This window comes from Tamandua tetradactyla, chromosome X (genome assembly GCF_023851605.1).
Source record: "Tamandua tetradactyla isolate mTamTet1 chromosome X, mTamTet1.pri, whole genome shotgun sequence".
NCBI lineage: Eukaryota > Metazoa > Chordata > Mammalia > Pilosa > Myrmecophagidae > Tamandua > Tamandua tetradactyla.
Window position 1 is genome coordinate 156,749,916 of NC_135353.1, and position 72,089 is coordinate 156,822,004.

The following is a 72,089-nucleotide window of genomic DNA, read 5'->3' on the forward strand; positions in this document are numbered from 1 at the left end:
CATGGCTTTTAAAATCTGCCTTCCAGCCAAAGTCATTAGTCAATTTTGTCAGGTTATCTGCCATATTTAAACAAGGATCGCCTATCTTCCAGTTTGCTATCATACATGCATAATTTCTGTCTAAGGCCTTATCAAAGGTATATTTAGAGTCCACATTTCTACCTACAGTCTCTTCACAGCTTTCTAAGCCTTCTCTATCAAGCTCCTCACAACTCTGCCAAAATCTTCCATATATCCATTTAAAAAACCGTTCCAACATGTTTGTTTGGTATTTGCAAACTGCAGCAGCACCCTACTTCTCCAGTACAAAAACCTGCTTTAGTTTTCAAGCTGCCAGAATGCAATATACCAGAAATGGAATGACTTTTTAAAATGGGGATTTATTAAGTTGCAAATTTACACTTCTAAGGACATAAGAAAGTGTCCAAATTAAAGCATGGCTATAAAATGTCCAATCTAAGGCATCTAGGGAAAGATACCTTGGTTCAAGAAGGCCGATAATGTCCTGGTTTTCTCTCTCAGCTGGAAAGGCACATGGTGAGATCTGCTAGCTTTCTCTTCAACAGCTCCCCTGGGTCTCACTCTGTTCTGTTGGCTCTGTTGGTTCTGGTGGCTGTCGTGGCTCTAAAGCTTTTTCCAAAATAGTTCCCTCTTAAAGGGCTCTAGTAAGCAACCCCACCTTGAATGCCTGGAGACACATCTCCATGGAAACCATATAATCAAAAGTTACCACCCACAATTGAGTGGGTCACATCTCCATGGAAACAATAAAAAAGATACCACCCAGCAATATTGAATGAGGATTAAAGAACATGGCTTTTTTTTGGCTATACAACAGATCCAAATTCGCACAGTGCTCCTACAAATGCATGTTCTTAATCTGTGGGTGAGAACACATTATAAATCCTTTTGAGGATGCTATTTTTAGTTAAAGTAAGGCCAACTGAAAAAGGATCGGCCTTAATCCATATTACTGAAGACCTTATAAAGAGAAAAAAATGGAAGCCAAAATGAGAGAAATGCAAGAAGAGTCAGAAGCCAGAAGTCAGCAGAAACAAGAAGAGGAGACACAGAAAGGAGAGGGCATCACTTTGTGGTGGAAAGCAGAAATTTAAGCAAAGGAAACCCAAGGATTGACGGCAGCTTATACCAGAACACCACAGAGTTTGGGAAGAAAGCAAGCCTTGTCAATATCTTGATTTTGGGCTTTTAGCCTCAAAACCATGAGCCAGGATGGTGTAATGGTGTCTCAGTGGCAGAATTCTCGCATGCCATGCCGGAGACCTGGGTTCAATTCCCAGAGCCTGCCCATGCCAAAAACAAAACAAAACCATGAGCGATTAAATTCTTGTTGTTTAAGCCAATCCATTGTGTGGTATTTGTCATGGCAATGGCAAACTAAGAAAACTCTATCTTCTCTGTCTGCAGTAGCCCTGTGGTGCTTTGCTGCTAATAGGGCCATTTAGTACCCAGTTATGCATGGGGGGGTGCTCACTAAATAACGAGCTCATTGGCTCCATTTTACCACAAATTCTCCACATTTCAGGAGATCAAAACGAAGCATTAATGATTCAATTTTCTTTAACATTGAACAATAAGTTGAAATTGTGCAAAACCTAGAACAATTCTTTTTCTGAATGAAAGATTGTCTTAGTTTGGGTCTCTACAGATGCAGACCCCAGGACAAAGAGTAAAGTGCAAATTATTTAATTGGGAAGTGAAGGAAATACTGGTGGGGAGTGGGGAGGTGCATTAGTTAGGGTTCTCTAGAGAAACAGAATCAACAGGGAACACTCGCAAATACAAAATTGCAGAAGACACTCCCCTTGGCTGATTACAAATGGAATCAGTTGTGGATGCAGCTGACGTGATCATGATCTAATTCTATGAAGTGTCCTCATTGTGACAGACAGGCCAGCACTTGTCCAACCAGACAAACAGGTACCACCACTTGGCCAAGTTGACACATGAAGTTGACCATGACAGGAGGTGAGATAGGCAAGGGAAGGATTCAACATAGAGTGCTACTGGAGCTTAATTCAGCTCATGAACTCTCAGAACCAGTGTAGAAAATGTACCTGGGAGTTATCCCACCTAAGGGTGAGGGAGCTGAAGCATTTCAACACCAAATACTGCCAGCCTTTGGTGGAAGACTATTGGCGGAGTGTTCATTTCTCAGCACTTTACCCTGCTCCCCTGGTGGCAAAATGAGCCTCATCTGGTCAGTTGGGGATATGGGTCGGTGCTTCAAAGATGCTATTGGAAATCCAGAATAACATTCAGATATTTTTCAACACAATTTGACACTTCTTCCACCAAAGAATTTTTTTTTCCAGTGATAGGCGAGAGGCAGGCTTCATTTACTAGGGTTTAGTGATTAAGAATAATATTTTCTCTACTTCACAAGCTTATTGTGAGGAGTAAATAAACTAATATTTGTGAAAGTACAACAGAAATGCAAGGTAGCAATTGAAACGATTTGACAGTTTGCAACTGTATAGAAAAATTAACTAAGGAAAAACTGTAAACAGGAAAACAAAACTATCATACTTATTTCACATTTAAATGTCCTTTAAGTTGTTTTACTTCTGAACTCCCAAATGTGGAGTTTCCAGTGATTTCGTTTTTGTCATATTTTCTGATTCATCAGAAAGCCCTCTTGAATCTGGCATGATCTCACTTTGGCCCAGTTGGCCAGCTGCTTCTGACTTAGCCACATGGAGACTCAGACTGTCCCAATCTGTGAACTAAAGAGAGCCAACAGTATTACCAACTAACTCCCCACCAGGAATGCAAGGTAAACTGACCTGCAGTTCCCAACCTTTGGATTTTGAAGGGATTCTCTTTACAGGCTACTTAGTATGTGGTCAGTTTTAAAAAGTATTCCAAATGACCATAAGGTGAGTATATATTCTCTATTTGTTGAGGGCAGTATTCTGGATGTAAATATTATAGTATGCTGTGTTTTTAGTGTGGATTAAATCTTCAATACTCTTACTATATTTTTTGCCCACCTTATCTGCCACTTTTTGAGAGAAGTTAATTAAAATTTTCTTACGATGGTACATTTGTTTTAAAATTTTGCTTTATATATATTTGAAACCATGTTATTAAGTGCATACAGTTTCAAAATTGTTATAGTTTCTTAGTGGATTGTTCTTTGTGTCATCAAGTGAGGTCTTGCTTTATCTTTTTTTTTAAATCATAGTCAAGATTTATTTAAATGCCTGGAAACAGTCAGAATAATCAAAATGGTACTACTTTAATTTCTTAAAATACATGAATACTTCATATATATTTTTGGGGGGTGTATGGTCCAGGAAAAAATACATGAATACATCATATAAAACTTTTGAAAATGTTGATACTATCAGATTTTCAAAAGCAATGGCTATTTAAATAACACAAGGCAACAATAAAATATCAAAGAACTTTCATATACTTATGAGGACATAATTAGCAACAAACTAGTCAAACAAAATAAACAAGTCTTTTTACACTTTGCATGTTTGTTTAACTCTGCTTCATAAACATGCAGATAATTGAGGCATCTTTTGTACAAGTATTTTATTTCTAACATTAAATTACATTTTCTAACTATTTTTATAAAGAAATGCAAAATGCCACAAATTGCTATTTGCCACAAAATCATACACCATAAAGTAAAATATAGCCAACTGAATTTATCCATTCTTCCCCCAATCCAATGTGACTTTTAGATGTTTTTCTATATACCTTATTCTAATTTATTCATGCAGATTAGGGAAAACGGATTTATAATGAGTTGTTTTCATCTTTAAAATTACCTTCTATATACTTCCCCTCCTTTCCAGCAAATCCAGTGCTAAAGTAAAAAATGATACAATGTGCTATTTCACAGACCCAAAGCAATCTGTAACCTGAATTTCCCAAATTTCAATTTCAAATTTCTGTCTACATAAACAAAGACTCGGATAGCCAAAAATCACAGAGTTAGCAGGAAGGAAGATGTATGAGATAAAGATTATTTAACTAAAACTTTATTATTTATGCTTCTCCCCTAAGTTACAGGCACTCTTTAAACTGGCATTGAACATACACAACTAGAGTTTAGATTTTTTTCAGGCACGTAATTACATGAAAAATAAATAAGTTTCAAGCTCTTTCACAGTTAAATTGGTTCTTAAATATTTTCATGAGAGGGGAATTCCTAGTGTTTTGTGTTCTTCAAGAACCTGATATATATATAAATGAACTGCTATATGTTCAAATAAATCTTGAAACCTAAAGAAGTATTTTTTTTTCTAAAACTGCAATGCAGATATGTATGGCTATCGCTGTCTATACACTGCAAGGATGGAATGATAAAGGCAGATTCAATCTCTTGTAAGTGTACAGTTGTAAACTAATCTAAATGGAAAAAATAAAACAAAAAAACTCAATGCTGATAATTGTTTAAAGGGAAAAAAGAGCCAATCAAGAAAAATGTTGAAGAACAAAAATATCTCCTCTAAAAAACAGAAATATTAGAACTACAGATTTGAAAACCACTTATTTTTCTTTGTCTTAAAATACAAACAAAAAAATGGTAGAAGGAGGAAGTCAGGACCATTTAGAATTGAGGCAGGTCTGTGTAAAAATAGCCCAGAGAACAATGATTTCATCTCATGAAGGAAATGATTGAAATAGAATTTGACAAGTCTTTATGTCTATAGTAAAATATATTAATGTAAAATAATCAGTTCACAATTATAAAAAATGCAAAGTCTGGATTTTTCCTCTTAGGTTTATAATAGACTACGAAATCTCTGTTTAATGCATTTACTGCTAAATGTCTGTTATGTTTAGCAGCACAAGCTATACAAGTGCATATATATTGCTATTTTACCACGAGAGTCATATGTCTCATCTCAAACTAGTGTTATACCTTTCACCCACCCTTATATATGTTTTATTCATTCCATCAAAGAAACTTAAGACCTTTCTAAATAGTACATTTTAGAAAGCTTTGAAAGAGTTTTTAACCAACATATTACATTTAAAAATCTTGATTTTTACATGGGGAATCTTTTAAGTACTGTGGCATCATGAATTTAACAATTGAAGCATGTAGTAATTACACTGTACTGCTTACACTAATTCACAGCTATAGGGAAATGATTGATTATTAAAATATAGCCAACATGAGGCTGTGTAGTTCTGAGCAGTGAAATACTAGGAAACAATAAATAATTTTTCAGCAGTGGCCATTCATTATTTTGCTTCTAGGAACCCGGAAGCAATTGTCTTCTTTAAGTTTCACATGTTCTAGTGATTCTAGTTGTTTCTAAGCTTCCGCAGTGTCACCTTGAATTGCTGAAATAAGTGACTCTAAAGAATCAAAGTTCTTTTCTGGTCTGAGGTAGCCGACAATGGCCACGTTGAGTATTTCCCCGTAGAAGTCCTCCTGGAAGGCATGCATGATGTGAGTTTCCATGGACTTTTTCCTATTCTTGTAGTACGGGTTCCATCCTATGCTCACCACCATCTTGTGGACATCTCCACTTCCAACACTGGCCCAACCATAATAAATGCCAGTGGAGAGATCAGCCGGAAGGTTATCCACCACTTCTTCAGGGAAGTTAGCAGTGGGGATGCCCAGCTGCTTGGAGCCGCGCCGGAAGCCCGCCACCACCTGGCCGCGGCAGAAGTAGGGCAGGGGCCTCAGGACGTCACCCGCTTGCGGCGCAGGGTCCGGCCCAGTCCGCGCGTTCGCGTCCGGCGGGGTTGCCATCTAGGCGGTGCCCGGACCAACCCGACCAACCGGAGGACCCGGGAGGGAGCTCGGCCTGCAGGGAGGGCGCACAACGGGACCGGTGGCCCCGACGACGACAAGACGGGGCGGCTCGCCCACGCGGCTGGCCCAATGGAAGCTACTGGGTGCCTGCGAGGTTGCATCTCCTCGCTTTATTCTGTATTACAAAGTATTTTCCCTTTAAATTCTGTTTTGCCTGATATTACTTTTACTAGGTAGATTTTTGTTATTATGTGCCTATTTTATCTTTTTCAATTCCTTTTATTTTAGCTTACCTATGTCATTGCGCTTCAGGTGTGTGTTTTGTAGATAGCCTGTATTCAGCTTTTGTTTTTCATCTACCCAATATAAACTGATTTACTTACCATTAAAGATAGAGATGTACTTCAGTTTAATTTTTGCTTTGTTGTTGTTGTTCCTGCTTTTTAATTTCATTTTTGTTCTTTTCTTCTCGTTTGGAAGTTATCCAGTCTATTTTTTTATCACCCATTTCATGCTCCCGTTTTTTATTGCTGATGTGATGTTTCCTTCAAGTTTACTTGCCTTTCCTTTGCCTGGAATAGAGTAAGTACTTGATAAATAAACTGGAATAAAATTCACTTCATATTTAAAGGTTGTTACTGTGCATCTAATGACATGTAGTGTATATGTTGCTTTACTCTTTGCTCACAGAGAGTATAGGGGCAAGCTAGGGAGATCTTGCCATACTTTCTTCAGCATTTCTATTCAAAGAACTCTGCTGACCCTCCTATTCATCCCCTTTCTCTTTCTTTATGATTTTTCTCCAGTAGCCTTAAAAAGGAGACTGAAGTAGTGTTGACAGGAGAGACAAGAGTTAGTTTAGTATTTCAAGTCCTGAAACCCCAGCTACCCGATTCTGTGAGGTTAATAGCTTTTAAAGAGAGCTTCCTTTTTCACAGTTTGTGAAACTGTTTTGTCCTGTGACATGTGTACCTTCAGCTGACTTTCCAACGCCTGCTATTTTGGAGGTCATAATTTTGACTGATGGGCCTGTAATTAGTAAGTACTCATTAATACTCTGTCCTGAGTATTTCTGTGGGATGGCAGAGGATGTTGTCAGCAGCTGCCAGGATGATAATAGTCCAGCAAAATGGAATGACTCCAAAAGTAACCAAAGAACTTTATAAAGATCAAAAACAAAATAACACCAGCAGTAGCTATAGGAGAAAGGGAGAGAATAGTGTGAACCACTCCTGGTCACCAAATCTAAGAGCCTCCTTCCCCTTGTTGTCTCCATAGTGTTCTTCTCTCCCATCTGAAATCATGTCTGTCCCATATGCTCTTTGTCCTCCTGCCTCCTAGCTACATGTGTTTTCCAAGAGTTGATCTGGAGCCCTCTTCTCTCTTCCCTGATCCTCCTCCACACAGAGCATTCCATTCCAAAAATTTCAAATATAAACTTATGCTGATGACTCCCAAATTATCATTTGGCTTCTACCCCAAACTCCAGTTCCACATTTTTAATTGCCTGCTGGAATTTCCTCCTAGAGGTCCCCCTGAAACCTTGACTCAGTGTACCTAAAACCAAACTAATACTATTTTTCTTAAGACCAAGTTCTATACTCTATGACCCAGAAGTTCCACTCCTAGATACACTCCCAAAAGAAATATGTGCACTGTGCATCAAAAGACATGTATAAGTATGTTCATAGCACATTATCAATAATGAACAAAAGTTGGAAATAACCCAAATGCCTGTCAAGGGTACATGAGATAAATAAATTGTGGTATACTTTTCCAATGGAATACCATACAGCAAGGAGAAAAAACTACAATTACACCTTACAACATACATAGATTTCACAAAAATGAGAGCACCTACTGCATTATTCAATTTACATAACGTTAAAACCAGGCAAATGAACCTATACTAATAGCACTCAGGATAGTGGTTACCTTCAGGAGGAGGTAGTGACTGGGAAGGGACATAAGGGGGACATCTGAAGTATTGATATTGTTTCTATTTCTTTATCTTGTTGGTGGCTAAATGTACATATTTATTTTGTGAAAATTCATCATGTTTAACACTTATGATAAATGACCATTTCTATATGGAAATTATTCCTGGATTTAAAAGTTTACAAAATAATATCCACAAAATTTTGGGAGGCAGCTAAATAAATACTTTGAGGTAAATGTATAAATTTAAATGCATATATTAGAAAAGAAAAAAGGCTGAAAATGAATGAGGTCAGCATTCATCTTAAGTTAGAAAAAGATTTAAAAAAACCAAAAAAGTAGAAGAAATGAAATAATAAAGATAATATAAAAGCTAATTAAATAAACCCTCCAAATATAATAGATCAACAAAGCTAAAAGTTGGTTAATTGAAAAATATCTGGTGTGATTGATCAAGCAAAAAGAGAGAGAACACAAATACCCATTATCAAGAAGGAAAAGGGGACATGACTGCAAATAGACATTATAGATATTAAATAGATAATCGCAGAATATGTTCATAACTTCATGCAAGTGAATTAGAAGCTATAGATACAGTGGACAAATTGCTATAAAATTATAATAAATCAAAACTAATTCAAGAAGAAACAAATATGAATCATGTTATAAACAATAAAAATATAGTGAATATTACTGGATTCACTAATCAAGAATTTCCCCACAAAGAAAATTCCAGGGCCAGAGGACTTAACTAGTGAATTCTAACATCATTTAAGGAAGAAATAATTTTTATCTTACACAAACTCTCCCACAGAATAGAAGATAACAGACTTCTCAATTCAATTTATGAAGTATCTTGGTACCAAAAACTGACAAGGACTGTAGGAGAAAAAGAAAATTAGAGATCAATCTCATTCATGAACACAGATGCAAAAATCATGAGTGAAATATTAACAGATTAAGTGCAGGAATACATAGAAAGGGTACATCATGATCAAATTATGTTTAACCCAGGAATGCAAAGATGGCTTAGAATTAGACCAGTATAATTCATCCCACTAAAAAAGTAAGGGGAAACAAATCATATGATTATTTCAATAGTTGTAGAAAATTCATTTGATAATATTAAACATTCATTTATGATAAAACTCTTAGCAAACTAGTAATAGAAGAAAACATCTCTAATCTCCAAAAGACCTACTACAGACTTTATAGTAAATGGTAAAATGTTGCAAACTTTCCTTTTGAGATCAGGTACAAAACAAGGACGCCCTGATCACCACTGTTATTCAAAATTGTACACAAGTCTTGACCATTGCCTAAGACAAGAAAAAGGAAAAAGGGCACAAGAATTGCAAAGAAAGAAAGAGAAAGCTATTATTATTTTCAGATGATATGATTATATTCATAGAAAATCTAAACTATTTGGGAGATAAACTACTGGAATTAATAAGAGAATTCAGCATAGTCACTGGATATAAAAACAATATTTAAAAATCCAGTATATTTCTACATACCAGAAACAAGCAAAATGAAACTAATATCAAACACCTAGGAATAAATCTAATAAAGGATGTTCAAGACCTCTACAAAAAAAAATAACAAAACCTTATTTCAAGACATTAAAGAAATGTAAAAAGTGGAGATATGCCGTGTTTGTGGGTGGGAAGGCTTAATGTAGTCAAGTTGCCAGATCTCCCAAAATTGATATCTAAATTTAATGCAATTCCAATAAATGTTTTCTGGTGGAACTTGACAAACTGATTCTAAAATTTTTATGGAAATACAAAAGGCCAAGGATAGCCGTTACGGTTTTGAAGTTGAACAACAAGGCAGGAGGTCTTGGTTTACTCAACAACAAGACTGCTATAAAGCTGTAGTAACCAAAGCAGTATATTAATTTTTCAGGGATAGGAAAATAAATCAATGGAGTAGAATAAAGAATCCAGCAACATATCCACATATAGGGTCAATATTTGACATATGTTGCACTGTAGAGCAGAGGACAAAAGTCAGTCTTTAGAATAAATAGTCCTGGGACAACGGGCACCTATATGGGAAAAATTATCTTGAACCTCTACCTCACACTGAACCCCCAAATCAATTCCAGGTGTATTAAAAGCCTAAACATGAAAGGCAAAATAATAAAGCCCCTGGAAGATAATATAGGAAAATATCTTTATGACCTCGGGCTAAGGAAGGCTTTTATAGACAAGATTAAAAAACACTAGCCATTAGGAAAGGAGAAATATTGATAAACTAGACATTAACTTTAAGAATTTCTGTTTATCAGAAAAACATTGTAAAGAGTGAAAATATAAACCTAAAGTAAGGGAAGTTATTTGCAATTAAAAAAACTAATGTAAGACTAGTAGTCTGATATATTAAGAACTCTCATATGGTCATGGCCTTGGGATAAGGTTGGGAGTGGTGCTAACAGATAAATTAAAGGAAAACTGAGGGCAGGGAACTTTGCCTCATTCACTGCTTCAAAGTCTTGGAGGCTCCTGCTAGGTGGAGACCTTTTTGCCAACATGGAATGGTTCAGCCTAGTAAAGACAGGCATTATTAGACACGGTGAGTGTCTTAGGTGGGGTTTGCTAGAAGCAAAGCTTGAGGTAGAGATTCTGGGGCATGTGGTTTACTGGGAGAAAGTTCTCAGGAGAAAGGGATTGAGGGAAGTGTGACAGGGCAGGGAAGGTGCTAAGGGAAGAAGTGTTCTTTGCTGGCAATTGACTTCAGCCTTATCCTGCTGGAGACCTGTAGCATGAATTGCACCATAAAGTTGGTTCCCCCTGAGGCAAGAGGGCCAGAATTCCTACCCCTGTGACAGTCATTAGCTATGGGCTGCACCACAGAGGAGATGGTAGGGATAGTTGCGGGAAACTCTTCAAAGAAGACTTCTGTAAGCTGTTAGCAACCAACCCAACAGCTGGAGGGATGGGTGAACTGGTTGGTCCCAAAGGGGATCTGTGTAGGGCACCAATAGTGGCCTTGACAGTGAGGACCTGGTTAGCACTCCCGAATTACCTCAGTTCCCATGTGGTGCAGACCCTGTGTTGGAGCCAATAAGCCTGCCCTGAGGTTCGCTATAACAGGGCACAGTTACCCAGACCAGAGTGAGGGTGAACGCTTCTTCCAGGGCCTGAGAAGGAGATTGTGACAGTGACTCAGAGAGATTTGCAGATAAGAGACTGAAGCAGCCAGAGGGAGAAGGTTAATACTCTTCTAGAACATTGACCGAGATAAAATCTAAAAAAGAAAAAAAGAAAGACAATGAAGACAAACCAGAAATTTACTAGCTGCAGGTGCTGACCTCCAGGCCATCAGGGGGCTCAGCACCAGAGAATCCAAAGATACCTTTTCTCCAAGAAGAGAATTTTACATGAGTCCCATTCCACCATCATCCAGGCTCTAGCTTAGAAAAGACCCAAGGACTTCGAAATAAAAGTAATTGGGATTTGTGAAGAATAATATACCAGATTTTAAAAATATAAAGAAACTACATTTTCACTGCATATTTGAGTTGTGGTATAAGTAAAATTTCAATACATACTGCATTTTAGCAACTTCAAAGCCAATAGATTTCTATATCCCTGTACATAAATGAAGTAGTCAGAAGTTTGACCTTTGACAAGATTGTAAACCCTTTGAGAGCAGGGTGATATAACCCACAAAGTAAAGTGCTAGATCATTCCATTTTATCTCATGTCACTTCCTCTCATGAAATTTGAAATGAGCCATTTTTTTTCCCAACCCACACATATTACCAAGAGCTAATGATGAAAGTCAAAAGACACCAGGGAAAGGGAAGATCAGAATATAAATGGTGCTGAAATGTCTGTTATTAACTTAGAGAAAAATCAACTTACCTCGTATGCGGGACCCGGGTTTGATTCCGGGTACATGCACTTCCAAAAAACAAACAAACAGTCAAAACAAACAAACAAACAAAAATGAACAAACAAAGATTCAACGAATGGTGCTGCAATAACGGGATATTTGCATGGACACATCATGAAATGTGACCCGCCATACAGTATACAAAAAAAAAAAAAAAACTTAGACCCACACCTCATACCACAATACCAGATGGATAAATTCTATATAAGAAATGAATTCATAAGGAAAAATACTGAATTTTATGAAGTCTCTGAGTTCTCTATAAGTTTTATAAGCCTTCAAGTGATAAAATATCACAAATGTGACAGATAAAAAGTTAAAATTGCATGTATAAGAAATAAAAAACACAGAGAAAAGATTTTTCAACAAATGCGGGATATGAAGGCTTACTATCTTAATCAAATTGAAAATAAAATGTTAATATCCCAATAATAAAGAAGAAAAGGACATAAACAATTCCAAAAGAGGAACCGTACCAAGTAAACAAATATAAGGGGAAGTGTTAAACCTTTTATTTAAACTTCAAACAAATATTTAATGAGCATATGCCATGTGGCAGACACAGTATTAGGCACTTTATCAAAGCATACAAATCAAATCACTAATCAGGTCCTAGTTTTTCTACTGGTGGGAGCATAATTACACAATCCCATTTGGATTTGGCCATACCTATCAAGTAATATAGCCATGTTCAAGCGCTTTAATTCAAGAATTCTACTCTGGGGAATATATCTCCAAAGGAAAAAAATTCCCAGAGGAAAATAAAACATTCCTGAAGATGTTTATCCCATCATTCTTTTTTTTTTTTGCCATTCAAATACTTTTTATTTTTCAAAAGATCATCACATAAGAGAAAGATATACTTGTTCAATCACAGATAAAATTTGTACCAAATATATGACAAGTCCATTGTATTAAACAGATACCAGTTAATACCTTTGTTAAAAATTTTTACAACTATTACAATAGGGCAAACTTTTAAATAGGCCAAGTAACAAATATTCTTCTAAGTGGTATGCTGTTATAGTGGCAAATCATGAGCATATTATCTTTACAAGTTTTTGCAGTACTTTTTCTAGACAAATTCTAAAAGTTGTAAAAGAAACTTTCCTAGTCTTTATGATTTCTTAACATAAAAAACAGTTTTAGTAGTTTTGCTCTTCAATTTTTTTAGAAAGAAAATTCATTGAGCCAAATACAAACAGATTAAAGGCCATGATTAAATAAAGCTCCAGGCATTGCATATTCGGAATCCAACTTGAGGTTTTCTAAGAGCTCACCAAAGCAGATTTCTTTTCCAAAAGGCATCTTCTCCAGGTAATATTTTCCAGCCACCATTTCTATGTGAATGATCTGGTGGGTAAGGGACTCAGGGTCTAGCTGGATCTTCAAAATCAGCATGGAAAAGACCAAACTGGCTGCTATGTCCTTGGTTCCACTCGAGGTTATCCAGAAGAGACCACATACAATATACTTTAAGAGTGACTTTATCAAGTTGAATAGTGCTGTGCTAACTCAAGCATGCATCTGGCTGGAAAGTTGGGCTGGCTCCGAAACCTTCCAAAAGGCTGCTTTTTTTTTTTTTTCTGTGCAGGATACATTTCTTTGAACAGTTACTGAAATGTCTGTCTGAAATACTCCCAGCATCGAATGTCATCAAGAGTTGCAGGGTCGGGCGGGCCGCGGTGGCTCAGCGGGCAAGAGTGCTTGCCTGCCATGCCGGAGGACCCCGGTTCGATTCCCGGCCCCAGCCCATGTAAAAAACAAACAAACAAACAAAATATAATAAAAAATAAGAAAATGTTTAAAGATGTTTCCCTTTCTTCCTCCCTTCCTTCCTTCCATCCTTCCTTCCTTCTCTGTCTTTCCTTCCCTTCCTCCCTTTCTCTTTAAAAAAAAAAAAAAAAAAAAAAAAAAAAAAAAAAAGAGTTGCAGGGTCATGCTGGGGGAGCCCATTCTCAAGGATGTAAATTACAGGATTATTATACATATCTGAAATGTATTTCAGTAATTTACGTATTCCCCATGGTACCATGTAGATCCACTCCACATTTTCCCTAGATGGATCTGGAAAAAGTTCAATCTCCACATCTTGGAGAACACCCAGTTCTCCTTTCTTGTTTACCTGGTACTTGACTAAGTGAGTTGTATAATATTGTACAGCAAAGAAATCAGCAGTGGGCGGACCACGGTGGCTCAGCAGGCAGAGTTCTCACCTGCCATGCCAGAGACCTGGGTTCTATTCCCAGTGCCTGCCCATGTTAAAAAAAAGAAAGAAAGAAAGAAAGGAAGAAAAAAATCAGCAGTACCTTTAATCATTTTCTTCTCTTCTTCTGTAAATTCTGGAAGCTTTGATGGATAGCTTTGCTTTTTACTCATGGAGGCAACCTGGGACTTGACAACTTCAGAATAATCACCATCAATAAATACAGGTTTAGCAAAGAAATCCCACTGGAAGGCAATGGCTCTTTCAGTAGCTTCCTGGTCAGCCATGGTGTTGAGAGCTGCTGGTTCCGCCCAGTCAGAAAACAATGCTATGGACACCATACCCTTCTGCTCTTTTGAAATAAAGAATCATAGCTATGCCAAGATCTGGCATGAGCCTTAATCAAATTATAAGCTGCTTGATTACCTCCAGTTTGAAAATGAGGCATGCCTGGAGGCAATATACCAAAATCATATGGTAGCAAGTCAAGAATATTAGATTACTTTATGTGATCCACTGCTTGACTCTATCCCCAAAGGTGCTGAAGCAAAACTGAGCATATTTGTTGGAAGAGTCAATGTTTGCCTCTGACAACCAGCCTCCTTGGTCTTCCAAAGCCTGAAGCAAATAAAAATGCTAGAGGGTCACAATGTGGATAACACCATTTACTAACAAATCATCAATAATCTCATTATAATAGATAACTCCTTCTCTGAAAAAAGGCTCCTGGCTTCTGGGGTTCCTCTGTCAGATAGCAAAGCACATGGTCGGCATCTGCTGGTCCTTTACTCCTGGATTTCATTGGTTTCAACTCCTAGTTCCAGTGGCTTTCTCTCTGAGCCTCCGCGGGTCCTCTCTTAGCTCCTCCAAGGCTTTTCTCTTGAAGTTCTTTCAGGGGCTTTTTCTCTAAGCTCTTTCTAAACTTCTTTGGTATCACATTGTTCTTTATAAAGAGACAGAGAGAAATAACAGCACCTTTAGTATTTAACATTTTGATCCAAGATTTCCCAAAGTTATTTTACCTACAGAGACAATTTTCGTAGACTAATTTGTTTGAGAATACACCTTCAGAAAGAAAGGTGCTTATGATTCTGGACACCATCCTGTTATGGTTATAGGACTAATGATATGGTTTATGTAGTAATAAGGCTTCAGTTGGATGATATCCTTGGAGCTCAGGCCCTCACAAGCACCAGCCTGTAACCTAGAAGAGAGAAGGCTTCAAGAACATAAATAACCAAAAGGGATGTAGTTCCTTGATGGTGTACTTTTCTAGATCCTCTAAGGTGTGAGTACCTCATGTGGCCCTTGGTAAGGCCAGATAAGATATCCCCAATACTTATTGGACATAGACCCTGAACTCCTCAGAAAGAATGAGAATGAATGTACTGCTCTAGAAAGACTAGAACATTCACAGAAAGGGCAAGACCTCTTTATCAACTAGAGAATCCAGAAGAAAGGCAGCCTGTTTGATTTGGTCTCAGAATAAATATTCTCAGAGCAATGGCACTCACTGGGAGCTCTCCAGGGTTCTGAAAGATTGCCAGCAGCTCTCTCTGGCCTGGTGAAACCTTTTCATGATTGTCTCTCACCTAACCCATTCACTATCTCTTCTTGCCTTGGCACTTGCCCTCTGGTCTATGACTCCTTGACATATCTATTTGTGATCTATACCTAATGGAACTTCAGTCACTGCCTGTTCTCGGCATGTACTGGCAGCTTCATTTATCAGATTCTTTCCAAAGAAAGTGTTTTTGAGGTTATTTCAGTAGAAGAAAATATGTATGTATTAATTTCTGCTTGTACTATCAGGAATGAAGGGAACTCAGCAAATATAATTTTTAGATATGGGTACTCTTAGATCAGCAAAGCCTTGTAGCTTTCACTGTATTTGGTAGTTGCTGGGATACTTGAAGAACACATAGAGGATACAGAAGGAGGAAACAATCAGAGAGATGAGAGATATGAAGAGCCTGCATGTGACTATATCTGTCTTACTTTTCAATCCTTCAGTTACTGGATTAGCAGCAGGGTATAGTAGAGAGCCTGACATATGGTTGGTGCTTAATAAATGTTCTGTCAATAAGTAAAAAGATGAATATTAAACTAAGCACTAGGTAAACAGAGTTCTAGTCTTTTTTTTTTTTTGCTACCTAGCTGTATAACATTGGGTAGATCACTTAATATCTGTATATTAATGTAGGCTAACTGCTGCAATAAACAAGCCTCGAATTTCAATCACTTAAAACAATGTAAGCTTATTTCTCACTCATGCAAAACTCCAATGCATCTTCCTAGCTGGCTGGCTTTCCTGGACAACTCCCCTCCAAGTGCTAACTCAGGGACCCAGGCTTCTTCTGTCTGTGGCTTTACTATCCTCTAATCTTTGGAGTGCTATTTTTTGCAGCTGGTCAATGAAGAAACAGAATGAGCGCTCATACAATTGAAGGGTCGGGCCTTGAAGGGATCAACATCACTTCCACCACATCCCATTGGATAGAATTCATGACTTGTTCACCCCTAACTACAAGGGATTCTGGGAAATGTAGTTTTGCTGTGTGCCAAAAAGGAAAAGGATACAGTTTGATGAACAGCTGGCCAGTCTCTGCCATAGTCTCTGGGTTCTGGTTTCCTTAACTGTAAAATGATACAGATAATATCTGCCCTTCCTTATCCACAGAGTTATTGTGAAGGTCAAAGAAGATTATCTGTGTGAAAGTGCCCCAAAAATGGTAGAGCAACATATCCAAGAAAGGAATCATTACTGCTTGGATTACCTATCTTTGAATAGTAATTTTAGGAGTGAAAAGAAGGTGTTTTTCTTTGGTAGGACTGTTTATGGTTAATTCAATTGTATACCAAGTATAAATATATTTTATGGGGTAATATATGAGTTTTACATATGGGGTGAAGATAGAGATTATAAATTAACCTTTGGCATTTCATAATTTGAATTCCATGATAGATGTATACTGGGATGGAATTAAGAGAAAGTACCATTTTACTATCAAATCTAATTTCCAAAGATGTGTATAGTTAGAAAAACAGTTTTCTGAATGGGAAATTGCCAGGCTCCTCCCAGACAATAAAACCTACCATAGGTTAGGAATTTTGGCTTGGTAATAGACGACAGATTCTATTATCTTTGACATTCTTCCTTCAAATGGTTATTGGAAATGGGATATATCTTATGATTTTTGCATGTGAGAAAATTTATTCACACACAAAATATATCTAATCATGTACAAAAGTACACATACACACACACACAGCCTCTTTTCATTTTTCTGAAACTTTTAACACTCAGCATCCAGAAGCAGCTGTTCTCCCTGACTCCCAAAACATGCAAACCCAAAAATCTGCCTCCTCAAACTTCTTCTCTTACCGAGGTTGGCCATGAATCAGAGGATTGATGGAATTGCATTACGCTATGTACCCGGCAACAGTGACTTCTGAACACTGATCACTTTTTAATTCCATTATGCTTTGACCTGAAGCTAGTGACAACCATCTGGGAAGGGCTGTTACTTAAGCAAACATCACACTGCCAATTGTGAATGAGGCATGGATCATGCGACACTGTAAGATTTCTTGTAGGGATGAAAGGAAAGAATAAGAAACGATAATATAAGCGACATACTTTGAGACTCAGCTTAGTTTCTGAAAGAAGAAAAAGAAGGACATTTGTTCGAGACCCCGGGGCCTTAGGTAGTTCACCAGAGCACAGCAAGCCCTAGGAATAATGTATAATTTATTTTTAGAGCAGACCCAACTCACAGCTTAAAAATTCAAAGGAAAGATCACTCTATTCTCAACATGTATAAAATATCTGAATGTGAACATGACCTAAGGAAATGAGACTACACATAATCATGCATTCTGGTGCATTGTGGTATTAACTTGGAAATATAGAGCTTTGGGTTTTGTTGAAGGAAATAGAAGCGGCAAAGAAGGAGATGCCCTTGGAAATATGAATTGCAATAAAATGAAAACAGCATCTAATAAAATAAGGGCCTTCTCTTGATAGACTATCCCTCACTTATGGCTATCTTGGCTATCTATCTCTTAGGAAGAAAGAGTGGTTTAGGGAATTACACTAAAGCAGCTATCTTTCAGCTAGACAAGCTTTAAAGGAATGAAAAACAGTCTCCTCTCTGCTAGTTCCTCTCAGTGGATTGGATGTCTGTTCTTTTTTTTTTTTAATAGCCTTCTACCAGCCATTTGCTGGTTACATTTCTACTTTGATTTAATTTTGGTCTGTGTTGTACTCATCCTGTGTGTCTCATGAATCCATACAGATTGGTGCCAAAGTCAAACATGCTAAAAATGCTGGAGTGTTGAAGTGGATTCGATCCACTATTTATTTGCTACTGCAAATATCTTCATCTCATTTTGATGATGTAGCCAGGTTAAAGGTGAAGAGAGGATAATTTTGCTTCTAAAAGAATTTGAGTATTGACATGTTATGCTTGGAAAAAATTTTCCCCTTTTACCTGATCATATACTTGGGCCTTCCCAGATTCTGTGAGGAGGGAGACATAGGGGAGTGTAGAGGCAAGAGGAGAAAGCGGAAGAAGAGCTGGGAGTCAGGCACCAGGAAACCTGGACTGTCTTTCCCCGCATCTGGGGTCTTAGCGAGGGGCTGATCTCGCTGGCCCTCAATTTTCCCATTTGCAAAATAATAGTGATGATCACTATAAACAATTGGGAGACAGGCTGGTATAGTGAGTAAGTATTGCCAGGGTTCACATGCTGGCCCTGCTGTTATCACTTGTAACAGTTTTGTGCCTCAGTTTCTTTATCTGTAAAATGGGATTACAATACTAGCTACCTCACGAGGTAGTTGTGGGAACTAAGGGAAGTTCAATACATGATAAACACCTAGAAGAATACCTGGCCATGTATTAATCACTGTATAAGTATTAGCTAACACTTAAAGGATACTTGCTGAGTAACAGGCTAAGTGCTTTTCATACAGGATGTTCTTTATCCTCCACAGAAATCCTGTCCTCACGAAGTACCTATTATTATCCCCATTTTACAGAGAGAGAAGAAGGCTTAAAATATTGTGTCTTGTTTAAGATCACATGCGCAGCTAAGTGGCAGATCTGGGACTCCTACTCAAATCTGTCTGACTGCCAAAACCATGCCTTAAATTACCAATAGCGCCTTAGAAGTGGATTGGAGTCTAATTACTCACTATGGTCCCTTCTAGATCTAAAATTCTTCAGCATGAGGTATGAAACAATGCCAGAACGGCACTGGGGTAAAGTGCACAGGCTTGGGAGTTGGTGGTGGCTTGCCAGCAATCTCTAACTCAATCTCTGCCCCTGCCATATGGCCATCTCTCTCTTTCTGCCTCCTACTCCTGACTGTGCCCAAATTTCCTCTGTTTAATAAAGACTTTGGCCATGTTGGATTAAGTCTCACCTTCATTCAGTTTGGCTTCACTTTAACCAATAACATCTTCAAAGATTCTTTTTACAAATGGCTTCACACCTGCAGGAGCAGGAGGTGGCACTTGAGCATGTCTTTGTGGGAGACACGGTTCAGTCCATAACAGCGGAGGTTGGCGAGAAGGGATCTACTCTGCATAATAGAATCCAGCCCTTGAGCTGCACAAAAGCCTTTCGGGGCAGGAAGCTGAGATGACTCTGGTACGTGGAAGACTTTATTTCTAGTGCTAGGACACTCAAGGGCATTGTGGCAAGGCTCTTCTTTATGGCCAGTCTCATTCAGAGAAAGGATTAAGGTGGAGGGCGTATTCCCAGCGTGGTTACTTCTGGTTTGAGCGGGAACAGATGGCCTTTAAGCCGGACACCAGCTGTACCAGACAATGCAGGACTGTCTGCTCTCTGAGCTTCTCAGACTGAAAGTGTTGCTAGAGTGATGTGACTCAGGCATGACAGGGAATAGGGAGATGTGCTCCCTAGAATCAGAGGTGATAGCTTCTCTGAAGGCCAGGGCTAAGGGACACAGTGAAGGGGCAAAATTTCTGTAACTTACATTTGTGTGTGTGTGTGTGTCTATAATTCTGTTACTGTTATTGCAATCTCCTCTGAAGGAACAGCAGGGAGTGTGCAGCAATTCTACTCCCTTTCTTTGCCTGCCCCATCAGTCCCACCTCTAAAACTGAGGGTTATCATCTGAAAGCCACCTGCCAGCCTCCTCCAACAATCCCGTCACACATCACGTTCCATAGTGTTTTCAGGCTCTTTCAGATCTCTTCCTTCAGCCATGAAGCATGGACATTATATGCCAGGCATTACGGTATGATCTGAGGATACAAAGATGAGTCATATTAGGTCCTGGCTCTCTGGGAATTGAGAGTGCTTAGGGTGATTGGGACATTTAAACAAATACGTTCACTAAGGAATGGGCTGAGAGGAGTGTCTGAGTTTAGATTTCTCCCAAAGCATGCCCCGCGACAAAGATTGAAGTGCGCGTAGTTTCTTTGGGAAGTGGTCCCAGTCAAAAGTGGGAATTGAGGCACGGAACAGATGAAAGCTAATCAAAGGTGCATTTTTAAGCTAGTTACTGCTATCAGTGACAAGAACTTGGTCTCTCTGGGGAACTCTGGGAGACAGTGGTGCCTCAATATGCCCACCAAGGGGCCATGAAGCTGGGGCATTAACTCTCCAGCTGTTAAGTTGGGCCCCCATCTGGGCCATGTGTGCTGCTGTAAGCAGACATGAAACCCCAAATAGAGCCCCAGGTGTTCGGAATAAGCAGCCTTCAGGAGAGGCAAATTCCAGGGATCCACAGAGGGGCTTTAAGAAGGGCTGTGACCTGGCCACATTTGCTTTTTAGAAAGATCAGTCTAGCCATGGTGCCCAGAAGAGGGGGTGGTTCCTTCTTTTTTTGCTTCATGTGGGCTTCCTGTCTCCATCCTGTTGCTAGGAGCATCACGTAGCAGCAGCAGCAATTTATTTCCATAGCAGCAGCTGGATCCAGTTCGTGGCCTTACTCTTTCCCCCAGTCATCCTCACTGTGTCCCCTTAGAGCTATTAGCACCAGCTGGGTGCTGCTCCCTCCTCAGGGGTTTGGGTGGCAGCTCTTTGGGGTCCCTCCTCCAGGCTTCTAGGTTCTGATGACCCCAACCTCTTCCCTTTGTTTCCCCACGTTCCAGGATTGGACACCTGGACACTGCATCCTGCAGTTCTCATCTCTGTGTTACCTCCGTGTCTCCATTTCCCCTTTTTAGTTCGCCAATAGCTGCGTAAGGTATTTAGGCTCCAATGCCCAGTTCACCTTTGCGGAAAGAACTTTTCTGGTTTGTTTTCCTGCCGGGTCCATGGCCGGTACAGGGAGGGATATGAGGAGTGAGTGGGCTTAGATTGGAGATTATGAATTTGCAATCTACATGCTTGTTTGATTTTTCCCTCCTAGCTCTCAGCAGCTAGGCACAGGCATGGAGGAGGCAGATGGACAGACTGAGGCAACCGGCGGGGTGGAGGCGGGGATTGCATAGGAAGATAAGCACATAAGCATCACACAGAGGTGGGTGGGCTAGATAAAAATAAGGACAACAACAGCCACACACAGTGTTTGCTGTGTGCTGGGCACTGTATTAAGCATACATACATACATTAAATCCTCACAGCAACCGTATGAGATAGGCTGCAACTGTACCGGTAGGCATGTACAGATGAGGATACCGAGACACCGAGGGGTTAAGTAAGGTGCCCAAGGACAATAGTAAGGGAGGCAAGGCTGATATTTGAATCCAGGCACTCTGGTCCCATGGTGGGGGTGGTGGGGGCGCATAATCAGTCCAACGAGTGATTCTCCTCTCTTAGGGTTTTACGATTCCATAGGAATGTGACTTGAAAGCTTCCATGACGGTCCATGGCTTGTCTTTCTAAGAAGCCCTCGCAGAAAAAGAAATCTGAGCTTAACCTACGAAGACGAGACTACAGAGAAAGGCTGGAAAAGAAGGAATATATTACTGGAAGCAAGTAACTCCCATCCTGTGAATGCACAGATGGAAATGAGAGCAAGGAGCCGAGGGTTCATCATTCTCTGAGAGCATAATTAGGTCATTGGCGAGGACAGAATATTAAAAACAAAATCCCATCAACTAAAGACCTGTGGGATTTAATTCCCTCATCCTTGCTCTTTAGTCTTAGAATAAATGAAGCCTTATCCTTGTTACAAAAATGATGTTGAAAGATGATTGATTGATCTAATGAGGAAAGAGAACAGCTGCCTGAACAGCAGATGTAACTTTTATAATCATTTCCTCTTCATCGGTTTTCTCCCTAACGACCCCGGCATTGATGATAGTATTTAAGAAGAAGGGTCTGTGATGGGCAGAGGCCTGGAATGATCCCGAAGCTCGGGCAAGGAGGGAAGTGGTTGGCCTGAGGCCTTGGCAATGGGCTGCATTTCTAACAAGCCCAAAGTCATGGCTACTGCTCAGGCTGGACAAAGACAGCATAACCAGGGTTGGTGGCAGCCCATAGTCCCAGGATTGAGGACAGGCTCCCCGCAGGAAAACCATCCACAGTGCCCCCTGGCGGCTCAGAGGAGCAGCTACCACGCATACTTAAATCTGCTCCAGCTTCACTAAGGCCCCTAGGGTGAACCGTCATGCAGAGAGAACATCCCCGCCAGGATGCTTTTAGTGGCAAGTCTGCAAAGAAACAAATGGAATGATGGCACAGGCAGCAGAGCACCGAGCATAGCCCCTGGCGGCAGAGTCTGCATACAGATCCTGACTCTACCACTAGGCAGCTGTGTGACCATGAGCAAGTTACTTAAACTCTCTGTGCCTCAGTGTCTAGCTGTGTGACTACAGCAAGTTACTTAAACCCTCTGTGTCTCAATGTCCAGGGTGACCACAGACAATTTAATCAAACTCTCTGTGCCTCGGTTACTAGCTGTGTGACTATAGCAAGTTAAGTTACCTAAACTTTCTGTGTCTCAATGTCCAACTCTGTGACCACGGGCAAGCTACTCAAATTTTCTGTGCCTCAGTGTCTAGCTGTGTGACCATAGGCAAGTTACTCAAACTCTCTGTGTCTCGGTTACTAGCTGTGTGACCATAGGCAAGTCATTTATACTCTGTGCCTCTGTTACTAGCTGTGTGACTATAGCAAGTTACTTGAGCTGTGCCTTATGTCTGTGCCTCAGTGTCCAGCTGTGTGGCTACAAGCAAGTTACTCAAAACTCTCTGTATCTCAGTTTCTAGCTGTGTGACCATGGGCAAGTTACTCAAACTCTGTGCTCCTGTGTCCAGCTGTGTGACTATAGGCAAATTACTTAAACTCTCTGTGTCTTGGTGTCTAGCTGCTTGACCATGGGCAAATTACTCAAGCTTTCTGTGCCTTGGTTACTAGATGTGACCATGAACAAATTTCTTAACTTCTCTGGGCCCTTGGTTTCTAGCTATATGACCTTGGTCAAGTTTCTTATCCTTTCTGCCTCAGTTTCCTCATCTGTAAAATAAGGATAATAAGAATACCCTTTTTGTGGGGTTGTTGAGGGGATTATATAAATAAATGCTTGTAAAGCATTCACAACTGTGCCTGGTAAGGTTTGTTTTTTTTTCACATGGGCAGGCTCGGGAATCAAACCCAGGTTCCCGGCATGGCAGACTAGAATTCTGCCACTGAGCCACATTGCCTGCCCTGTGCCTGGCAAGGTTTGAGTCCATATATGCGTTTCTTAAATAACACACATGACATGCCTCTGGCAAAGCTGAATCAGCCAGATTTTACAATGTGACTGTGTGATTGTAAAAACCTTATGTCTGGAGCTCCTTTTATCCAGGGTATGGACAGTTTCATAAAAAAAAAAAAGGATAAAAATAAATAACTAATAAGGGGAAATAAAGGGAAAAAGCGGGTTGATTGAAATACTATGCGTCTCTGAGGGGGAGGGTAAGGGGTATGGGATGCATGAGTTTTTCTTTTTATTTCTTTTTCTAGAGTGATGCAAATGTTCTAAGAATGATCATGGTGATGAATACACAACTATGTGATGATACTGTGAGCCACTGATTGTATACCATGGATGGACTGTATGTGTGTGAAGATTTCTCAATAAAAAAAAAATATATATATATATATATACACATATATATAGCTGAATCAGCTAAATTTTTCTGCCACCTACAAAAGTGTGACTCAGAAAAATTTGTCTTCAATGTCCCTAAGTTTCCTGAGCCTTTCTTTCTGCCCCCTCGTCTCAGAGGCATGGGGACGCCCTCCCCTTTGCGGTCCCACTGCACTCTTAGTTCACAAGTCAAAAGCAAATCCCAAGTGGGGCTAAGAAAACCAGCTCATGTTGGAATGCTAGTGACCGTTAACCTTCGTCATCTTACCTTAAATCAGGGGGCTTGTGGCAATTTCAGGCACTGACCAGGAGAGGTGGGCCCCTGGGTGCTGCGTGGTGCCCATTTTCAAGACAAGTTTAGTGTGGCCCCTCCTGCTGTCCCTCACCACAGCCCAGAAATTCCGAGCTTTGGCTGTTTCTCCAGCCGGGAGCCCAGACCCATACCACTCCGTCTTGCTCAGGCTCTCCCCAGATCCCACCCAAAGCAGTTGTCCATTCGGCCTCTAGGCACCGCTCTGGTTGTTTCTGAACATGTTGGCTGGGACCTGCTTGGCCATACTCTTGTGCACGTCGGGGATGTGTGCCAAATTTTGGTTTGGTTAAAATAGGTATAATCGTCCCTAGTGATAAAGAGTGAAATTCCTTTTCGTTTTCAAAGCATTTGTCGTCATTTCTTTTAACCTCACGGTGTCTGCCTCCTGCAAGTGGGAAAATCAGGTTTGGTTGCATGTCCTAGAAAACCTATCATCAAGCTGCAGCAACAATATGGGAAATTTCTTACCTTGAGTAAAGGAAGAGCACAGCAATAGGGTGGTGATAAGGTATGGTTCTATCAGGGCTCCGACTTGCTTTCTCTTGACAATCTCTCAGTTCTCCTTCTCTGTGGAGTGGCTTGATTCTCAGGCTGGCAGACGGTGCTGCAGCACAGCTGGGCTCAGCTCCACAGTCCAAACACCTGAGGAAGACAGGAATCATCTTTTCTGGTGGCCCTTTTTTTTTTTACAAAAATTTTTAATGTACTTTTATTGAGATATCTTCTCACACCATACACTCCATCCAAAGTATACAATCAGTGGCTCACAGTATCATCACATAGCTGTGTGATGATCACCATGATCATTTTTAGACCATTTGTATTACTGCAAAAAAAGAAATAAAAAGAAAAATGGAAACACTCATACATCCCATATCCCTTACCCCTCCCACTTATTAACCACTAGTATTGCAATCTACCCACTTTTAAGACTTACAATAGAAGGACGTTAACTGAGATAGTGTAGTATTGATATATATCAGTGGAACAAAACAAAACATACAGAACTAGATCCATACAAACATAGGCAACTGATTTTTTTTTTTGCAATATAGTTATATAGTCATTATCAAAGATCAGGGCTACTGGATTACAGTTAACAACTTCAGTTATTTCCTTCTGCCTATGCTAAAACACTAGACTCTGCAGAGGAATCTCTCTATGAGACAGTCATCGCCATCATCTGTTAAATCCTAATTTCTCAGTTACGACTCCTCCCCCCCATTTGATCCTTCTCTCAATCTTCAGGGGTATCTGGGCAATGGCCGTTGTAACTTCTTCAGGCTGGAAAGGGGTGTGACCCTTATGGGTAGAGGAATGAACTTGGTTATTCCTGGAGAGGCTGGCCCCTCTGGGTTTCAGGGCTTATTTGGCCTAGGATCAATCTGGAGGCTTTTAAGTTTCGGAGAAAATAAACTTTTCAAGAAAAACTTTTATAGAAATTTAGATAGAGCCCAGGGCATGCCCTAGGGTTTTCAAGAATACTGTTGGTTGGAGCTTGGCATACTGTGGTAGTCTGAAATCTCTGGGTAACACTTGTAACCCTCAGAATGACCTATTGACTCTATTTGAAATCTCTTAGCCACTGAAACTTTATTTTGTTCCATTTCTTTTCCCCCTTTTGATCATTGTCAATTCCATGATGCCAGGACCAGGCTCATCCCTAGAAGTCCTGTCCCATGTTGCCAGGGACACTTACACCCCTGGGAGTCATGTCCTAAGTAGTGGGGAGGATAGTGAGTTTACCTGCAGAGTTGGCTTAAAGAGAGAGAAGCCACATCTGAGCAACAGAAGAGATTCTTTGGGGGTGACTTTTAGGTATAATTACAGGCAGGCCTACCTTCACCATTGAAGAAATAAGTTTCATAAGGACAAGCCTCAAGATCGAGGGTGTGGCTTATTAAATTGGGAATCCTTAAGGCCTGAGAGAATATCAGAATTTCCCCAGGTAGGGGAAGTTTAGTAGATCTAGTTTGTTCCCAGTCCCTCAAGGGGATTTTACAAATACATTTTTATTTTCTGCCCAAAATACTCTGGAATGTATCTGGTTATTACATTAACCTGTCCAGAATAACAAGATCTCATTTCCTATTCTAGGGTACATGCAATTAGGTTGTTTAAATAAACTGGTGGCTTTCTTTTAAGAAGCTCTCCAAAAAGTATCTTCTTGTGCCTGATTGGCTCGAATTTGTTCATATACCAATTCTTGGGAGAATGCCATCTGCAAATTGGCTTAGGCCTGGGTTTCTGAACCAATCACTGGCCAAGGGGCTGTAGTTAACATTTAGACCAATCAAACCCACCAGTGGGATTGGGGATGGCCAGCTTCCTTACATAGTGAGCTTTGGCAGTATGGAGAGGAAAACACCCCAACAAAATCGGTGGTGTCTTCAGGAAGTGGGAAGCAAGTGATGAATAAGCAACTGGGTAATCTGCCCCACTATTGGCCTCCTGGAATTCACGTCCTGTGCATTCTGGTACATTGAATGAGGCTGACCTGTGTGACCAATAAGATGTTGCAGAAATCATGGCATGTGATTCCAAGGCTGGGTCATAAAAAGCATGGCAACTCTTCCCTACCGTCTTGGATTGCTTCCTCTGTGGGAAGCCAGCCATCATGCCATGAGGTCACCTCTCTCCTATAAACTACGGCCGGCACCAATTTGCCAGCCCTGTAAGTGAGTTACCAATCCCATCAACCTTTAGATGATGTTAGCCCCTCCCAACATCCTGAGCTGCAACCCTGAGCCAGAACCACCCATCTAAGCAGCTCCCAGATTCCCAAACTTTGGAAAACCATGAGAGATAATAAATTATTATTACTGTTTTAAGCCACCAAGCATTGGGGTAGTTTATCACACACCAAAACAGTGACCTTCAAGGGACACTGTATCCCCTTTATTATTTTTTTGGGGTGCATGGTCCGGGAATTAAACCCTGGTCTCCCACATGAAAGGCGAGCATTCTACCACAGAACCACCCGTGCACCCCTTGTACCCACTTTATTTTATTTTATTTTGTAGATCTAAGAAGTTTCCTTTCTCCCTTTCTTTTTCTTTCCAAGTGAAATGAAAGCTTTTCAAAGAATTCCCTATCTCTACTCTCCATTATGTCTACTACTTCGCTGAACATGCAGTTACCAATCAAATATGTTTTCTGAGGAATTTCACTTGAGTTCTTTAAAGATTTGGGAATTCCAAGTTGTCCCACAGACAAGATTGGTATAGAAATACTGAAGTGGGAAGTTTACCAGTTTCACTGGACAGCTGACCTACAGTCAACCCTTAATGCACACAGGGCCTGCTAAGTATGACAAAGTGTTCACCTTTACAAATAATCAGGACAGAATTTCCCTCTAGCAATGTAGTGAAAACTACAAATGATACAAAATTTCATTTACTTTTTTCCTTGATTATAAAGGTAAAAACTTTTTTAATGTCAAAAATGTGAAAAAACAACTGGGAAGAATAGAGAAGAAACTAGAAACCACTCATAATCCCCAAACACAGCCGACTACATTCCTTCACTGCCCCCCCAACACGTTTTATTATAACATTACAATAGGATATATGCAGTTTTGTATCCTGCTTTTTCCATTATGTTCTGAGCATTTTCTCATGGGGTTGAGTATTCCTTGAAAACATGTTCTTTAATGGATGCTTAAAGTTTTATGAAATAAATGCACCAGCATTTATTTAGCCGCTCCTCTATGTTATTCCCAGTTTTTCTCTATTATAGACAATAGTGAGTGGGAGAGTATTCCATATACATTAATCATTATGTACTTTTCTGATTATCTTCTTAGTATAATTCCTAGGAGTAGGATTATTGGATCAAGTTTATGATGATTTTCTAAGGCCCTTGATCCATTTTATAAATTGCCCTTCAGGAAGTCATACCAATTTATAGTGTTTCGGAGTCCTTAAGGAAGAAGAAGGCTATGAGATAGTTCACACCACTGCACATTTGTCAAAACATAGCAGTATAATTTCTTTCTTTATTAGAGAAGTTGTGGGCTTTCAGAAAAATCATGCATGAAATGCAAGATTCCCATATGCCATCCCACCACCAACACTCTGCTTTGGTGTGGAACATTTGTTACAATTGATGAAAGCACATGTTTTATATAATTCTAAAGTCCATGGTTTAACTTAGGGTTCACTGTTTGTGTAGTACAGTTTCATGGATTTTTAAAAAATCTTATTCTATTACCTTATATACAATCCAACATTTCCCTTTATGACCATATTGAGGCATATATTATTAATTACATTAACAATGTTGTGCTACCATCACCACCATCCATTACCAAAACATTTCCATCATTCCAAATAGGAATCTTGTACATTTTAACCCTTAACTTCTCATTTCTGATCCCCACCCTATCCCCTGGTGTTCTAGTTTGCTAGCTGCCGGAATGCAACACACCAGAGATGGATTGGCTTTTAATAAAACGGGATTTATTTTGTTGGTTCTTCAGAGGAAAGGCAGCTAACTTTCCACTGAGGTTCTTTCTTACGTGGAAGGCACAAGATGGTCTCTGCTGGTCTTCTCTGCAGGCCTCTGGGTTCCAACAACTTTCCCCGGGGTGACTTCTTTCTGCATCTCCAAAGGCCTGGGCTGAGCTGCTAGGCTGTGCTACATTGCGTTCTCCATTTAAGGACCAGCCAATTAAGTCAAACATCACTCATTGCGGCAGACACGCCTCCTAGCCAACTGCAGATGTAATTAGCAACAGATGAGGTTCGCGTACCATTGGCTTGTGTCCGCAGCAACAGAACTAGGTATGTTCACCTGGCCAAGTTGACAACTGAATCTAACTAACACACCTGGTAACCTATATTCTAGAATCTGATGCAATGATTTTACTTATTCTAATTGTTTCAAAACAGTGAGATCATAAAATATTTGTCCTTTTGCATCTGGCTTATTTCACTTAGCATGATGGCTTCAAGATTCATCAATGTTGTCACATTTATCAGGACTTCATTCCTTTTTATGGCTGAATAATATTCCATTATATGTATATGTCACATTTTGTTTATCAATTTATTGGTTGACGAACACTTGGGTTGCTTCCATCTTTTAGCAATTGTGAGTAATGCACCAATATGCAGATACCTGTTAAAGTCCCTGTTTTCAATTTTTGGGGTATATACCCAGTAGTGAGATTGCCAGGACATATAGTATTTCCATACTTAGCTTTCTGAGGAATCATCAAACTGTCTTCCACAGCAGCTGCACCATTTTACATTGCTACCAGCAATGAATGAGTCTTCCTATTTCTCCACAACTTCTCCAACATGTCAGTTTCTGTTTCTAAATAGCAGCCATTCTGATGGCTATGAAATGGTATCTCATTGTGGTTTTGATTGGTGTTCTAGTTTTCAAACTGCTGGAATGCAATATACCAGAAATGAAACAGCTTTTAAAAGGGGGAATTTATTAAGTTGCATGTTTACAGTTCTAAGGCAATGAAAACTGTCCAGTATTAAAGCACAGCTATAGAAATAAATAAGGCATCCAAGGAAAGATACCTTGGTTCAAGAAGGCCAGTGATGTTCAGGGTTTCTCTCTTAACTGGAAAGGCACATTGTGAACATGGCAATGTCTGCTAGCTTTCTCTCCTGAAAATGTCCCAATTGAAGCAAGTCTACAGAATGTCCAATCTAAGGCACCAACAAAAGGTTACCTTCACTCAAGAAAGGCTGATGAAATTCAGTTTTTCTCTCAATTGGAAAGGCACATGGTGAACATAGCAACATCTGCTAACTTTCTCTCCAGGCTTCTTGTTTCATGAAGCTCCCCTAGGGGCGATTTCCTTCTTCACCTCCAAAGGTCTCTGGCTGCATGAGCTCTCTTGTTTCTCATGGCTCTCTCCTCTCTTGTAGCTCTCTTGCGGCTCTGCTTGGTCTCATGGCTCTCATCATTCTGAAGCTTTCTCCAAAATGCTTCCTCTTTTAAAGGATTCCAGTAAACTAATCAAGACTCACCTAGAATTGGTGGTGTCACAACTCCATAGAAGCCATTTAATCAAAAGTTATCACCCACAATTGGGTGGGCCACATCTCCATGGAAACAATAAAAAAGCTCCCAGTCAGCAATACTGAATAAGGATTAAAGGACATGGCTTTTCTGGAGTTCAGCACAGGTTCAAATCAGCACAATTGACATTTCTATGATGGTTAATGATGTTGACATCTTTTCATGTGTTTTATTTGCCATTTGTATATGTTCTTTGGATATATGTCTGTTCAAGTCTTTTGCCAATTTTAAAATTCGGTTGTTTGTCTTTTTGTTAAGTCGAAGGGTTATCAGTTATGAGTTTTCCAAATATTTTTCTCCCACTGTGTAGGCTGTCATTTAATTTTGATGAGGTCCCATTTATCTATTTTGTTGTTGTTGTTGCTTGTGCTTTGGGTGTAAAGTCTAAGAAATAATTGCCTAATACAAGGTCCTGAAGATGCTTGCCTATGTTTTCTTCTAGGAGTTTGATATTTCTGGCTATTAGATTAGATTTTTTAAAAAAATTTTTTTTATTAATCAAAAAAAAGAAAAGAAATTAACACAACATTTAGAAATCATTCCATTCTACACATGCACTCAGTAATTCTTAGTATCATCACATAGATGTATGATCATCATTTCTTAGTACATTTGCATCGATTTAGGAAAAGAACTAGCAAAACAGCAGAAAAAGATATAGACTGTTAATATAGAGAAGAGAATTAAAATAATAATACTAATAAAAATATATATATATATAAAAAGGAAAAAGAAAAAAACAAAAACAAAAGATACAAACAAACAAAAAACCATATTTCAGGTGCAGCTTCATTCAGTGTTCCAACATAGTTACATTACACTTAGGTATTATTGTGCTGTCCATTTTTGAGTTTTTGTATCTAGTCCTGTTGCACAGTCTGTATCCCTTCAGCTCCAATTACCCATTATCTTACCCTGTTTCTAACTCCTGCTGGTCTCTGTTACCAATGATATATTCCAAGCTGATTCTCGAATGTAAGTTCACATCAGTGGGACCATACAGTATTTGTCCTTTAGTTTTTGGCTAGACTCACTCAGCATAATGTTCTCTAGGTCCATCCATGTTATTACATGCTTCATAAGTTTAGTCTGTCTTAAAGCTGCATAATATTCCATCGTAGGTATATGCCACAGTTTGTTTAGCCACTCGTCTGTTGATGGACATTTTGGCTGTTTCCATCTCTTTGCAATTGTAGATAATGCTGCTATAAACACTGGTGTGCAAATGTCCGTCTGTGTCTTTGCCCTTAAGTCCTTTGAGTAGGTATCTAGCAATGGTATTGCTGGGTCGTAATCCATTCTGCCATTCTATGTCTTTTGATTGGGAAATTCAGTCCATTAACTTTTAGTGTTATTACTGTTTGGATAATATTTTCCTCTACCATTTTGGCTTTTGTATTATATATATCATATCTGATTTTCCTTCTTTCTACACTTTACTCCATACCTCTCTCTTCTGTCTTTTCATATCTGACTCTAGTGCTCCCTTTAGTATTTCTTGCAGAGCTGGTCTCTTGGTCACAAATTCTCTCAGTGACTTTTTGTCTATAAATGTTTTAATTTCTCCTTCATTTTTGAAAGACAATTTTGCTGGATATAGAAGTCTTGGTTGGCAGTTTTTCTCTTTTAGTAATTTAAATATATCATCCCACTGTCTTCTACCTTCCATGGTTTCTGCTGAGAAATCTACACATAGTCTTATTGGGTTTCCCTTGTATGTGATGGATTGTTTTTCTCTTGCTGCTTTCAAGATCCTCTCTTTCTCTTTGACCTCTGACATTCTAACTAGTAAGTGTCTTGGAGAACACCTATTTGGGTCTATTCTGTTTGGGGTGCGCTGCACTTCTTGGATCTCTAAATTTAGGTCTTTCATAAAAGTTGGGAAATTTTCAGTGATAATTTCTTCCATTAGTTTTTCTCCTCCTTTTCCCTTCTCTTCTCCTTCTGGGACACCCACAACACGTATATTTGTGCGCTTCATATTGTCATTCAGTTCCCTGATTCCCTGCTCAAGTTTTTCCATTCTTTTCCCTATAGTTTCTGTTTCTTTTTGGAATTCAGATGTTCCATCCTCCAGTTCACTAATTGTAGCTTCTGTCTCTTTAGATCTACCATTGTAGGTGTCCATGGTTTTTTCCATTTTTTCTTCTTTGTCCTTCACTCCCATAAGTTCTATGATTTGTTTTTCAGATTTTCTATTTCTTCTTTTTGTTCAGCCCATGTCTTCTTCATGTCCTCCCTCAATTTATTGATTTGGTTTTTGAAGAGTTTTTCCATTTCTGTTCGTATATTCAGCATTAGTTGTCTCAGCTCCTGTATCTCATTTGAACTATTGGTTTGTTCCTTTGACTGGGCCATATCTTCAATTTTCCGAGCGTCATCCATTATTTTCTGCTGGTGTCTGGGGATTTGATCAGATTTCCCTGGGTGTGGGACCCGGCTGGTTGAAAGCTTTTTCTGTGAAATCTCTGGGCTCTGTTTTTCTTTTCTTGCCCAGTAGGTGGCGCTCGTGGTGCTCGTCTGTCTGCGGGGCCCACCAGTAAAAGATGCTGTGGCTCCTTTAACTTGCCAATCCGAATCTCGCAGTCAGCCTGGGAAACCGCGCATGGAGGAGGGGGTCGCCGGCCGCTGCGGCTTGGGGGAGTGCCGGTCCAAATTGCCCAGCTGGCCTGAGACGCCAAGCGTGGCGGGAGGGCCCCACTATCCAACGTTCCCAGTCAGAACGGGGAGCCACGTGCGTGGAGGGGACCCCAGTCGCCAGCCGCCCCGGCCGGGAAAACGCGCGCCCCTCGGGTATCTCACCGCAGCAGAATATCCCTGCCTGTTCAGCCGTTCCAGAATGGGGTATGCTGTCTTTTTGGTCTCTGTCGTGGCTCCAGGAGCTGTTTCGTATTGTTTCTGTTTCTTTAGTTGCTTTTCTGGAGGAGGAACTAAGACCTGCGCGTCTTACTAAGCCGCCATCTTCTCCGGAAGTCTAGATTAGATTTTGAGTTGATTTTTATATATGATGTGAGGTGGGGGGGGGGTCTTCCTTTTTTTGCAAACGGAGATCCAGTTTTCCCTGCACCATTTGTTCAAGAGACTGTTATTTTCCAATTGAGTGGTCAAATATCAGTTGCCACCTTGTCAAATATCAGTTGGCCAGAATTGTAAAGGTTAATTTCCAAACTTTAAATTCTGCTCCATTGTTCTAAATGTCTGTCTTTGTGCTAGTACCATGCTGTTCTGATTACTGTAACTTTGTAATAGGATTTAAGATCAGGAAACGTGAGTCTTCCAACTTCATTCTTCTTTTTCAAGGTGGCTTTAGTTATTTGGGGATCCTTACCCTTCCATTTAAATTTTATGATTGGCTTCTCCATTTCTGCAAAGAAGATTGTTGGGCTTTTGATTGGGATTGTATTAAACCTATAAATTGCTTTCAGTGGTATTCACATTTAATGCTATTTAGTCTTCCAATCCATAAACATGGAATATCATTCCAGTTATTTAGGTTTTCTTTAATTTATTTTAGCAATGTTTTATAGTTTCCTGTGTGCAAACCTTTATATCCTTGGTTAGATTCACTCCTAGATATTTTATTCTTTTAGTTGCTATTGTGAATGGAAGTCTTTTCTTGATTTCTTCTTCTGATTGCTCATTACTTGTGTATAGAAAGTCTACTGATTTTGGGATGTTGCTCTTGTACCCTGCCACTTTGCCAAATTAATTTATTAGCTTTAGGAGCTTTGTTGTGGATTTTTCAGGGTCTTCTGTACATAGGATCATATCATCTGTGTGCCAGTTTGAAAATATTATGTACCCCAGAAAGACCATGTTTTAATCCTGATTCAATCTTGTGTGTGTGTGTGTATGGGGGGGCAGCTGTATCTTTTTATCCTGATTCAATATTGTAAGTGGGAACTTTTGATTAGATTATCTCCACAGAGATGTGATGTGCCCAAGTGTGGGTGTGACCATTTGATTAGATGGAGATGGGGCTCCATTGATTCCAGGGGTTCTTGATTAGCTTATTGGAATTCTTTAAAAGAGGAAACATTTTGGTGAGAGTCAGAAAAATTACAGAGTCAACAGAGCCCAGAGCTGACACAGACCCCAACACTTGAAGAACAGAGACATGGATGTCTGGAGTTTAGCAGACATCTTCACGAAATATTCTGCAAGCCCGAACCTGAAGAGAGCCAAGGGAAGCCAAGAGATGAACCCAGCCCTGGAGAAGGAAAGTGAGGAACCCACACAGGAACAGAGGCTGAAAGCAATCGAACCCAGGGGCAAGGGACGAGCACATGCTAACCACGTGATTACCCAACTGACAGAGATGTTTCTGACTCATTGGCCTTCCTTGAATTAGGTGTTTAACTTGATGTCTTAGTTTGGACAATTTTATAGGCTTAGAACTGTAAACTTGTAACATGGTAAATTCCCCTTTTAAAGAGGCATTCCAGTTCTGATATAGTGACTTCTGGCAGTTTGCAAACTAATACAATCTGCAAATAGGGAAAGCTTTACTTCTTCCTTTCCAATTTGGATGCCTTCTATTTCTTTTTCTTGCTTAATTCCTCTGGGCAGAACTTACAAAGCAATGTTGAATAACAGTGGTGACAGCGGGCATCCTTATCTTATTCCCGAGCTCAGAGGGAAAGATTTCAGTCGTTCACCATTAAGTAGGATCTTAGCTGTGGGCTTCTAATATTTGCCCTTAATCACGTTGAGGAAGCTTCCTTCTATGCCTGGTGTTCTAAATGTTTTTATGAAGATAGAGTGCTGTATTTTGCCAAGTGCCTCTTCTGCATCAATTGAGATGATCATGTTTTTTTTCTCTTTCATTCTGTTAACGTGGTATATTACATTAATTGATTTTTTTATGTTGAACCAACTTTGCACACCAAGGATAAATCCCACTTGATCATAGTACATAGTTCTTTAAACATACTGTTGGATTTGGTTTGCTAGTATTTTGTTGAGGATTTTTGCATCTATAGTCATAAGAGATATTGATCTGTAATTTCTTTTCTTGTGGTAGCTTTATCCAGCTTTGGTACAAGGATGATTTTGGCCTCCTTTGATCAATTAGGGAGTATTCCCCCTCTTCAATTTTTTGGAAGAATTTGAGCAGAATTGGAGTTAAGTCTTCTTGGAATGTTTGGTAGAATTCCCCTGTGAAGCCATCTGGTCTTGGGCTTTTCTTTGTTGGGAGGTTTTTGATTACTGATTCAATCTTATTTCTGGTAATTGGTTTGTTGAGCTCTTCTGTCTCTTCTTTAGTCAGTGCAGGTAGTTTGTGTGTTTCTGAGAGTTTGTCCATTTCAGTTGGATTATCTAATTTATTGGCATACTATGGGTCATAGTATCCTCTTATAGTCCTTTTTATTTCAGTATGGTCCCATTTTTCATTTCTGATTTTCATATTTGTATCCTTGCTCTCTTTTTCTTTGTTATTGCTGAAGGTTTGTCAATTTTATTGAATTTTTCAAAGAACCAACTTTTTGTTTTGTTGATTCTCTCTATTGTTTTTTGTTTTTTTATTTCATTTATCTTCACTCTAATCTTTGCTATTTCCTTCCTTCTGCACCCTTTGGGTTTAGTTTGCTCTTTATTTTCCTAGTTCTTCCAGTTTTGAGATTTGGTCTCTCATTTGAAGTCTGTCTTCTTTTTTAATGTAAGCATGTGGAGATACAAATTTCCCTTTTAACTCTGCCTTTTCTGAATCCTGTAAGTTTTGGTATGTTTGGTGTGTTGCATTTTCATTTTCATTTGCCTTAAGATATTTCCTAATTTTGTTTGTAATTTTCTCTTTAACCCATTGGTAGTTTAAGAGTATTCTGTTTAATTTCCACATGTGTGAATTTTCCATTTCTCCCTATTTTATTGACATCTAGCTTCATTCCATTTTGGTCAGAGAATATACATTGTATGATTTCAATATTTTTCAATGTATTGAGACTTGTTTTGTGACTCAAAATGTCATCTATCCTTAAGAATGATCCAAATGCACTCAAGAAGAATGTGTATTCCGTTTTCATTGAGTGCCATGTTCTATATATTTCTGTTAGGTCTACTTGATTTAGTGCTTCATCCAAGCCCTGTACTTCCTCATTGATCATCTGACTAATATTCTATCCATTATTGAGAGTGGTGTGTTAAAGTCTACTATTTTTAATGTAGAACTGTCAGTTTCTCCCATCAAGTCTTTCAGAATTTTGCTTCATATATTTTAGGGCTCTGATGTTAGATGCATATGTATTTATAATTGTTACATTTTCCTGTGGGATGTCCCTTTTATTAATTATAGAATGACCATCTTTGTCTTTTGTAACTGTTTTTGACTCAAAGTCAAGTGACGCTGCATTACTAGATTTCAAGAATTCTCAACCTTGGCCCTACTGACAGTTTGGAGCACATAATTCTTTCTGGTGGGGGCTGTCCTGTGCATCATAAGATGTTTAATAACATCCCTGGCCTCTACCCACCAGAAGATACTCCCAGTTGTGACAACTAAAAATATCTCAAGACATTGCCAGATGTTTTTTTGGTGGGGGGTGGGGTCAGCAGTGAAATCACCCCCACTGCTGTGAATCGTTTCTCTAAAACTGCATAGAATATTATATAACATGATACTTAATGATATAGAATTATATATTCAATAAGAATTGAGTAAGGTGAATGAGACTTCTTGGAGATTTTTGTGGGACAGAACTCCCACGGTTCCCTTGGCTTGTGGGCTGTGACAAGGATTGGCCAGATGCTCAGGAGCCCATTCCTTCTTCCTGAGCCCTCAGCTAGCCCTCATCTCCCAGCACCCTTGCCTCTAGGTAAGGTCATGGGACCAGTTCTGATTAAGTTCCTGCGGGTGGCAGCGATGCACTCTACTTCTAGGTTTACGCCTAAAGCAGCCCATGTGACCCTCTGCACTTTCCCGCTTTATTCAAGGATCCAGCAGAGATCTCCAAGCATGTAGAGATGACAGGGTCATAAGACAGACAAAGCCTGGGTCCCTGAGTCACTGCTTCACGAAAAGCCACCCAGGAGAGCCGCTCACCCAGTAACACCCACGTTGGATTTTTTTGTTAGTCTGTTTTTGTTTTCCTTTTTGTGAAAAATAACATATATACAAAAAAGCAATAAATTTCAAAGCATATCACAACAATGAGTTGTAGACAGATTTCAGAGTTTGGTATGGGTTACAATCCCACATTGAATTTTATGCGAGTGAGAAATAATCCCTATCAGAATTTGGGACTGATTTATTATTACAACATAGCTTAGCTTAACCTGGCTCATTTAGGAGCTCAAAACATTTAATATTAAAGAACAGGGTGACACCACAGATGTAGAAGATTTGAGGAAATGCAAGGGCACACGTTAGTATTTACACACATCAACTAACCAAACGCATTTATTCCTGTTACTTAAAAATCATGCATTGGAAATAATTATAACTTCAAAAAACCACATCAGCAAAATGATAAAATCCCCCAACGGCCCTCAATTCTGTGGTCTCACTGAGGCCTCAGTGTCTTAGCTAGACACCCAAGAGGAAAGGTGGCTCTAAGGCAAGACGTGCCATACTTTCCCATTCTTTGCTGAGGCAGAAGCCAGAGTAATTTTCCATTTTGGTTGCTTCTCATAGACATTGAAGAACGAGATTAAGCGACCCGTAGCTGTATGCAGATAATAAACCAACTCAACTGAATGGCAGATGTGAGCTAGAGACCAAACATCCATTTGTTTAATTCTTCCCATTAATTAGAATAAAAATCTGGTGGAATGCAAAATGTCGGAGGCACTGGATTAAATTAACTCATGCTTTTTCTGAGGCTACTTAAGAGAATTTGAAGTTGCTGCCTTTAAAAATGCAAACTGCATCGTGCTATTTACATATTTTATGTGGGAAGTGGCAGGTTTTAATTTTAACTGCACACCACCTTCTCAATTGTTCCCTGAGCAGAGTAGAAACTTACAGAAAATTACATGGAAAAAACTGATAATAAAAACGGAGACTGAAATGCGTTTAAAGTTCAAACAAAGTGCATTCCATAGCTGGCACATTCTATGATCCGTGCACAGTTGATAAGAAAAAACTATATGGTCTTTGTGGTGCTTTTTACTGTCCAGCTAGACTCAGAGCAAAGAAAATTCATTCTAGAAGAGAACATGAGCAGATTCATGATATGCACAAAGAGATAGCACTAGAGTTTTAAGAAAATTTCCCCATCAGATACAGAAGTCTTTAAGAAAAAGAAAAGGGATTGGTTGTATGCTTTGGCCTCTCTCGGTGCTGTGTCTTAGAGTAGAGCCTACCTTTCATTTAAGATACATTTAAATCTTCAGCCACACACAGGAAAAAAAAAGCCAGAAAGGAAGGATATCTTTTTACCTTTTTAGTGGTCAAGTTCCTCCTTGTGCAGCTTCCTAAAGTGAGGTGGTTGACTTCCAGCTGAGGACATGCCCTTGGGAAAGCTGCCTTCTCACTTGTAGAACACTTTCCTGAGGCCGTGTGATGGTCTGAAAGGATCATGTACCCTAGAAAAGCCATGTTTTAATCCTGACCTATCTCGTGGATGCAGTCGTTTCTTTTAATCCCTATTTAGTTCTAGAGGTTGGAAGCTTGATTAGATTATCTCCATGGAAATGTGACTCGCCCAGTCATGGGTATTAACCTTTGATTAGAGGGAGATGTGACTCCACCCATTCCAGGTGGGTCCTGATTAGTCTATTGGAATCCTTTAAAAGAGGAAACATTTTGGAGAGAGCCAGGGGAACCATGAGAGCCTATGCAACCAGAGACCTTTGGAAATGAAGGAAAACACCCCCAGGGGAGCTTCATGAAACCGGAAGCCTGGAGAGAAAGCTAGCAGACGTCACCATGTTCGCCATGTGCCTTCTCACTTGAGAGAGAAACCCTGAATGTAATCGGCCTTCTCGAACCAAGGTATCTTTCCCTGATGCCTTAGATCAGACATTTTTATAGCCTTGCTTTAATTTGGACATTTTGGTGGGCTTAGAACTGTAAACTAGCAATTTAATAAATTTCCTCTTTTTAAAAGCTGTTCCATTTCTGGTATATCACATTCTAGCAGCTAACAAACTAGAACAGGCCACATTTATAGATCTTTGCTTTCTGTTTCCATTAGGCTCTTTACCTCATCAACAGATATTGAATTAGTCAGCTAGGATAGGCTATGCTGCAAAAACAAATAACCCCCAATGTCTCAGTGATTTATATAGCAAAGGTTTATTTGTTGCTTGTGTCACAATCTGATGCAGGTCAGGGGGCTCTCCTTGGCAGCTCTAATCCAGCATTGACTCAGGGATTGAGGCCACTTCCTTCTTGCAGCCCCATGACCTTAGACTCTGATTTCTTAGTGGACAAAAGAGAATGGTGAACTCACCACTTAACTGAAATGCCTCAGACCAGTCTTCCCATGTACTCAGGAGGAAGAAACGGTGTGGTAAAGAGAAGATATTTCTTTTGTCATGGCTATTTTCTGTTGAGAACAAAAATGTGTGATTCCCAAGAGTAGCAGTATTCTTGTGTGACTCAGTTTGTCCTTGAGAAGTAAGTATGTGTGGGTAGGGTGGGGAAGGGTGGATCTATAGAGAGGGGGTAGGGGATTGTGGAAATAAGTGCCTTGGATGGGAAAAGGGATCCCAAAGGAAGTTCTTGGACAGCAAAATGCCAGAGGAGACTATAACAATGTGCGAAGAAGATGTCGTGGTTCAAAGAAAGGAACAGAGACAGCAGTAGTTCTCCCCTGCCTCCACCAACATGGTGATATGTAAAAAAGTTGATGAGTCATTTGCAGGGACCCCAGTGCCTAACTTAGGGAGAACTGGAGATGATTCCCAAGAGGAGGCAGAATCAAGATGACAGCACCGAAGGCTGACTATCAAATAAAGTCCCCATTCTCTGAGCTTCCACGGACAGGAGTGAATACTGTTCTCCAAACGGAGATTTGGACATCATCTAGGACTTCTATTTCTCTCATCCAGTAGTGAATATTATAATGCTGTGGCAAGAGTGCAAGCAAAATTTCTGGCAGCCATATCTGCTGTCCCTAATTTCAGATATTGCCAATGGTGCCGAAAGAGGGACACATGACAGCAAAGGCAGGGTCACACGAAGCCAATGACCTGGGAAGCTCAAGGAAGAACATGCTATCGTGGGAGAATACATTTATCCAATTCGTTTCAGTAACAAATTATGATTTTCTTTCCACTTGATTATTAGGGTGAAAAGTGCCCTTTTCACTCTATAAAGAGATCTTTTCTCTCAACTAATCCTGCTTTGGTCTTCAAAGTGATTTCTTTTTTTGATGTGGGCTTCAAGCTCCTCTTTTGCATCCCATGTCTAACAATCCTTGTTCTCCTCAAGGCAAAGTCCTGGCCATCTGTCCGGTAAGAGACACCTACAAGGAAGGCTAGGAAGGGTAGAAAAGAAAAGTACCACGTTTGCCATTTCCAGCTGTAACATGCTGCCTCCTTGCCTCGTGCTCACTTGTACTTTTTTTTTTTTTTTTTTTTTACAACTGCAGGCACCAGGAATTGAACCTGGATCTCTGGCATGGCAGGAAGAACTCTGCCTGCTGAGCCACGTGGCCCGCCCTCACTTGTACTTTTATCATTGACTTGGGTCTGTGCTCCCCTGAGCTCGCGCGTGGGAGCAGATACTTGCAATAGGCATTACCTTTTTGATCAATGGCCCATTCACAAGAAGCTCACGTGTACTCTCAGAGACGAAAGAGACATTTAATTACAAATGTTACTCAAAAATATGTCCACCCTGCATTATACTATTGTGCCGAGGGTGACATTCTGTTTATAACTACTGGAATGTGTAGGATTAGTAAAATTATGCTTTGAAAAATAATGTAAAATGTCTATATAGAAGATAGCAGAATGGAGTGGATTGAATCCACCCCTGCTCCGTGCAACAGAATAGGGGATGGGGAGAGAATGACTGGGACTGTGATCCCAGGGCATGAGTACCCAAGAGGCTTTCAGGTGTTTTGGGGAGGAAAGAGGCAGGAGGATTGGGACAGGGAGAAAGGGGAGGGTCGGACCGGCCAATGTCCCTACGGGGGCAGGCTGTGGCATGCCGGGAGTAGCTGATCAGAGGGAACTGACCGTTCCTCTGCTCCAGTCTGTCCCAGCTGCTGGCTGGGAAACCTCCCCAGGTGGCCGTGCGGCCGACAGTGCCTGTGGCCAGCCTGGAGGTGGGCACGGTCCCTGGGTGCTGGGAGCAGTCGCCCGGCCAAGTAACAGGAGCAGCCGTCCTGGCGGGCGCAGTGTGTGGCAGGTCTGCCAGTTGCTGGGCACTATAGGTCGGCTGATACCCCTGGGTGTGCTGGTTGACTCCCCTGTTCTGTGTGCTGGGACCGGCCACCCAGTCACCGTGGGCCAGGAGAACCCCCAACACGGTGCACGCCATCTTCCAGTCCCCGCGGTCGCAAAGGGGCAGGTGTGACCTTGGAGGTGCCTCAAGAGTGTCACCTGCTGGTGAGAAGCGGTAAATGCAGGTTGGCTGTTGCAGTCAGGGAGGAGGTGCTTCAGGTTCGCCCCCTGCTGGTTACAAGGGGTAAATGCAGGCACGCGAATTCCCTATCTGCCTAGGTTGTTTTATTTTTATTATTCTTTTATCTGTTTTTCCTTTTTTAAAAATATATTTTTCTCTATGTATTTCTATTAGTAGTATTACGTTATTTTCTATTTTTATTTACATATTTATATTTTTAATAAGTCTTTATTTTTATTTCTTATTATATATGTTATTTTATTTTATTTATTTTTATTTTTAAATTTTCTCTTCCTTTGGTGGGCACCACTCTGATTTCACTCACAATATATCTTGTGGGTCTCCTTCTGACTTTGGGGCCTACTAACATTGAAGTGTGTTTTTTTTTGTTGTTGTTGCTGCTGTTTTTTATACTTTTAGTTTATTTTAAAATTCTCATTCTTATTCTTATTTTTGGGTGCATGGGCTGGGAATCAAGTCTGGGTCTCCCACGTGGTGAGTGGTTGGTCTACCCCCTCAGCCTAGCTTTTAATAGACCCTCAAGGTGAATTGTACCCCGCATGAGATCCAGGCCTTGGTTAGGTGGGGAATTACTGACAACTACATGCAAAAGGAAACTTTCAATGCAAAACCAAGTAAATACAAAACATTAGATGAGTGAAGGCAACCAACTTGCAAAATAACCTTATTAAGATAATCAAATGCCCCAAACACAAGAAAAAAGTCACAAAGCACGTGAAGATCCAGGCAAAAATGGGTCGGCCAAATGACCAAATCAAAACTCCAGAGGGGACACAGAATATGGAACAATTACTCAAGGATTTTATAAAGAAATGAAGGATATTGGGGAGACACTAGAAGAGCATAAATAATAATTCAAAAGATTAATTAGAAAAATGGCAGATCTCACAAAGATGAAAGATACAGTAGACCAAATTAGAAATATACTAGAGACGCACGATAGCAGATTCAAAGAAGCAGAAGGAAGAATAAGTGAGCTAGAAGACAGAACAATTGAATTACGATAAAAATCGGGGAAAACTGCCCAACCCTTTTAAAATGTATAAATTTGCAAATCAAAGAGGCCTAATGAACTCGAAATAAAATAAATCCAAATAGGCCTACTCCAAGACACATACTAATCAAACTGTCAAATGTTAAAGAGAAATAGAAGGTCATGAAAGCAGCATGAGAAAAGTGATCTACTACATACAAGGGAAGGCACATAAGACTGAGTTTGGACTCAACAAACACCTTGGAAGCAAGAAGGCAGTCTTATGATGTATTTAAGATCCTGAACAAGAAAGGCTTCCAGCCAAGAATTCTTTATCCAGCCAAGTCGTCCTTCAAAATTGAGAGAAAAATTAAAATCTTCAAGGACAAAGATTGAGAGAACTAGTCAACAAGAGACCTGCTCTACAAGAAATACTAAAGGGAGTCAGCTGAAAAAAGAAGACAGGAGTGGAAGGTCTGGAGGAAGGCACAGAACTGAAGAGTAGCAGTAAGGGTAATTTAAAGGATAAAAAGAGAGAGAAGGAAAAGAATATACAGATCTGACAAATAAAAACTAAAGGATAAGATGGTAGATTCAAAGACTGCTTTTACAGGAATTACTTTGAATGTTAACATACTAAACTCACCAATTAGAAGTTACAGATTGGCAGAATGGATTTTTTTATTTCTACTTTTTTTTTTTTTTGCATGGGCAGGCACCAGAATCGAACCCAGGTCTCTGGCATGGCAGACAAGAACTCTGCCACTCTGCCACCATCGACCACCCAGGGCAGAATGGATTTTAAAATATAATCCATCTATATGCTGTTTACAAGACAATTATCTTGAAAGTGAAAGGATGACAAAAGAACTTCTATGCAAGTTGTAACCAAAAGAAAGCAGGAGTACCTATACTAATATCAGATAAAATAGACTTTAAGTGTAAAGACATTATAAGTGACAAAGAAGGACACTACATATAGTAAAAGGGATAATTCACCAAGAGGAAATTACAATCATAAATGTTTATGTTCTCAATCAAAGAGCTCCAAAGTACATGAGGCAAGCATTGGCAAAACCGAAGGGAGTGATAGACATTTCAACAATAATAGTGGGAGACTTCAATACACCACTCTCTTCTATATAGAACAATCAGACAGAAGATCAACAAGGAAATAGAGAACCTAAACAATGGGATAAATGAATTAGACCTAATAGACATAAGTAGATCATTATACCCCAAAACACCAGGATGTACTTTCTTCTCTGGCTCATATGGAACATTCTTAGGATACAGCATTTGCTTGGACACAAACTGAGTCTTTATAAATTTAATAAGATTGAAATTATCCAAAGCACTTTCTCTGACCACATTGGAATGAAGCTGGAAATTAATAATCACCAAAGAACCAGAGCTTTCAAAAATATATGGAGGTTAAAGAACACACTCTTTTCTAAAAAATATTTTTATTGATAAGTCTTCACACACATACATTCCATACATGGTGTATGATCAATGGCTCACAATATCATCACATAGTTGTGCATTCATCACCATGATCATTTTCTAGAACATTTGCAGCACTCCAGAAAAAGAAATAAAAAGAAAAAAGAAAAAACTCATACATACCATATCCCTTACCCCTCCCTGTCATTCACCACTGGTATTTCCACCTACCCAATTTATTTTAACCTTTGTCCCCCTATTTATTTATTTTTATACATATTTTTTTTACTCATCTGTTCATAAAAGGAACATCAGACACAAGGTTTTCCCAATCATACAGTCCCATTGTAAAATTTATATCTTTATACAATCATCTTCAAGAATCAAGACTACTGGAACACAGCTCTACACCCTAAACTGAAAAGGGATATCTATGTAATGCATAAGAATCATCTCCAGGATAACCTCTCAAATCTGTTTGAAATCTCTCAGCCACTGAAACTTTATTTTGTCTCATTTCTCTCATCCCCTTTTTGGTCAACAAGGCTTTCTCAGTCCCTCGATGCTGGGCCCCAGTTCATCTTGGGATTTCTATCCCACATTGTCAGGGAGATTTATACCTCCGGGAGTCATGTCCCACACGTGGGGAGGGCAGTGAGTTCACCTGCCGAGTTGGCTTAGAGAGAAACCACATCTGAGCAACAAAAGAGGTTCTCTGGGGGTGACTCTTAGGTCTAATTTTAAGTAGGCTTAGTCTATCCTTTGCAGGGATAGGATTCATAGGGGCAAACCCTACGATCAAGGGCTCATCTTATTGATTTGGTTGTCCCTACTGCTTGTGAGAATATCAGAAATTCTCCAAATGGGGAAGTTGAATATTTCCTCCTTTCTCCCCAGTCCCCCAAGAGGACTTTGCAAATACTTCTTTATTCACTGCCCAAATGACTCTGAGACATATTGGGCCATCACATTAACTTGGACAAACCAACAAAATCTTACACCCTATTCAAGATTCCATGTGCTTATAGTGTTCAATTAAATGGACCATACAAGTTAAATTAGAAATGCACTACCCAAAATATAAATTTTGCACCAAATAAACATCTCTTTCTTTGGTCTCACACAGAAGTTGAAGTTTTAAAATATGGATGATATCATCTTTCACCCTGTATTCTGATTTACCTTAGTCCTATCCAGATCAGCTCCATTCATATCTCTACTCGAAGTCTGATCAGTTTCTCACCTTTATTTAAACAGTTCCTGTACGGGGTACTGCTGACTTTCATAGCTTCAGAGCTCTAACTCTGACTCTCAGGTAGCACGTAAAAACCCAAAGTTTCTGGGAACAACCAGGTTATAAACAAACAGTTCAGTATCTTAGAACATAGAAATAACAGTTACATCTCCTGAAAATATGTGACTGCTGTTAAGAGCTTACAATCTAGGACCCTTTACAATATGCCCCAACTTGATAACCCATGCTCTTGACTTCAGTTCACCGAGTTTGTACATTACAATTAGTTCATATGATTGAGTCATGATAATATTTGTCTTTATTTACTGACATTTCATTCAACATACTGTCCTTAAGTTTCATTCACGTAGTTGCAGGTCTCACAACTTCATTCCTTCCTGTGGTTGTTCAGTAGTCCATTGTATGTATGCACCACAGTTCCCCCTTCCATTCCTCAGTCATTGTACCCTTAGGCCACCTCCATCCATTGTGAATCGTGAACACTGCCACCGTCGAAACCAGTGTGCAAATGTCCACTCGTGTCCCCACACTCAGTTCCTCCAGGTGTATACTGAGCAACAGGGTTTCAGGATCACATGGTAATCCCACCCCAGCCTCCTGTGGAGCCCCCACACTGCCCTCCAAGGGGCTGCACCTCTCAGTTTCCTTACCAACAGTGAATAGGTACATCTCTTTCTCCACATTTCCTCTAATACTTGTTTCTTTATGTTCACTTTTAAACAGTTTTATTCACACATCAAACAATCCAACCAAAGTATATAGACATGCCTTTGCCACTATAACCTACATGAAGACATTTCCTTTTCTTCCACAAAGAATCCATAACCCTCCTCCATATCCCCTGCCTGCTGATATTTAGTTCTGGCATAATGCCTTTTTCCTGTATACCATCCATTTTCAAAACCCTGCAGCGTTGAATTCATTTCTTCTCCCTCATGCAAAAATGTTTTTATATTTGTACATTTGATCACCATCATTGTCCACTCTAGGCATTCCTAAGTTATACTGTCTCAGTCTTTATCCTCTATTTTTCCTTCTGTTTCATATGTGCCCCAGCCTTTCCCCCTCAATCATACTCACATTCAGCTTCATTCAGTGAACTTATATTATGGTGCTACAATCTGGTAGTATTGTGCTATCCATTTTTGAAATTTTATATTCAGTCCTGTTGCACAATCTGTATTCCTTCAGCACCAATTGCCCAATCTCTACCCTATTTCTATCGCCTGATGATCTCTGTTACCAGCGACATATTCCAAGTTTATTCACTAATGTCAGTTCATATCAGTGAGACCATACAGTATTTGTCCTTTTGTTTTTGGCTAGTCTCACTCAGCACAATGTCCCTAAGGTCCATCCATGTTGTTACATACTTCGTGACTTTATTTTGTCTTACAGCTGCATAATATTCCATTGTACGTATATACCACAGCTTGTTTAGCCACTTGTCTGTTGATGGACATTTGGGCTGTTTCCATCTCTTAGCAATTGTAAATAATGCTGCTATAAACATCGATGTGTAAATGTCCGTTTGTGTTCTTACCCTCATGTCCTCTGAATAGATACCCAGTTATGGGATTGCTAGATCACATGACAATTCTGTACTCAGCTTCCTGAGGAACCGCCAAACTGCCTTCCACAGCGGTTGTACCATTTGACATTCCCACCAGCAGTGGATAGGCGTGCCTAACTTTCTCCACATCCTCTCCAGCACTTAAACAACACACCCCTAAGTAACCAGTGGGTCAAAGAAGACATTGCTAGAGAGACTGATAAATATCTGGAGAGGAATGTTAATGAGAATACAAATATATCAAAACTTACAGGATATGGCAAAGGCAGTGCTGAGCGGGAAATTTATTGCCCTGAATGCCTACATTAGAAAACAAGAATGGATAAAAGTTGAGGACTTAACTACTCACCTGGAGGATTTAGATGAAGGACAGAAAACTAACTACAAGATTATCAATTAATTACATCCCTTTATTCTTTCTTGTTGACACCTCTTTTCAACATGAAAAAGTCAGAATGGCATAACCCTATAGACTGGGAGAAGGATTAAAGGAGAAGGAAGAGGTATTACAGAGAGATAGGATTTGGCAAATGAGCATGATTGCTGAATCACTATATTAATATTCTCCTAGCTTCCAGTGTTTAGTAGCAGCTAGAAGGAAAAATCTGAGATGGTGAAATGGTAGTCCATGACAAACTCTGGGATCTGTCCTGTAACTACTTGTTGAAGTGTGCTTTGAAAAGTATTGTTTTGTATGTAGTTTTTACAATAAGAAATCTTTAAAAATGTCTACATAGACATAAGAAACTAATATGAAGCATTTAAGTAGCTCAGTTTGAAAGTCACTGCTTTATTAATTAGCTGATAAGATGCCACGAAAAATCCTGATACTGTGAACTCATATGGGAGAACTTTACTTTTCTTTCTTTCTTTTTTTTTCCTATCGAACCCGGGTCTCGGGCACGGCAGGCGGGAACTCTGCCATGGAGCCACCGTAGCTCACCCGACCTTCGGCTTTTGTATCTGTGACCCAGGGCCGCTTTCGAAGAGAAGCTGGAGTGGTGGGGGCACAGGTTCAAAGGCCAGGAAGCTGGAAGCCAGAGGCCATCCCCAAAGGAGAAAGAAGGGAAATAAGTGTTCCACCCAAGAGGAAGGCATCTAGCCTTTTGTCTGCTGTCCCATCTCTACCTCTGGAGCTGGAGGAGATGAGGGTGTCGGGTGACCTCAGAACAAGGGGACATGGCCTTCCACTGCAAAGGTGCTACTGAATTTCAAATCTCAAAATTCTGCTGGGTTGGTCACCAGAGTACCTTTTCTGTCACTCGAGTCCTTTGATGCGGGAGCTCAGCCCCAACACGCTCGCACATGCATCCCCAGTGGGATATGACCCTCAGCACTGAGGGCACCCACCAGATCCAAAGTTTGATGAAGCTTTCTATCCTCACACAGCCCTCCCCCACTTCCCAGACAATCCAGCTCAGCAGCGGGCCTCTGGAGCTTGCAGTTAGGTGTGAATGGAGGAACTATACCCCACCCCAGAGTACCCTCTGCAGAAAGGGGTCCTTTGGTGCAGCACTTTGGCAAATGCTTGTTTGTGACTGCAGATGCATCATGGGTAATAGGGAGGGAGAAATGGGAACAACCAGACAGGCCAAGAGAGAAAGAGGCACACGGGGGCACTCCTGCCTGTGTGTGTGCACACTGAGGGAGGCAGGGGACAGCGTGTGAAGGTTGGGGAAAAGCATGTGCAATAGTGTCAGCCGGGCAGAGCCCTGACCTTGGCTTGTGCTTTGAGTCCATTCTGTGTGGGAGACATGGGCGTGACCCAATAGATGCTGCTAGAAGAGAGAGACAAGCAAGGCAAATCTGGGAGAGGGCTGGGACGGGGCCAGGTCTGGGGGCAGGAAGGAGTAGTTGAAGACCTCTGGGACTGGAACTGCCGGCCCTCACCTCCTGATTTCCGAAGCTCCTTAGGCAACGGGCTGCCCTTTGGGGACATTCTTCTCCTTGCTTCCCCCTGCGTGGCCCTTGTTGACTGCTTAACCACTTCTTACCTGCTAAGACTAGTTCTGGGGAGAGAAAGAGGTTCCTGGCAGTAAATGATTCGCCCTCCGTGGGAGCGCTGCTGCAGGGGTGCTACTGTGATGGGAGCCAGAGGTGAAGCCACCCAGTCAAGAAACAGAAACCAAACAGGGATTCATTTCTTGATTATTTCTTTTTGAGTAGGAAAAAGAACTCTTTTTCTTTCATGTTCTTGTTCATTAGTCTCACCTGCTCATTCTTCAAGGTACACATGAGAGTCCACTTGCCACATTAAAACCATTCCAATGGGATTTTGATTGTGGTTGTGTCAATATATTACTTTTTTTTTCATTAAAACCGAATTTGAGGCAAAATATTGAAGAGCCAGACAGACGGGACTTGTTAGTTCATTCATTGATTCATGTGCCCAGTAATATCTACAGAGCACTTACGACATGTTAGGAAAGTGGCCCCGTTGTCCGGGGATGCCCAGTGATACCCGAGGCAGAGAAGGGGCAGGCATGGACCCCTCACTCACCTTGCCTGAATCCCAGCCCTGCTGGATCCTGCCTGTAGTTAACATTTGAACATTATCTTCATCATGGAGTTCTGCGCATTAATTTTAAGTTTTTAAAATATTGCATTAAAATATTTTTTACCTTGACTTCTGGGAAGATGGTGGAAGAGGAGAGGCAAAGATAGCTTCTCCACCGTGGAACAACTAGAGAAAAGGCAGAAAGCGACCAGGACAGCGGATCCAGGGTACGAGTGGCCAGAGAAGCATTTCTGTATTGTATAGAGAGGACCTGGATGAAAAAATGGAGAAATTACAGCTGAAAGGATGGGGTGAGTTCATTTAATCGTGACCGCCTCGTGGCTGCAATATGCTGGCTTGGGGATGGGGGGGAGGGAGGAGCTGAACACTCCCATTGTCCCATCTCTGCAACCGGTTGGGGAGCCATCTCAGCCCTGCAGCCGCGAACTCCCGCGTGGGAACTTGGGAATCCACAGACATATTTTAGCCACACGCAGAGACCTTGCTGAGGTGTGCAGTGCCTACTCCCCAACCCTGAGGTAGGCCGAGTGGGGCCTGGATTTGGGGAATACTGGCAGGCCTTCTTCTCAGGAGGAGAGGGGAAACAGAGCACAGCAGAGCTGATATGAAAGTTAGGAGGCAAGAGAGACGCTCCATGTTTTGCTGCCTGTATCCTTTCTCCACAGAGGCCAGCAACACTCACAGCATGCATGGGTGGAGCAGCATGGACAAGGGAGAGAGTCACATGGATGCACCAAGAGCTCCTCTCCCACCCCAGAAGTCCAGTACCGTGGGAAGGGATCTTTTGGGCTGGTGAATAGCAGGGCACTTCTGAGCTGGCTGAGAGCTGGGGAATGCGAAACTCTCAACCCCGCAGCCCCAGGTAATTCCACTTAGAAGCCTGGAAATCACCAGACCTATCATGCCCTTAAGTGGATTCTCCACCGATGTGCACATGTGCACAGTGCTACCTCCTGCCCCTGGGGCTGGCGGTCTCCAGCACACACAGAGACCTGCTGCATTGGCTGAATTTCTACCCGCCACAGTCAGGGAAAAGTGGGCTCGAGGGGAAGAGGTGGCCTAGGAGCGCCATCTGCTGGGAAGACAGGGAAAGTGCACTCTGGCAAACTACTGTTCTGCCAGATCTTCTACAGATGTCCAAACAAACTTGCTCTCCCACGGGAGGCCTTGGCTTTGGCCTGATTGGGAATTACTGATAAACCAAGAGCCAAAAGAGAACTTCAATGCAAACCCAAGTCATATAAAACCTTAAGCGAGTGAGGGAAATCAACTTTCAAAATAACTTTATCAAAATAATCAAATGCTATGATATCGGCAGAAAATCACAAAGCACATGAAGATGCAAGAAGATATGGCCAAGCCAAATGACCAAATTAAAAAGCTGGAAGAGATGCAGAATTTGGAAAAACTAATCAAAGAAGTACATACAAATCTCCAAAGTAACTTCAATAAGTTGGCTAAAGACATAAAGGATATTAAAAAAAGACACTAGAGGAGCATAAAGAAGAATTTGACCCATAGAAAACTCTGAAATTTGCTCTACAACTAATTGTTGTCATGTGCTTTGAAATTTATTGCTTTTTGGTATATATGTTATTTTTCACAAAAAAGAAAAAAGTCGATTGTGATGATAAATGCAGTTATATGATGATGTTCTGAACCATTGATTATACACTTTGGATGTCATGTGACTATATAAAATATATCAATAAAAAAAGAAGAATTTGAAAGAATAAATAGAAAAAGAGTAGCTCTCACAGAGATGAAAGATACCATAGACCAAATTAAAAAAAAACTAGAGACATACAACAGTAGATTTGAAGAAGCAGAAGAAAGATTAAGTGAACTAGAGAACGTGGCAATTGAATGGGAACACACCAAAGAACAAATGATGAAAAAGATGGAAAATTTTGAATTGAATCTCTGGGAAATTACAGGCAACATGGAGCACGCAAATATAAGAACAATTGGTGTCCCGGAAGGCAAAGACAAGAGTAAAGGGCTAGGAAGAGTATTTGAGGAGATAATTGGGGAAAACTTCCCAACCCTTATAAAAGACACAAATATGCAAATCAAAGAAGCCCAATGAACTCCAGATAGATTAAATCCAAACAAACCCACTCCAAGACACATGCTAATCAGACTGTCACATGGTAAAAGAAGGAGAAAGCCCTGAAAGCACTAAGAGAAAACATTCACCACATATAAAGACATCACAGGAGGCATGTTGGGCTGGGATTGGTGGTCGTTGTTGCTAGGCTGGAGGGCAGATTTCTGGGATTGGTCACCGTTGTTGCTAAGGTGGAGGGCAGATTTCGGGTCAGCCATTTTGTATTGCTTTGCATCAGCCACGGCAGCCATGTTAGCAATATTTTATGTCTTCTTCAACAATAGCGCTATTTTATGGCTTCTCCAACAAATAAACATCTCTACAATAATAGTAGGAGACTTTAATACACCACTCTCTTCTGTAGCTAGAACAACTAGACAGAGGCTCAATAAGGAATTAGAGAACCTAAACCATGTGATAAGTGAATTAGACCTAACAAACATATATAGATCATTGAATCCTCAAACAACAGTATATACATTCTTCTCTAGTGCTCATGGTATGTTCTCCAGGATAGATCATATGCTGGGATACAAAACAGGTCTTTATAAATTTAAAAAGATTGAAATAATTCAAAGCACTTTCTCTGTCCATAAAGGAATGAAGCTGAAAATCAATAACTACAAAGAAACAGAACTTCCAAAAATATATTGAGGTTAAACAACATACTCTTAAAAAACCAGTGGGTCAAAGAAGAAATTGCAAGAGAAATTGGTAAACATTTGGAGACAAATGAAAATGACAATACAACATATCAAAACCTATGGGATGCAGCAAAGGCTGAGAGGGAAATTCATAGCTCTAAACACTGACATTAAAAAGGAAGAGAGTAGGGGCACATGACATCCAGAAGCAAAGAAGTTGCTCATAACACAAGGTGCAGACTTCCAGGAAGATGGCAGAATAGAGTGGAGTGAGTTCACTCCTGCTCCCTGAAAAAGACAGGAGATGGGGAGAAAATGCTCAGGACTGCAGGTCCTGGGTGGCTAGTCTAGGACGGTCTTTAGGTAGTTTTGGGAAGGAGGGTTGGGGAAGAGCGAGTGGGTCAGGTGACCAGGATCCCCACTGGGTGGGCTGCAGTGCACAGGGGAGGTGTGATAGGAAGGAACTGACCCTCTTCAGCTCCAGCCTGCACAGCTGCCGGCTCGGGAAACCTCCCCACGTGGTTGAGGTGGACAGCCCCACAGGGAGCCCGGAGGCCAGGAATCATCCACCGTGGGGTGGTCCTCAGGGTGGGGGGAGTGATTACCCGGTTAGGTGCAGGGAAAGCCAGCTTGCAGTTGTGGTGTCTGACAGGCCCGCCAGTGCTGCAAATCAGCTCATCAGCTGATCCCCCAAGTTCTGGACGGCTCCCCAGTCACCCTGGCAGAGACCGGCTGGCTAAACGGCCGGCTGCTTCTGGTGGAGCAGCGCCCCCTGCTGAGCACACCAACCTCCTGCTGCTCCGCCAGGAGGGGTGGGGTTAAGGGAGGAGGAGATACGAGCATGCCATCTGCTGGCCAGACGTGGTACGTGCAGGTTGGCTGCACCAGACAGGGAGGGGAGAGCTTGAAGGAGCAAGAGCCTCACAGTCGCCACCTTCTGGGAGGAAGGGGTTAGCGCAGGCACGCCAAGTCCCTATCTCCCCAGTTCTTTATTTTTATTTTATTTACAATTTTTTTCTTCCCTTTTAAAGCATATGCTTTCTATACATTTTCATTAGTAATATAATTGCCCTTTTCATTATTTTAAAAAATTTTATAGATATTGTATATTCTATTTTTATTCATTTTCTATTTTTATTTCACATATTATTTTTTATTATTCCATTTCATTTGTTTGTGCTATTACTGTTATCATTTTTCTCTTAAATTTTCTCTCCATCTGGTGGGCACCAGCCTGACTTCACTCCCAGTATATCCTGGGGTTTCTCTTTTTGATTCTGGTGCCTACTACTGTTGCGGTGTATTTTGTTGTGGTTCTTGTTTTTGTGCTTCATATTTTATTATATTATTATTTTACTTTATTATTATTATTATTATTATTATTATTGTGCATAGGCTGGGAGTCAAGCCTGGGTCTCCTGCATGGTATGCAGCCAGTCTGCCACTGGGGTACCCATGCACCTTGGTCTGGTTTATGATAGATCTTTAACTTGAATTGTATCTCCTACATGAGATTTGGACCTTGATTTGGCAGAGAATAATCAACAAACAAAGTGCGAAAGGAAACATTCAGCAAAAACTAAATACAAAGCTTTAGAGGAGTGATGGAAACCAACTTGCAAAATAACCATATAAAGATAATCAAATTCCCTGAACACAACCAAAAATCACAAAACACACAAAGCACACTGCTCTAGTTTGCTAGTTTACAATTCTAAGGCCGAGAAAATGTCCCAATTAAAGCAAGTCTATAAAAATGCCCAAATTAAAGCACCAACAAGAGGTTACCTTCAATCAAGAAAGGCCAATGAAGTTTAGGATTTCTTTCTCAACTGGAAAGGTAAATGGCAAACATGGTGAGGAATGCTAGCTTTCTCTCCAGGCTCCTTGTTTCATGAAGCTCCCCTGGGAACATATTTCTTCTTCAGCTCCAAAGGTCTCTAGCTGCATGGGCTCTGGTAGTTCTAATGGCTAAATTGTTGTTCTCCAAAATGCTTCCTCTTTTAAAGGATTCCCGTAAACTAATCGAGACCCACTTGGAATGGGTAGAGTCACATCTACCGCTAATGAAAATTAATGTCCACAAGTGGGTGAGTCACATCTCCCTAGAGATAACCTAATCAGTTTTCCAACCTACATTATTAAATAGGGATTAAAAGAAAGAGTTGCTCTTACAAGATTGATTAGAATTAAAACATGGATTTTCTAGGGTACATAAATCCTTTCAAACCAGCACACACATGAAGATCCAAGCAGAAATGGCTTGGCCGAATGACCAAATCAAAATTCCAGAGGATTCACAGAATATGGAACAGCTACTCAAGGGTATTTATAAAGAAATAGAAGATATCAGGAAGACTCTAAGAGAGCATAAAGAAGAATTTTGGAGGTTAAATAGAAAAATGGCATATCTCACAGAAATGAAAGATACAGTAGTTCAAATAAAAAATATACCGGAGGCACATGATAGCAGATTCAAATAAACAGAAGAAAGAATAAGTAAGTTAGAAGACAGAACAATAGAACTAGAGCACACAAAAGAACAAATGGTGAGAAAGATGGAAAACATGCAACTGGATCTTAGGGAAATGATGGACAACAAGAGGTGCACAAATATCAAAATTATTGGTGTCCCAGAAGGGGAAGAGAAGAGTAAAGGTTTGGGAAAGTTAGCTGAAGTTATAACCAGAGAAAACTTCTCAACCTTTATAAAAGACATGAATACGCAAATCAAAGAGGCCCAGTGAACTCCAAATAGAATAAATCCAAACAGGCCCACTCCAAGACACATATTAATCAGACTGTCAGGTGTTGAAGAGAAACAGAAAGTCCTGAAAGCAGCACAAGAAAAACAATCTACTACATACAAGGGAAAACACATAAGACTGACCTCAGACTACTCAACAGGCATCATGGAAGCAAGAAGGCAATGGTACAATATTTTTAAGATCCTGAATGAGAAAGGTTTTCAACCAAGAATTCTTTATCCAGCCAAGTTATCCTTCAAAATTGAGGGAGAGATTAAAATCTTAAAAGACAAAGAAAGATTGAGAGAACTAGTCAACAAGAAACCAGCCCTACAAGAAATACTAAAGGGAGCCCTATTAGCTGATAAAAAAAGACAGGAGAAGGAGGTCTGGAAGAGGGCACAGAATTGAAGAATATGAGTAAAGGTAATTTGAAGAAAAAGAGAGAGAGGAGGAAAATAACATACAGATCTGACAAGTAAAAATTAAAGGACAAATAGTAGAATCAAGAACTGCTTTTACAGTAAGTACCTTGAATGTTAATGGACTAAACTCACCAATAAAAAATAGACTGACAAAATGGCTCAAAAAACATAATCTGTCTATTTGCTGTTTACAAGAGATGCATCTTAGACTCAAGGACACAGTTACATTGAAAGTGAGAGGATGGAAAAAGATCTTCTGTGCAAGCTATAGTCAAAAGAAAGCAGGCGTACCTATACTAATAGCAAAAAAAAAATAGACTTTAAATGTAAAGATGTCATAAGAGACAAAGAAGGACACTGCATATTAACAAAAGGGACCATTCACCAGGAAAATAATCATAATTGTGTATGCTTCCAGTCAAGGAGGCACATATTGGAAAAACTAAAGGGAGCTATAGACATATCAATAGTAATAGTAGGAAACTTCAATACACCACTCTCTGCTATAGATAGAACAACCACACAGAGGATCAAGGAGGAAATAGAGAATCTAAATAATAAGATAAATGAATTAGATCTAATAGACATATATAGACCATTACATCCCCAAACACCAAGATATACATTCTTCTCTAGCACACATGCAACATTCTTCAGGATAGATCATATACTGGGACATAAATTGAGTCCCTATAAATTTAATAAGATTGAAATTATCCAAAGCACTTTCTCTGATCATAACAGAATAAAGTTGGAAATTAATAATCATCAAATAACCAGAGCTTTCACAAATATATGGAAATTAAACATACTGTTAAATAATCAGTGGGTCAAGGAAGAAATCAACAAAACTAAAAGTTGGTTCTTTGAGAAAATTAATAAAATTGATAGTCCCCTAGCTAAGCTAACAAAGAAAAAAAGAGAGAGGACACAAATAAACAAAATCAGAAATGAGAGGGGGGTTGTCACCACAGAACATGAAGAAATTTTAAAAAATCATAAGAGAATATTTTGAACAACTATATGCCAACAAACTAGACAACTTGGATGAAATGAACAAATTCCTAGAAACACATGAATTACCTATACTGGCTTGAGAAGAAACAGAAGATCTCAGCAAATGAATTACAAATAAAGAGATCCAATCAGTCATCAAAAATCTTCCCACAAAAAAAGTCCAGGACCAGATGGCTTCACAGGAGAATTTTATAAAGCATTTCAAAAAGAACTAATGACAATCCTGCTCATCCTCTTCCAAAAAATTGAAGAAAAAGGATTGCTACCAAACTCATTTTATGAAGCTAACATCATTCTAATGTCAAAATCAGATAAAGATGATACAAGAAAAAAAAAACTACAGATCAATCTCCCTAATGAACATAGATGCGAAAATTCTTAGCAAAATACTAGCAAATTATATCCAATGCACATCAAAAGAATTATACATCATGATCAAATGGGATTCATATCAGGAATGCAAGGGTGGTTCGACATAAGAAAATCAATCAATGTAATACAGCACATTAACAAATCAAAAGGGAAAAATCACATGATCATATCAATTGATGCCGAAAAAGCATGTGACAAAATCCAGCATCCTTTCCTGATAAAAACACTTCAAAAATTAAGTATCAAAATCATAAAGGGCATATATGAAAAACCTATAGCCAGCATCATACTTAATGGTGAGTAATTGAAGACATTCCCCTTGAGATCAGGAACGAGACAAGGATGCCCATTGTGACCACTATTATTCAACATTGTATTAGCAGTACTACCTGGAGCAATTACATAGGAGGAAGAAATAAAAGGCATCCAAATAGGAAAGGAAAAAGTACACTTTCATTATTTGCAGATACATGATCCTATACTTAGAGAAACCTGAGAGATCTACAACAAAACTACTTGAGCTAATAAACAAATTCAGCAAAGTGGCAGGATAAAAGATTAATGTACAAAAATCAGTAATGTTTCTATACGCAAGCAATGACCTATCTGAGGTGACAACTAAGGAAAAAATTCCATTCAGAATAGTGACCAGAAGAATTAGGTATCCTGGAATAAGCCTAACCAGGGATGTCAAGGACTTACACACAGAAAATTACCAAAAAATGCTAAAAGAAATTTAAAAATGACCTAAATAGATGGAAAGATTTTCCATGCTCATGGATAGGAAGGTTGAATATTGTCAAGATGTCAGTTCTACCAAACTGATCTACAGATTCAATGCAATCCCAATAAAAATCCCAACAACCTACTTTGAAGACTTGGAAAAACTGGTTATCAGATTTATATGGAAGGGAAAGAGACCTCGAATAGCTAAAGATATCTTAAAAAAGAAGAGCGAACTGGGACTATCACTTCCTGACTTTAAAGCTTACTATAAAGCCACAGTGGTCAAAACACCATGGGACTGGCACAAAGACAGAAGCACTGACCAGTGAAATAGAATAGAGAGTGCAGAGATTGATCACCAAGTTTATAGATATCTGATCTTTGATAAGTCCCTCAAATCCTCTGAATTGGGACAGAATAGTCTTTTCAATAAACGGATATAGGAGAACTGGATTTCAATAGCCAAAAGAATGAAGAGGACCCCCACTTTACACCCTATACAAAAATTAATTTAAAATGGATCAAAGACCTAAATGTAAGAGCCAGTACCATAAAACTAGGAAAAAAAATGTAGGGAAACATCTTCAAGATCTAGTAATAGGAGGTGGCTTCTTAAACTTTACACCTAAAACACAAGCTGTGAAAGAAAAAAATAGACAAATGGGAACTCCTTAAGATCAAGAGCTTCTGTGCCTCAAAAGACTTTGTTAAAAAGGTGAAGAAGCAGCCAACTCAATGGGAGAAAGTATTCAGAATCACATATCGGATAAAGGCTTGATATCCTGTGTACATAAAGAAATTATACAGCTCATCAACAAAAGAACAAACAACCCAATTATAAAATGAGAAGAGGAAATGAATATGCACTTTCCTGAAGAGCAAAAACAGATGACTAAAAAGCACATGAGGAGCTGCCCATTTTCATTGGCTATAAGGGAAATACAAATTAAGACGACAATGAGATATCACCTCACACCTATAAGAATGGCTGCTATTAAACAAACAGGAAACTATAAATGTTGGAGAGGATGCAGAGAAATCGGAACACTTATTCAATGTTGGTGGGAATGTAAAAAATGGTTCAGCCGCTGTGAAAGTCAGTTTGGCAGTTCCTCAGAAAACTAAATATTGAGTTTGATCCGGCAATACCAATACTCAGTATATGCCCAGAAGAGTTGAGGGCAGTGACACAAACAGACATTTGCATACCAATGTTCATAGCAGTATTATTCACAACTGCCAAGAGATGGAAACAATCTGGTTGTCCATCAACAGATGAGTGGATAAACAACAGGTAGTATATATATATGATGGAATATTGTATATATATATGATGGAATATTATGCAGCATTTAGACAAAATGATGTTCCAAAACATATGACAATGTGGATGAAACTTGAGGACATAATTCTGAGTGAAATAAGTCAGACACAAAAGGACAGCTACTGTATGATCCTGTTATTATGACTCTGATAAAGCAGCCAGTGTTTTGGAGCAGCTAGAAGGAAAAATCTGAGATGAAGACATGGTAGTCCATGACAAACTCTGGAAACTGGTCTGTAGCTGCTTGTTGAAATATGTTTTGAAAATTATTGCTTTTTTTTCCTTTTCTTTGCATATATATGTTATATTTTACAACAAAAATGGTTTTAAAAACTACAGGCAGTTATAGTAATATTAGATAAAATAAATTCCTGAAATAAAAAAATTGAAAATATTTAATAACATAGCTCACTACTATAGCAAAGTTGATATTTGTAATAACTTTTTACTTGATATTTTGAGAACGCAGTTTTGATAGTTAATCAAATAGTGTCTAAGATAGTGTTTAATATTTAGAATTTAAGAAACTCTGATATCTGTATCTATAGATTTTTTCCTTCCTTGCTTTAATTTTAAATTGGTTTATGAAACATATTGTACAAACAGGCTTTATGATGATTACTTAGTTTTTTAAAATATGCCTATGGATAAATTAACTGAGATATCCATTGTAGGTGGTTAAGATTTCCATATGTTATTTGTAAAAATATTTGTATCTTCATGTTTTCTTGAAATTAGGAAAATATTTAGTAACATAGCTCATTACTATAGCAATACAGATATTTGTAAGAACTTTCTACTCGATATTTTGAGAACAATCACAGTTTTGACAGCTGATCAAATAGTATCTAAGTTAGTGTTTAATACTTAGAATTTAAGAACTTTGTTATCTGAATTTGTAGATTTTTTCCTTGTTGCCCTAATTTTAAATTGGTTTATGAAACTTACTGTGCAAAAACAGGTTTTACAATGATTATATGGATACTTTATTTAATTATGCCTTTGGTTAAGCTAACTAAGATATCCATTTTTGGTGGTTCTAAGTGTATTATTTATTTCCTTTAAAAAATTAAAAAAAGAAATGAAAGGACAAAAAAAAAAGGAAGAAAGAGCTCAAACTAAGGACCTAACTGAACAACTGAGGAAGCTAGAGAGAAAACAGCAAATTAACCCGGAAGTAAAAAAAAGAAAATAAATAACAGAGATTAAAGCAGAAATAAATGAACTGGAGAACAAAAAACAATAGAAAGAATCAATAAAACAAAAAAAATTGGTTCTTTGAGAAGACTAAAAAGATTGACAAACCCTTAGCTAGACTGACAAAGTCAAAATGAGAAAAGATGCAAATAAACAAAATCAGAAATGGGGGTGGTCATTATCATGGATCCCGAAGAAATAAAAACAAAAACAAAAACATCATAAGAGGATATGATCAACAACTGAATGCCAACAAATTAGATAACTTAGAGGAAATGGATAATTTCCCAGAAACACATTAATAACCTATACTGACTCAAGAAGAAATAGATCTCCTCAAACCAATCACAAGTAAAGAGATTCAATCAGTTTCAAAAGCTTTCCTACAAAGAAAAGCCCAGGGCCAGATGGCTTCACAGGGGAATTTCATGCCAGAAAGTGCTCACACCATTCCTGCTAAAACTCTTTAAAATTTTTTGAAGAAAAAGGAACACTCCCTAACTCATTTATCACTCTAATACCAAAACCAGATAAAGATACACCAAGAAAGGAAAACTACGGACCATTCCCCCTAATGAATATAGATGCAAAAATTCACAAAATACTTGCAAATCGAATCCAAGGGCATATTAAAAGAATTATACACCAGGACCAAGTGGGATTCATTCCAGTTATGCAAAGGTAGTTCAACATGAGAAAAATCCATCAATGTAATATAACACATTAACACATTGAAAGGGAAAAAAAATCACATGATCATCTAGATTGATGCTGAAAAAGCATTCAACAAAATTCAGCATCTTTTTCTGATAAAAACAGTTCAAAAGGTAAGAATCAAAGGAAACTTCCTAAATATGATTAAGGGCATATATGCATATATGAAAAACCCACAGCCAGCATCATACTTAATGGTGAGAGACTGAAAGCTTTCCCCTGAGACTGGGAATGAAACACGGATGCCCATTGCCACCTCTAGTCAACATTGTGGTAAAAGTTCTAGCTACCACTATTAGGCAGAAAGAAAAAAAAAAGGAATAAAAGGCATCCAAATTGGAAAGCAAGTAGTAAACTTTATTATTTGCAGATGACATGATCTTATATTTGGAAAATTCTGAGAAATCTATTCAAAGCTACTTAAGCTAATAAACGAATTCAGTAAAGTGGTGGGATACAAGATTAATGTAAAAAAAATCAGTAATGTTTCTATACACTAGCAATGACCTAACTGAGGAGGCAATTAAGAAAAAATAATCCCATTCACATTAGCAACTAAAATAATCAAGTATCTAGGAATAAACTTAACCAAGGATGTAAAGGACCTCTACATAGAAAACTACAAAACTTGGCTAAGAGAAATCAAAGAAGACCTAAATAGGTGGAAAGAAATTCCATATTCATGGATAGGAAGGTTAAATATCATTAAGATGCCAATTCTGCTCAAATTGATCTACAGATTAAACGCAATACCAGGGCAGGCCATGGTGGCTCAGGAGGCAGAGTTCTCGCCTGCCAAGCCAGGGACCAGGGTTCAATTCCCAGTGCCTGCCCATGCAAAATAAATAAATAAATAAATAAACGCAATACCATCAAAAATTCCAATAACCTACTTTGTAAACTTGGAAAAACTAGTTAGCAAAGTTATTTGGAAGGGACAGAGACCTTGAATTGCCAAGAACATCCTAAAAAGAAGAGCGAAGTGAGAGGACTTACATTTCCTGATTTTAAACTTATTATAAGCCACAGTTGTCAAAACTGCATGGTATTGTCACAAAGATAGACATATTGATCAATGGAGTCGAATTAAGAGTTCAGAAATAGACTTCTACATCTATGGCCAATTGATTTTTGACAAGGCCCCCAAAGCCACTGAACTGGGAAAGAATAGTCTCTTCAACAAATGGTGCTGCGAGAACTGGATATCCAAAGCCAAAGGAATAAAAAGGATCCCTACCTCACACCCTAAAAAAAATTAACTCAAAGTAGATCAAAGATCTAAGTATAAGAGCCAGTACCATAAAACTCCTAGAAGAAAATACAGGGGAACATCTTCAAGACTTAATAATAGGAGGTAGCTTCTTAGACCTTACAGCCAAGGCTCAAGCAACAAAAGAAAAAATAGATAAATGGAAACTCCTCAAAATCAAATGCTTCTGTGCCTCAAAGGATTTTTTCAAAAACGCAGCCAATGGGAGAAAATACTTGGAAACCATACATCTGATAAGGGTTTGATATCCAGTATATATAAAGAAATCCTATAACTCAACGACAAACAAACAACCCAATTATAAAATGGGTGAAAAATATGAATAGGCATTTTTTTCTGAAGAGGAAATAAAAATCACTACTCAGAATATACCCAGAAGATCTGAAAGCAGTGACATGGACATTTTCACAGAGACGTTTATAGTGGCATTATTCACAATTGCTGAAAGATGGAAACAATCCAAGAGTCCATCAACTGATGAGTAGCTAAACAAAATATTGTATATACTTATGATAGAATATCATGCAGCAGTAAAGAGGAATGGAGTCCTGAAGCATATGACAATATGGATGAATCTTGAGGTCATAATGCTGAGTGAAATAAGCCAGACACAAGAGGATAGCTATTGTATGATTTCACTAATAGGAACTCCCTAGAAAATGTAGACTCAGAGTCTTAAAAATGAAGTATATAGGGGACCTAGAGATAGACAGAAGCTAGAGAAGGGGGAGTGGTTACCTAATATTTACAGACTTGTTAATGAGGTTGAACTTAAGCACATGGGAATGTATAGAGGTGATGGTAGTTTGTGAGTGGGATTGTAAGTAATAGTACCATACTGAAGATGAACGTGGTTGAAAGAGGTTGTTTAAAGCTACCTATTAGCACTACAAATATAGATGAGTTCTTGCATGAACTACTTCAAAGGCATGAGCCTTGTACAAAGAATTAATAATAGAGGTTTATATGGGAAAAATTACCTACTGTCTGCTATCGATTGTATTTAACAAGAATACCTCACTAGTACCACAACAATACTAGGGGTAAATAATTGGGGGGGGGGAGGGGAAGATAAGAGTTATGGGGTGTTTGGGGTCTTCTCTTTGATGTGGGTGTCTCTCTGTTATTTTTCTCTTTGGAGCAATGAAAATTATTTAAAATTGAGAGTGAAGGTGATTGTACAACTAAGTAAGGATACTGTGAGACATTATTGTTTATTTTGGATAGAATATGTGTTATGTGAATATATCACAACAAAATCTGCGTATTCTAAATAAATTAAACAAACAAACAGACAGAAAGATTCGGGTGCTAGAGACAATGTGGAGCAAGAGGTACACCTACTCCATGTGATAAGGGAGCAGAAAGGGGCAGCCCCTCCAGAGGGTAATGTAGTAGATACACAAGAGGCTAGATATAGGGTCATTTTAGGATTAGGGAATCCCTTCACTAGGAATATACTCAGAAGAACTGAAAGCAGGGACTCGAATAGACATCTGTACACTGATATTTTTGGCAGCATATTCACGATGGCCAATGAATGGAGGTGCCTGAAGGGTACCTCGACTGAGGAACAGAAGAGTGAACTGTGGTGTACACATATGATGGAATATAGTGCGACTACAGAAAGGAACGAAGTCATGAGGCATGCAATGAGGTGAATGAACCTTGAGGACATTATTTTGAGCAAAATAAACCAGAAACAAAAGGACCAATATTGCATGGTCTCCTTTACAAAATACTTATAAGAACATTAGGGCCTAGTTTGTAAGCTCTTACAGCAGTCACATTTATCCCTGAGCTTTAAATGTTATTTCTAAATTCTGAGATGCCATGCTCTGTTTGTACAAATTGGTATTTCCCTGAAACTTTGGGTACCTGTGTGACACCTAAGACTCAGAGCTAAAGTTCTGCAGCTAAGAAAGTCAGCATTATCCCACACAGCAACTGGTAAAGAAGTTGAAAAAGAGATCAGACTTCAATTAGAGATATGAGTGAAGCTCATCTAGTTGGGACTAAGGTAAGTCAGAATGCATGGTTAAAGATAATATTGTCTGTATTTTAAAATCACACATTCTATGCATTTTAAAATTTCACCTTCTGTGAGACCAAAGGAAGAAATATTTATTTTTTTCCAAAATTTTATGTTCTGTACCACACAATCTAAATGAACCTGTCTGACCAGATCATTTAAACAACCTAAACACATGGAGCCTAGAATAGAGAATGAGCTCTTGTAATTCTGTAATGCTTAATGTGATACCCTGATACATACCAGAGTATGTTGGGCAGATAATAAGAAAGTATTTGCAAAACATCTTGAGGAACAGGAGAAAACATATGGAACTATTAAACTTCCACACCTGGGAAATTCCTGATACTCTCTTAAGCATTAGGGGCTCCCAAGTTAATACGCCAATCCCTTGATCTTGAGGCTTGCTCTTATGAAACTTATTTCCATAATGGGGAAGCTAAGCCTAGCTATAATTAATCTAAGAGCCACTTGAGAGAATCTGTTTTGTGGCTCAGATGTGGTCTAAGTTCAACTCTGCAAATAAATTCATTACTCTCCCTCCTACGTGGGACATGACTCCCAGGGCTGTAAGTCTCCCTGGCAACGTGGGATATGACCCCAGGGATAAGCCTGGCCCTGGCACTATGAGATCAACAATAACTACCTGACTAAAAGGGGGGAAAGAAATGTAATAAAATAAGGTTTCAGTGGCTAAGAGATTTCAAATAGAATCGAGAAGCTATTCTGGACATTACTCTTATGCAAGCTTCAACTAGATATTGCAAATTGCCATGGCATGACAAGCCCCAACCAACAGTATCCTGAAAACCCTAAAGAATACCCTGGTCTCTACCTGAGACTCTATAAAAGTTTCACTCACTAAGTTTATTTTTCAGAAACCTAAAACTTCCAAATTGTTCCTATGCCAGATAAGTCCTGAAACCCAGAGGTACAAGTCTCTCTAAGAACATCAACCAGTTGCATCTCCTACCCCAATATTAACACCCTTTTCAACCTGAAAAAGTTGGAATGGTCATGGCCCAAATATCCCTGAACATTGGAAGAAGGATCAAATGGCAGGGAGGAGTTATAACAGAGAAGATGGGATTTTACAAATGATTATGACGACTGTATCATTACATTGATATTTCTTTTTAGTCTCTAGTTTTTAGAACAGCTAGAAGGAAATACCTGAAATTGTGGCACTGTGACCCATAGCATAATTTGAAATTTTCTCTATAGCTACTTGTTACACTGTACTTTGATATTTATCTCTTTTCTGCAATATGTTTTATTTCACAACAAAAATGTTTTTAAAATATTATTTATCTTGATTACTGAACTTTTGGGTGCACCCTTAAATTTTGACCCGAAGTGAGTGCACCACTTGTCTCACCCTGGTCCCCACACCTGGGGAAGGTGAGATTATGGCGGGACTAGCAGTGGGGTAAGAGGAGAGAGGAAACACGATTATGGACTTCTTGTGGAGCCAGCATGGCTAGATGGAGGGCCAGGTTGAGATCTAGGAGTGGGGAACTTCCTGCTCAGCTCCACTTCTAAAGGGAACCAAGCAGTGCCTCCTAACAGCATGGCACTAGAGAAACATGTGTCCTCTAAATGGCAGCCCTGGCTGCCAGCATCATTGGCAGCTCCCAGCAGGAGCACTGCCACCGCAGAAGGAGCATTGCCCAGTGTGGGAGCCTCCAGCCACGTGGGAGCCTCCTAGCTAGAATGGATTCTGTTGTCAGCAACTAAAATCCTGACTGATGTACAGGGGTTTCCACACTTGTTGTCCAGCCCCTAAGTACCGGGATGATGTTCAAGCAGCTGGTGACTCTTGCTTGATGACCTGTTTAGTGCTCACCACTGTGGTAGAAGCTGAAGGGATTCAGAAACCCACGAGACTCTGTTTCCTTATCCCAGCAACTCACACAAGGCAGCGTGTGGAGATTGGCATTCCCAGGGCGGGGAAGACCAGGCCCTGGTTCCCCTCCAGCTTTGCGCTACATTTAGCTCTTCAGTTTGAATGTGCTCATGCAACCATCTCTCTGCCCGCCCTCTTTCCTGCCACCTGTTCTCAAATCAACCTTGAGATCAAAGCTGCTCTGCACACACACACCCACACACACACCCACACACTCACGCTCACTCACAAAACCCCACTTAATTCACAGACTGCCAGGGAGTTTAGCAACCCACTTCCTGCCCTCAGGAACTAAAATGATGGGGAGTGTGTTCCTTGTAAGAAAAGGGGCTACATTTTCAAACCATACACCTAAAAGTTTGTAAATATCAACTCCAGTGTTGTAGTTTCCCCTGAAGTAGACTCTGAGATGAGGGTTTGGATGACCCCAGGAAGCACGGAGAGGGAGTGCCCACGAGCCTCTGAGAGAGTTAACAACAAAAGGTTACCTTCACTCAAGAAAGGCCGATGAAGTTCAGGGTTTCTGTCTCAACTGGAAGGGCAGGTGGCGAACACGGCATGTCAGCATTGACATGGCCATATTGGCCTGCCCTGGAAGAACCAAGAATGCTACTGGGGCCAGGTGCGGCCGTCGGGCAGTCTCAGGTGCTTGAGGCAGGAATAACTTAGGGTGTGGGGAACTGTCCACCACAGCTGTGCTGGACCTTCACCTGGGCCAAGGGCATATGGGTGGGGCACCAACAGCATTGGCCTCATCTACTTAATACATTTTTGCCTGTGGATCCGTTCTTACATTCAACAAATATTTATCAATCACCCACTATGACCCAGCATGCGTTTTGGCGAGGTGATACAGAAGTGGACAAAACCGACGCAAATCCCTCTCTCTATAGCTTATTCTAACGACTGTTCTCAGGAGTATTTACTTCTTCCAATCACAAATGCTTAGCAGATTTTCAGTAGTACTGTGCAGCCATTTAATACTATCATGTCTTCAAAACTGTATGAGTTGTATGAAATTACTCTTTTTCTTATCTTTCTTAGTTTAATCCTCCCCCCCCACACACATACACACAATTTCCAAGAATGTTAGAGCTTGAAGTGTTCTTAAAGATAATCCAACAAAGGCAAGCAAAACGTGAACTAACCTCCCTGAAGAGACATAGCAGGACGGGGACTAAAACCTCAGCGTTCTTTTGGAGCCATATCTCCCTTCAGTGAAGTACTTCCCTTTTCTCCACGGCCATCCCATGGAAATGGGTTTCCGTTCTTCCTCCTCCTCATACGCTCCTGCTTCGTGGCTTCTATTTCTTTGTTGCCTTCCTCCCCATCCACTTCCCCCTTCATTGTGTTTCTTTTCATCCTTCTTACAGAAGCAGAATCCCATGCTGCTGGGTTTTGCCTTCTTCCCCACTCAGTTCGTGCAGCAAAGTCTGATGGGGACTTTGTCTCGTCTTACCTGCTGTGCTGTGCTCTAAGAACTGCCTTTGGGATTAAACACTCACCATGAAGAGGAAAGAAAACGAGCGGCCGATTAAATATATCACCTTTGGACTTTCCAGAGATGGCAACTTTGCCACGCACCGCAGGAGCCCACAGCTCCACATGGCAACACTTCACGAAATGCATGCTCTCTTCCAAAGCCACCGAAGAACACAGACCCCCTTCTTTCCCTAAACAAGGCTGTTGTTTTTGTCCCCCAGGTTGCTACCATGTGGGAATGTCATGGTGTGAGAAAATATCAACACCCAAAATGCAGATCGCACTTGCTTTCCATCAACTCTGAAGGGGCCATTAATCATTCTCCATCCTTGCATCTTTCCCCCGTCTTTATCACAGAGAAGCTGTTCTTGTAATTTCTGAGGACCATCTGTGGGTGGTCACTAACCTTTGGCATCATCCGTGTGGTCTGACGGGAATGGTCCAGAGTCTCCCTAGCATCAGCTTGGAGAGTTCAAGGGCAACTGGGGAAGCCCCGTGGCGAGATACAGCCAGGCAGAAGGGAATGAAGATGCTGGGGTGGGAGCCGCCTAAGACTGGCTCCCTTATGCCTGCTGGGGATGCATTCTTGCTGCTTTGCTGACTGAAGCTCTGAAAGGATTTGCATTTTTGTCCCTGGATCAGCTGAATGAAGAACAGAGTTTGAGCAACATTCCTTAGAAAACCTCTACATCAAGCAACTATCCTTTTGGGAAAATTTGCACTACTTTGAGTACCACTACAGTTCGAGCCCAGGCGGTACCACACTGCTCATTGGGGTGAAGTGCTGGAAATAGAACCCCCCCTTAGGTATATTAAATAGAAAGGGCTTTAACTCAGGAAATCGGGTGCTTACTCTGTTGTTGGAAGAGCTGGATGGGGAGGTCCTATGCCAGGCTTCCAGGAATGACTGTCAGAACATCCCAGAACTGATGACCCCCCAAAATCTTACCTGAGTCACAACCCGGAAGACAGGGAATCAGAAGGCTGCCACCGCAACACGTTCCCAGGGAACCAGAAAGCCACCAGTAATGCACCTCTTCACATCCCAGAGGTACAAAGTAAGCATTGGAAAGCTGCTTCAGAAACACTCCACATCCCTGCTCACAGGTGGAAAAGTAGCAGGAAGATACTTCTGCTACACGTGTGCCCTCCCATTGGTGACACCTGTTCACACACAGAATGCTAGCTGCAAGGGACTCTGAGAAATATTGTTTCTAGCTTTCCAGTAAGTACAGTAAGGCACAATGGATAGAGGTGGGAATGGATGGTGAGTGCCAATGGACCATAGCAACATGCATATCTTATAGGATGGGACTGACCTTAAAGCATGCAGGGGACCCAGCTGGAGATGGTTGAGTTCTAACAGGAAAGAGAGAAGAAAGAATCCATCACAGAATAGTCCCTGGTCTGATTTTTATCAACATGTAGTAAGCTGAGGAGACTATATCCTAGCTGAGAAGGCACTTGGCTTTAGGGGGTACAAGGATGCTGATATTCAGGGTTAGGTGAAGACGATGTGATTACCTGGGGCATTAGTTGGATGGGAGGTGAAGAGGATCAGAAACAAAAATATAGTCCTCGGAAAGAGCTGGTGAGGGCTCAGTTCTGTGGCAGCTGACTCCCCTGGCACTAAATGAGCCATTGAATAGGGGTGGGGAAAAGTCATCTCAAGCACCAAGTCCTGAGCAGACCTAGGCAACATAAGATCAGATGATTAGATGGGATCTCTGGGTCCAAGGAGTCAGCTGGAGGGTCATGGTAGACTGAGTTACTAACCCCAATTCTTCATTTCTTTCTGTGTGAACATCCTTTGCCTTGTAGCTTTGCATTTTCTTTTACAAGAAGTAATGCATGCTTCTCTACTCCTTGATTTTGGCCTTGGCCTTGTGGCTTACTTTGGACCATGGAGTGTGGGAAGTAACACTATTCGAGTTATGAGCTCAGGCCTTAACCAGCCTTCCACATTTCAATTTGCTCTCTCTCATGTTTCTACTATTTCCACGAGAAGAGCTTCCTCCTTGGTAGCTTCTGCTTATTCATCCTAGGTCTAAGAACTAACTCACGTGGAAAAGCCTAGAGCCCGGTCTGTAGCAAAGAATAAAGCCCAACTGTATCTACAGCTTAAAGGAGGGCCTCCTAGCTGAACTCAAGCTAGTGCAGCTGAGCGCCAGCCAACCTACAGGTGTGTGAGAAATAAATGCTTATGCTGTATGTGACTGAAATTGGGTGATTGTTCTTATACAGCAACAACTGACTGATACAGAGACTGTCACTGAATACCAAGAGGGTTATTATTTCCAGGCCTTAACCGAGAATATGAGAACATCTACAAATCCCACACTGGCCTTTGCAGGTTCTGAGGAATGATGGGGCAACCTGATGTGTTTGGCTGACCTTTGGGGACAACCGAAACACAGCCGAAATAGGGCAGTGACTGACACCCAACTCATGGCCTGTCTTCTTTATCTCTGCATCTCACTGTCCATCTGTAAAGTGGAGTTGAGATGTGCCTTGTGCATCCTCCTGGTTTATCGTGAAGCTCATAAGAGATAAATGATGCTTGTGACATGTTTCTTAAACTGTCAAGAACTATTTACTTATTTACATTCATTTGTTTAATTCTAAACTTTTTATTTTGAAATATTGATTCGAAGAAAGTTACAAAGAAATGTACAGGGAGGTCCTGTACACCCCACCTTCATCTAACGTAAGTACAGTACAATATTAGGACCTGGAAATTGACACTGAGACAATGCCCAGAGCTTATTCAGATTTCACCAGTTACACATGCACTCGTGTGTGTGTATGCATTTGTGTGTGCAACTCCATGCAATTTTATCACATATGTAGCTTTGTGTTAATTACCACTATGCTCATGATACAGAACTGTTCCCTCATAACAAGGCTCCCTCGTGTTACCTCTTTATAGCCACATCCCCCCCCCCCCCCGCCAGTACCTAACCCCTGGCAACCACCAGTCTGTTCTCCATCTCCATAGTTTTGTTATTTCTAGAGTCTTATATAAATGGAATCATAGTATGCAGCTTTTCGTGACTGGCTTTTCACTTAGCATAATTCCCTGTACACTCATCCAGGTTGTTGAATGCATTAATAGTTCATTCTTTTTTATTTCTGAGTAGTATTGCATGAGTGGAGCTACATCCAAGGTATGGATGTGCCACAGTTTAACCTTTCACCCATTGAAGGACATCTGGGTTGTTTCCTATTTGGGATTATTATGAGTAGAATTGCTGCAAACATTTGTGTACAAGTTTTTGAGTGAACCTAAGTTTTAATTTCTTTGGTATTAGTACAGTTTTGGTTGTATGGTAAATGCATGTCTAGTTTTATAAGGAACTGCCAAAACTGCTTCCAGAGTGGCCGTACTGTTTTACATTCTCACCGGCAATGTCTGAGCAATCAATTTTCTCTGTACTGTCTACCAGCATTTGGTGTTATCAGAATTTTATATTGTAGACATTCTGATAGATGGGTTGTGATCTCTCATCATGGCTTGAATTCACAATTTCCTAATAGCTAATGATGTTTGGTATCTTTACATATGCTTACTTGCCATCTGAATATCCTCCTGAGTGAAATGTCTGCTCATGTGCTGTGCCTATTTCCTAAGTGTTTTTTTTCATGTCGAATTTTGACAGTTCTTCATATGTTTTAGATACAAATCTTCAGTCGTGTATGTGGTTTGAAAATATTTTCTTTCAGTCTGCAGCTTGGCTTTTCATCCTTTTAACAGGGTCTTTCATAGAGCAAAAGTTTTTACTTTTTATGACGTTCCAATCGATCAATTTCTCCTTTTATGGGTTGTGCTTTTGGTGTTATCTAAAGCCCTTTGCCTAGCCCTAGAGCCCAAAGATTCCTTCCTATTTTCCAAAGTATTTTATAGTTTTGTGTTTTACATTTAAGTCCATGATCCATTTTGAGTTCATTTTTGTAGAAGATGTTAAAGGTTAGGTCAGGGTTGTTTTGTTTTCTGCCTATGGACATCCAGTTGTTTCCATATCAGATGTTGAAAGTCTAGGCTTCCTCCATTGAATTTTTTGGCACTTTTGTCAAAAATCAGTTGGGTTGGGCACATTTATGGGCATCTTTTTCTGGGTTCTCTGTTCTGTTCCATTGGTTTAGTTGCCTATCCCTTTGCCAGTATCACATGGGCAGGATTGCTGCAGCTGTGTAGTAAATCTTAATATTGGGTAGGGTGATTTCTCCCACTTTATTCTGTTTTCAAAATTGTTTTAGCTATTCTAGGTCCTTTGCCTTTTCATATCAATTTTAGAATAATCTCGTCAATATCTACAAAAACCGTGCTGGGATTTTGATAGTAATTGCACTAAACCTATAAATCAGTTGGGGGAGAATTGACATCTTTGCTCTATTGAGTCTTCTAATTCATGGGCAAGGTATATCTCTCCATTTATTTAGGTCTCTTTTAATTTCTTTCACCAGCATTTTGTAATTTTCTGTCTACAGAGCCTTGCATGTTTGTGTAGGTTGATACCTAAGTATTTCATTTTCTTTGGAGTGAGTATAAACGGTATTGTGTTTTTAATTTTGCTTTCCATATGTCCGTTGTTAGTATGTACAA

The 72,089-nt window shown here is 40.0% G+C and overlaps 2 pseudogenes; both read right to left on the reverse strand.

Moving 5' to 3' along the window:
* Positions 1-5,305: 5,305 nt before the first annotated feature.
* Positions 5,306-5,752, reverse strand: LOC143671187 (riboflavin kinase pseudogene; annotated as a pseudogene).
* On the reverse strand, positions 5,753-41,650 carry LOC143672137 (cytosolic beta-glucosidase-like; annotated as a pseudogene).
* Positions 41,651-72,089: the final 30,439 nt, after the last annotated feature.